Consider the following 71,151-nt stretch of genomic DNA (forward strand, 5'->3'; position numbering starts at 1 on the left):
AGAAGTCGTACTTAACAAAGCGGAGGTTTTCAAGATAACTACAAATGTTAACCCTTAAAGCCCTAACAGTGATTGACATCAAATTTCTCCTTGTAATATCCATGCTTATTCAACCAATGAGGTCATAAGAATTAAGCATATGATCACCCAAGGTGAATTTTCTTAAAATTTAAATACATTTTTCCCAGTACTTCTATAAGAAAAGTATGGGGACAAGATGGGAGAATTTGCTCTTTGATATTAGGGGTTAAAGGGTTACATGGCCTTTGTCATTGCCAGGTTAGTGAAGGGCTGTAGATGAAATCAAAACCAGAAAGCTTTGCAGCCAAGCCATATTTCCAATTTTAGAAATCAGGCCCAAATTCTGGAAGTCCTCTTGTGTCTAAGATGTATCCCAAGCATTAATTCTTAAGAATAGTCTAATAAACAATACTTTGAGACAGTACATCTTGACTTTAGGAGGACTTTGTGAATCTGGCCCCAGAAAACTAAGACTCGATCGCAGTTATTTCCTGAATTCCAATATTTGCGTTTTCAGAAACCAGAAACCAAACTCATAAATCAGAAATAAATCAGGTATCCAAGTTTCCCCTTCGGGGGAGAGGATCGCCGGTGGAAGGACCCTATAACATGTTGGCTCCTGGGGACGAAAAAAATAAAAAGGTGCCAGTGTTGCGTACAGCACTAGCACAGCAGCGGGTAGGCAATACGGTCGGTATTCAACCTCCCCCTCTGTAGTCGGGCGCCTAATCAGTCCCCTGCATGATTTCTGGTTTAGCAATTCCACGGGACGGAGAAACTCGATCCTTCCTTATTAAACAAGTACGATAACTACCATATGCGATAAAATAAATAGTTTTGAATATTTCTTTGTTAATGTCTCCTTGCATGTCATTTAAAGGGGAAGTGGCGTGTCACTGTGTGGGTGTGTGTGTGTGTGTGTGTGTGTGTGTGTATGGGGTGGGGGGGGGGGGGGGTTCTCCTTCAAATTTTTGGTCAGATTTTAAAGAAGGCTGAGTTATCTCTGATTTCTGGAATAAAAAAAACACCCCTACTTTCTTTCGTCCAAAGTTTAGCGATTTTTCCTTCTAATGTGGCTTATGGTTGAAATGCTACGAGCGCCAGATACGACCACACAATGATGAATGTTACGATTCAAATGTTCACCCTCAGCAGCATATTAATGATATGCCAAAATACCTTAGCAACAACTCAAGACCTCTTTTTAACATTAACTGCCTTCCTTCGCCTCACTCTCCTAAATCACACGAACCCTTGGTACTGGTCATATATCAAGAAGTAGAGTAACAGGCCAGAACAGAGCAGAGAGGGTTCTGGAGTCGTTAGAACAAAAACGTGATGGCAATGATAGCATGTTGAATGGCGAAGAGAGCGGAATCGTAAGAGCTCGTAAGGATTAAAGCCGGTGGATATAGCATAAGAGAACAAGTCTTGCGAGAGCGAAAAGGCACAAAGGAAAAAGGAAAGAGCAGCACAACGCAGCGAGGCAAATTTTTACCGCCACTGTTTCGCCTGCAGCCTTCTGCGACCCTTCCATTGCTTTCAGCTGCCGCTAAAGAGTTGGCGAGAGGGCTACAAAGACCAAGCTTCATGCGGAGGGTACAGGGAGGGTAGAAAAACTCACCTTCCTCAAATTTGTATTTAGCCCTGTATAGTTTAATTACTATAATTGCAGCCTGAGAGTATATCAGCGCAGAGGCACGAGCGTTGGTACGCGGTACGGTATGCATCGATGATTAGAGCAAGAGGAGGTAGCTTGAACATGGTGCATTCGGTTTCGTCCAAGAGAGGATGGTTTCGTCTGATTAGCAAATTAGCGAGGGTGACAGTTGTGCAAGAAATCATGAACCTTTGGAAGGTTTGTTGCACGAGCAGCACGCGCATAAATTTAACTCTGCATGATGTAGATGGTGGGCATGGAAAACGCGAATGCGAAAACGAAACAGAAAAGTATAGTGAGGTTTTGCAGCTTTCTCCGGGACTTTCGCAAGATGCTGCAGAATGCTCAGAAAATTCAAAGAATTCTAAAGATTCGAATGCAGACCTCACCGCAAACAACGCGAATGTTTCACAGCAGAAGAATGGTCATGTCGAATCGAACGATCGATCGCAAGTGCACGCTGAGGAAGGGGGGAAAAGAGAGACAGTTTCTGACTTAGTGAACGCTTGGAATAATAGGAATGCAGAGGTGCTCGATGTTTAGGTGCCATGGGAACCATTAACCCGTTTTAACTTTCAAAGGTCATCTTTAAGAAATGCTGAAATCCACATTTGAGAAAACTGCTGCGCTTTAACTTTTATTACGCGGGATGCCCTGAAGGGGCATACCGTGTTTACAAACGGGTCGATTTCTTCTTTTTTTTTTCTTAGTCGTAGCCACAAATCGGTACATTAATTTATTCATTAAACTCTCCCCTCTCCTACTCGGGATGTATTGTTCTGATTGTCTTCAACAAAAGCAGGCCAATCAAAATTCATTCTTGTCGCGTATATCGCGAGAGAGGGGACCCACTCACCCCTACTTGTGTGACGTCAAAGCATCATTTGATTTATTCATTAATCTTGGATTAAATTGGTGGCGCCATATTGTTAACATGTTGTGGACTCAAGTGTGCCGTTTTAAAACGGAAAATAAACAATTTTGAAACGGTAAATCGAAAGAATAACTTCTAAGAAGCACTCGACCTTTAAAACGGTGGAAATTGGAGAATTCCTGGCGAAGGAGTCGTGCTTTGTTTAACAGTCTTAGACCACGATGCGAGACTGAAAAGAGGTCATTGAGAAGCTTACGACATTTGTGACCTAGACCTTTTGGTCAATCGGCTTTTAGTGGGTTCACAATTAAGTAAAATCCTTCACAAAATTTTCTGATTTTTGTGGCACACGGTAGGCATACTCGATCAGAGAAACTATAATTTTGTCAGCAAGGATTCCCGTCTTTCGAAGTGTATCTGATAACATTGTACCTTTCAGACGGTTTGTTTACGTTTGCTGTCGTTTCCGGTTTGCGCTGATTGGCCAAATTCTGACAGCTACGACAGCAGGGAGCCGCGGGGAGTATTGGGGGCGGCATTCAAATTCCTGAGACATCGTTGCAAGCTCTCTCCTCTTTCCCCCTCCCGCCCAAGAGAGCTTGCTCGCAGGCTATATTTTATCACCTAGCAGCTGCTTGTTTTAAATTGCCGGTTTTTTATTACTTTATATAGCCAGCTTTTGAATCTTTACCGGTCATTCGTTGAAGTTGCCTAATGAGTGTGGTCAGCTCCTGACCATACGAAACAGAGCTGTAGCAATAAAACGATGGATCACTTCTGAAGCCTGAACTATTTTTTCCTGAGAGTATATCTCTATATCTATCGATTTGGGGGAGTTAGCGATGCTGGAAGTTAAGCACACCACATGACGTGTCACAGACAGGAAGGCAGACGCAAGACACAAATGACTAAAAATAAGACTTTGGCATTCATAGAGAGAAGTATCTCGGAGATTCTTAATGACTACTTTAAATCATTTCTGTCCAAACATGTAAATATCAGGACTTGAACAATGATGACGGAAAACGTTTGCAAAAGTTTGCGTTTTAATACGATGCCAGTGATCACCACAAGATTTGGTGAAAAGCGTAGAACACTTTTTAAAATTGAATGTGGCCTTCACAACGATCATACCGGAAATTGCTGTTAGCGTCATCATGACCTGGTGTCACATGAACAGACGCGAAGAAACTTAATCTGTTTTTGTGACTATTTTTATAGTGTCTTTTGTGCATCTTTTAACTTTCGAAGTTTTTCAACCAGTCATATTTCATCTTATCGTTACTAGCACTTTAAAAATTCGAAAGGCTTATATCATTTTTTATTTACTTAGCTTTTTTAGTTCCTCAAGGTTAGTTTTGTTTAACCAAAAATTTGGCGACTAAATCATTCTATGACCCCACGGGCCAAGACAGATACAGATCTGTCTCACGTTTACTATTGAAAAACAATCAATGTAGAAACGGTTTATGCTCCAAATGAAAGGTGAATAACAAATGCTTTCCCCTGTATTTCATTTATAAATATAAACAGCGGAACATTGAAAAACGTACAAGGATAGCGTACGCTTGAAGCGTAACGTTACTCTAGATCATACCTGAAATTACGATCCGTCATTGACCGGGCGTCACACAGATACATATCCGGACTGTACAAATGGTTTCTGTCTCCAAATGAAAGGTGAAAACGAAAGGATTAAAGCCCGGGGATTTTAAAAAGCATCCGTAGGACGAATGTCGTTTTCCCCTGTATTTCATTCTGACTGCAAGAAATGCAATTCTATCTGGTGGTCACTTATTGCCTCACTATATCTCTGTATCTGTCGATTTGGGGGAATTAGCGATGCTGGAGGTATCACTAACAAAAAATTGTAGGCTTACGCGCCACGCAATCAAATATGGCACGCGTAAAAGCTGAAAACGGCTTTTTGTTCTTAGACTGATCCCGTTTAAAACAAATTTGCATTTTTTTTCTTGGAGAATACATCATTTCACTTGGCTGTTTTTTTTTTTTTTTTTTTTTTCTCTCTAGGTTCTAGAAGAGTCTGACATGGACAACATCAACAAAGTTATCCAAGCCATCCATATTGGAATAACTGTTGCTATATTTCTTCTCAGAATCAGCCGTGTTTTGAAAGCCATCGAGTTAGGCAAAGAATGCTTGATTCTTATTGACACCTTCACCCCCTATATGACACAAACAATTAAATCAGTTTACATCTGCCCTTATACTCTAATGCTCAATGGTTACGACCTGATCAATGATTACACAAGTGCCATACAATGGGGTAGAAAGCTTCTAGTATTACTCCGCGAGTCTGGAGAGAGAGACATGGAAGGAAACGTAACTATGCAATTGGCAGAATTGTTTGAGCGTCAATGTAAATATACAGAAGCAACAGAGCTCTACAAGAAATCACTCTCTATCAAGAAAGAAATTGGGGACAAAATCGGGGAAACAGAGGCTTACTCAAGCCTGGGAAGTGTGCTTCAATCTCTCGGCCAATATGTGAAGGCTGAAGAACATTATCGTAAAGGACTTCGTATCACAATAGAACTTGGCAATAAAAACGGAGAAGCAACATGTTACGGCAACCTCGGGAATTTGTTTTGTTCTCGCGGTGAATATGACAGAGCTGAAGAAAATCTTGAGAGAGCACTTAAAATCAGAAAAGCTATTGGCGACAAAGACGGAGAGGCTACAGACCTCGCAAACCTGGGAGCTGTGTTTCTTTCTCGTGGTGAATATGTCAAGGCTGGAGAATTCCTTCAGAAATCACTTCAGATCACAAAAGAAATTGGCAACAAGGTGCGAGAGGCATTAGTTTACGATAAATTGGGATCTGTGTTTGATTCTCTATATAAATATTTCAAGGCTAAAGAATTTTATCAGAAAGCACTTGATATCAATACAGAAATTGCTGACAAAAAAGGACAGGCGTCATCATACGCAAATCTGGGGACTGTGTTGCAGTCTCTTGGTGAATATGCCAAGGGTGAAAAATACCTTCAGAAAGCACTTGGGATTACGAAAGCAATTGGTGACAAAGAGGGAGAGGCGTCATGTTATGGAAACCTAGGAACTTTCTTCCAATCAAAAGGCGAATTCATCAAGGCTGAAGAACACCATCTGGAAGCACTTCTGATCAGAAAAGAAATCGGTGACAAGAAAGGAGAAGCAGCTAATTATGAAGACCTGGGGACAGTGTTTGAGTCTGTCGCTAAATATGCTAAGGCAGAAGAATGTTACGAGAAAGCACTCACAATCGCAAAAGAAATTGGAAACAAACAACTACAAGCAGCAGCATATAAAAACCTAGGAAGTGTGTTTCTGTTTGTTCGTGAAGATGTCAAAGCTGAAGAATGTCTTCAGAAAGCACTCCAGATTAGTATAGATATTGGTGACAAAAAAGGAGAGACTTCATGTTACGGAAACCTCGGATCAGTATTTATCGCTCTCAAAGAATACGACAAGGCTAAAAACTTTATTCAGAAAGCACTTCAGCTTTCAATAGAGATTGGCGACCAACATGGGATGGCAAGAGATTATCAACACCAAGGAATACTGTTTCGTGCAGTCGGCGAATATGACAGGGCAGAAGAACATCTGCGAAAGTCACTTCAGATTGCCAAAAAAATCCGCCACCAAAGAGGGGAAGCATTATGCTACGGACACCTAGGAACTATGTTTCACTATGTCGGTGCATACTCCAAGGCGAAGAATTTTCACGAAAAGGCGCTTGAGCTTAGCTACAAGATTGGAGACATTGAACTGCAGTTTGGTAGTCACCTTCGCCTTACACTGGACTTGTTCCGGTTGAAAGGAAACGTACATGAAGCAGTTTCAAATCTCCTTGAAAGCATAAAAAAGTCGGAAGAAATCCGGGGTTTTTTGAGAGAAAACGACCAACTTCAAATCTCTTTTTTGGACAAGCACTTTTATCCCTATCAGATTCTCAGTACATTGTTTCGTACAACTGGGAACCATTATGAAGCACTTCAAGTTTTAGAGCTTGGACGAGCTAGAGCCCTAGCAGACCTGATGTCGGTTCGGTATTGTGTGGAAATACAAATTTCAATTGACCAAGAGTCATGGGTTGGCATAGACAAGATCGTGAAAGAAAGTGGCCGTGTCTGTTTATACATTTCATATTGCCAAAAACATTTAGTTTTGTGGGTTATTAAACGAAAGCAAGTGATTCTTTCCAGACACATAGACATCAATGGCAGTTTTGGTAACAAAGAAGGAGAAAGGAAGGTGGATGAAGTTTTTGCTGATGTGACCTTCAGAAAGTTTCCTCATCTATCTCAGGGGCAATACGAAGACCGATCATTGTCTCCTTCAAACATTAGTCACCTGACCTGTGAGTCATCTCATGAATGTAGCCAAGAAGATTCTCGTCCCATCGTGACAGAAGACGACGATGAAACCCAGTTCCACGAACCACCGAGTCTTTCTGAATGTTACAAAATGATCATCGCTCCTGTGGCTGACTTACTTGACGAACCCGAAATCATCATTGTTCCTGATCGCATTCTGTACAAAGTTCCATTTGCAGCTTTCAAGGATGAAAGTGGGAAGTATTTATCAGAGTCTTTCAGGCTCCGCATTGTCCCTTCGCTGATGACGTTGAAGCTCATCCAGGACAGTCCAACAGATTATCACAGTCAGACCGGTGCACTGATAGTGGGTGATCCTCAGGTTGGTCACGTGACTTACAAGGGCGAGCTTACGAGGATACGGCCATTGCCTTGTGCAAGAAAGGAAGCAAAGATGATTGGACGACTGCTGGGAGTTCAGCCTTTGTTAGGAGAACACGCAACAAAGCAAGCGGTCCTTCAAAGCATACACTCAGTGAGTCTGATACATTTTGCTGCCCATGGCGATGCCCAAAGAGGAGAAATTGCTCTTGCCCCTCCACGCCATTTTAACGGGACTCCACAAGAACAAAACTACCTGCTGACAATGGCTGAAATTTCACAAGTTCGTCTGACAGCCAAACTGGTAGTCCTTAGCTGCTGTCACAGTGCACGTGGACAGATTAGATCCGAGGGAGTTGTTGGAATCGCTCGAGCATTCTTAGGATCCGGTGCACGCTCAGTGTTGGTGGCCCTGTGGGCCATACAAGACGAAGCAACAGAGCAGTTTATGAGTCGCTTCTATGAACATCTTGTTCGTGGGGAAAGTGCCAGTGAGTCTCTTCACCAGGCCATGAAGTGGATGAGAGCTAATGGCTTTTCAGACGTGGAACAGTGGGCGCCATTTATGCTGATTGGAGATGACGTGACATTTGATTTTAGAAAGTAAAGGTTAGTGGAAATTCATTTGGATTAAGAGAATAGCCCTTTTCACGGTTAACTCTGCTCATATGAATTAAAATGAAATCTAGCATGTATGTGAGGCAATTTTGGGCTATTTTGTAGTTTAAGCCCGAAACTGCCACGCATCCACGTTGGATAACATAGTATTGCAAATGAGAAAAATCAACCGTGAAAAGGGTTATTGGTAAACATGCCCAAATGTTTTTTTGAGACGTATGTTATTGTTTTGAGAGGAGAAAATAAGGAGTTGTTCATGTGACTGAAGGTACTCTATGTTTGTCCTGTTTATTAACATTCTCTTCGCTGGTCAGCAAATTAGGGGGGAGGGGGGGGGGGCGTGGGTTGCTGCAGTTGTGAAAGCACGGTCACGTCTTCTTTTCCTCCAAGAGGATATTTTATTTTTAGTGTGAATAAACAATAGAAACAATGGCCCCTAGCCCTGACACAATAGAACTGCGTAACGAAAGGATAGGTTCTAAAGAGCTGCGTTGCGATCTGTTTTTAGTTGCAGATGTTTTACCGTCCGATTTGGCGCCGACAAGTAAACACTTCCCTTCGAAGAGGAACCTCAATGCTGAACAGTTTCCTAAGTGAGATGTGAGATACACCATCACCTGGACAGGAAGCGTCCGCCAAAGAGATTTACTGCTTGGTGTTTGGGCACCCTTTCATTGGCTGTTGTTGTTCTTGTTCAGTGCAGTTGGTTCCCGTGTAACGTTTCTTCAGTGTCCCAAGAAGAAAAAAATCTTGCTACCAACGTTTTACGCTGGTAAGAGGCAACACTGGATATTTTATACATTCGCAAATGAATTGAACAATGAACTGTTTTAGTGATACTTTTAACATTTAAAACAGACCATAGTCAAATTGGACAACTTCATGCGTCTTTCGATGTTTGCAGTTACGGCCTTCATCCATCATGAGAAAGACACTTTAGAAATGGTCCTGTATGAAAGGCAAATCAAGGAACCAGGATATTATTTAGTTTTCTTAAGCTGTACAGTGGTCGAATTTGTTTTTTTTTTCCAGTTACTTTTAGCATTACTGTTATTATTTTTATAGGGGTAACTGGTATTAATAATCATGAATCATCATACTGACTTGTGAGGCATTCATATGTAGTGTATATAGAGTGATTTTCGTAAAACTAAAGCCAAAGTAATCAATATGACCAATCACAACAGACTTAAATAGCGCAATGAGCCAATCAGAATTCGAAGCAAATACATGTAACGGGCGCCAAGAGCGGGAAAACGCGTGCAGCCAAATCACGATTTTTTTCTGATTGGTTCGACTTCCCATTGGTTGAAAAAATGGCGCGCACTTGGCCAGCCAATCATAGTAAAGCAAAACCAAAGCAAACGGGAAAGTTCTGAAAATCGCTCTTTTCTGTGAAATATTTTTTGTTACTTGATTGCAGTGACTAGTATTGCTTGTAGTGAATTCGAGAGAAACATTGATATCACGGTACGGGGTTAATTACAGTTGCATCATTCCTTGTATCAGTAGCTGGATTAGAACTAATCGAAATTTAATTGTACGAAGACACCCTGCGATTCCTTGTAATGTGAATTATTTTTTAGTTTGGTAAATAAAGTTATTCAGTAAAGCTTCTACATTTAGTCTTCCTCTCTGCAGCCCGATTTATGCAGCCTTGCTCCCACGCCGCATCGTGCTTTTAGAGCGATCGGAAGCCTGGGACCGAACGCGAAAGTGCGGGCGTGCTAGGTGCGTCTTTACGATCGGAGACGAGTCTTCGATTTATCCATTTCACAACACGGGACACATTATTTTAAGGTTTTTAAAGAGTTACCTTTCTTTTGGAATGTCTATTTTCATCGGTTTCGTTGTCTAGGTGTTTAGACTTCTCCCTTAGTTGTAGCTAACCTTTTGTCTTAGGAGTAACCCAGGTAACTGTAACTGATAACCGACGTATTCAGAATTGTTTTTCACCGTGAAACCTGATCGTTTCTGCTGAGATTAGAAACAGTCACTGTTTTCAGAAGAACATGATGGGGCAAAAAAGGCGATGTGTGGACAACGCGCAAGAATCGCCTCGAGTTTTTTTCAGGGACCATAGCGAGAAGAACAGGAACAATTCGAGTATTCAAGAGGCGTTGATTTTCGCCAATCGGAAGGTGGTCCTCGAGGTAAAAGGGAGAATTGCCACCGTCATGACAAACGGCATTACTCGTGTGTTCATCTCTGGGAGACTTTTAGGTAACGCTCGGTTCACAATTTGAGTACCTCTCACACGAGCAACCAAGTGTTAAGGCAGCGGTTCGCCGCACTGGAATGGCGTCACTCCAAATCGGTTCGGTTGATCAAATAAGGTAACGCGAAATCTCAACATACGATATTAAAGCGACCTTGATACCTACGCCGTACCTTTCAAACATAAAATACTATATAAGCATTTCTTTCTAATAACAAGGCTCGTGGTTGGTGTAGGCCTAATGATATGATCAGACCAGAAGGAAACTTGCGCGCGCAAAGAAGGTTCGAGGTAAAGGATTCCGTTGGAATCGGTTGTCGCTACCAAGATCGCACCAAAGTTGATTTTGATTGAAATTAAGGGCCTCTTCATATGATCCCAGTTACTGGGATGGCTCGGTAAGCGGGATGAATTTTGCAGTCCGTTCATATGGGAAATTTCATCCCGGTTACCGAGATGAAAAGTGGTGACGCGGTCAATCGAGCGTGACATTTACCGAACAAGCCCGGCAAGAATTTTTCATTTTTATCGGTTCTACGAACCTCAAAAGTATTATATCTTTATCTCTACTACGAAAAGGAATTATTTTGAACTAGAACATCTCAGAAATGAGCCGTAATAATCAAATACATCCGTTCTAAGACGCGAATGTTTGGTTATAGACTTCACCCCGGTAACCGGGATACCGTGTTCATATGAGAAAATTTTCGTCCCGGACTCCCGAGATCTCGGTCGCTGAAACCGAGATCTCGGTAACCGGGCTGGCCCGCCTTCTCATATGAACACATCGAATTTTTTACAAAAGAAATAGGAATAAGGCGAGATCTCGGTAAGCGGGCTAGCCCGGTCAACCGGGATCATATGAAGAGGCCCTAAGACGCCTTCCGATCAACTTGTCGCGCAGAAGTCGAACTTATTCGATGCAGCGCATGCAAGTAGAGCAACTGAGCAAGCCAAGTTAAACCCAGGTCACTTCGATTGCAGCGCAAATAGTAGGCGCAGATTAAACGGAAATCTCTCGGAACAACTCGAGGTACTTCACTTTTTCCGTTCCCACCGGTCAGAATGGAAATTACCGTCACTCCATCTGCACAAAATTTCCATTTCCACTTTGCTGTCTTCTTGTGTCATTATTAAGCCAATTCGTAAGTTTTTTTATATACCAATGAGATCACGAGTTTGAAACGAATTGAAAAAAAGCCTTTCCATTTGACACAGAAAGTTTCCGGAATTTCCAAACGAAAATTTTGACTAAATGGAAAGCGACCCCGTTGTACACAATACAATAACCTTTTGGCAATAAGCATTTTAAACTGATGTCAGATGAGTGTTCCAAAATTAAAACCAAGAAGTTACACACCTGACCAACCATAACAGGAGCAATCACCGCAACTGAACAAGCAGAAATTGAAGCGCAGCAAAGCGCGGGAAAAAGACCACCCAGTGCCAAGCGCCGGAAAGATGCAATTGGCGTCAAGCGCGGAAAAAAGACCACCCCGTGCCAAGGGCAGGAAACATCCAATTGGCACGAAGTACAGGAAAAAGACCACCCAGTGCCAAGCGCAGGTAACATGCAATTGGCGCCAGAAACTAAGAAATCAACTTATTTTTTAGGCACACCGTGGGGCATGGGGACAGCGCGTTCGTCCTTGCCGCAAGGCATCTGCTCCTTTGTGTTCAGTAAATCCAGTAACGCCCCCGCCGTGTCAGTCCGAGGGGTGGGAATTACTGGAAAACCGAGCAAACACGTCAATAGAACTTGCCAATAGAAGTTGTTGAAAATTGAGGGGAGAGCAGATGGATGAATTTGTGAAAGATGGCGGAACACAGCAGCGAACGGCCTGGGGATTACTGAACTTGACGTTAATAAATATCGGTCGCCACACAAGGAAAATCATGAAGTAAAATAGGCAAAAATAGCTCACAAGTAAACGCAAGTGTTCCTTATTCCTACATTTCCTTTTTTTTTACTAGGACTGCTGGTTGTTCGTTGCTAACTCATTGGAAGGTAAAATAAAACACGGCGTATCACACCGCCGGTCTGTCGTGCAGAAGGAGACAAGAATTGTTTTGCAAAATTTCACTCAACTGAAACGAAAAACAAAACAGAATTAAAGTGACGAGAGGAGATTGTTTTGGCTTAATTTATGTGACAACCAGCTCGAGAAGCCTATTGGCTATTGAAACAAATAGTTCTTTTATAAATTATTTTCGACGCATGACGTCATACTAAACTACTTTCGATTTTTAGCTGCATGTAAAAGGAAGTCCGTCTTGGCGAGTATAAATTGATCTTGTGTATCTTGAGCAGTCAAGAGGCAAAGCAATACGAGGTATCAACGTTTAGCTGCTTTAATTCGATCATTTGTTGTTTGTGAAGAGATTTGTTGTGGTTCTGTATGATCTCGTTTATATGTCTGCGAGTTTGAACGGATGATTGAGAAAGCCGAACCAATTCGTGTAAAATTTTCAATCTGAAACAGAACACAACTGAGTAACTGCATCATGTATGGTATCCTGAAAGTGATAACAACCAAAGGAGTAAGTAAGAACAGACAAAGAAAAGCATTTCTCGTTTGAGTGAGTGAAATTTTAGTGAAATCAACAGAAGTAAATTAAAGTTACATTCAGTTATATTCAAATGAACAATGGTACAAACCCGTCATACACAAAACTAACGTTCTATCGCAAGCAGCATTCTCTGTTCTCTATGACACGTTTTTTTTTGTATTGAGGACAAACTGATGTTTCATCATGTTGTATTTTCTCTGCTCCTTTTGCAATGACTTTATTAGTACCTTTTGCTTTAATGACGGAGAGCTGAACTTAATTTGCATCTTTTATTATTTTTCAGGGAAAGTCCCGGTTGATTGGTTGTGTGCCCGCGAATTTGAATTTATAAATACAGAAAGAAAACTTCTCGAAAGACGGTAAGCTCCTAGACCCGGCGTCTAGTTCTGTAATATAGTACTCATAGTGTTTGACCTGTTTGTAAATATCAACTGACAGTTTTTTAGCAGCATATAATTACCAGCCGATGCAAAATAGACACGCAAGAAATAAAAGTCATTCCTCGCGGGCCCGAGCGTAGCGAGGTTAATAAATTTGTCGGGCCGAAGACCGCGCTCGGGAGCTAAGCCGCGCGAATTCGAGCCAAAGATATATTTATATATATGTATGTATGTATGTATAGTATATTTCTTTGAAGGTGTCCGTGCTGTTGCCTGGCAACAGTGCGCAAACAAAGTATGAATGACGTCAGACAAAAGAAAGGTTGCTAGGCAGCAATAGAAGACAGGCTGACGTCAGACGCATTTCGTAGTTGCTATGCAACACAACCGGTTTCAACTGGCCTAAAGCTGTCAGGACTGGTAACTATAAAAGAAAACCGCTGCCTCTCAAAGGCGCACTCTCATGTTTATTCATTGAGGGCCGAACGTGTGATTCATCACGGAGTGAAAAATGTTTAGTATTGGTGAAACACAAACAAATTGTGATGCAAATGGACCACTCTTGTTATCTGTCTGTCGATGTCTGCTTGGCAGTGGATTGAAATAATAAGGAGCATTTAAAATAATGCAGATCACTTCTGTCAGTGAAAGGATTGGTGGGAGAGGGAGACTGTTGCGCAGGGTAACACTTAACAAAGACTATAGTATCTATTATTTTGCCCTCTGTTAAATGCTTACACTATTGAGTGACTACTTCTCAAATCCGTGAAGACTAACGAGATCAATGCAATTTATAGAACCTGAGGGTGAGGGGGGGAGGGGGCCTGTCTGGAAAGATATATCTGTTTTTCACAACCAGCAGGGTGCAATACTTTTCCATACTTCTTTTCCAATGCAGGATTCTCTTTGCCTACATGTTGGTTTTCCACCATTGTTTTACCTTATTTGGGACACCCCCCCCCCCCCCTCCCCTTCACATTTCTAATGCTGTATCCCTAACGTGCTGTTAACTACAGTGTATCACTCCCATAGTCTGTGAGAATGACATCACACAGAGTGGGTGTGTTAAAACCAATTTGAGCAGGGTGGGGCTGTTCAAAGGAGAAAACGAGACCATTGATATTTTCTAGCTGCCTTTGCCCCTTCACTAGAAATCAACTGTACACCTACCCCGAGCTTCGCGAGGTTTTGCGAGTCACGTATTTCTAGTAATAAATTAAACACTGCATAACTCATCTTCATCCATTGTTTTTGAATTCTTGTTGAGAAGTTGCGACCGTCGTTTGTATAGCGACAACCCTAAGAACGCAGTGGCAACTAAAACTCGATGTCTCTTTACAGACAAATGTGCATTGCGTTATTTATTTATTTTTTTGTGGAGGGGGGGGGGGGGGAGGGGAGAAGGCAGGGGACGGCCAAGAATTGGACACAATAAGACATACGGAAGAAAATCACGCCACACAACTTACGTTCCTGCGAAAACATGTGGCCAAGCAACTCTCTCTCCAGGCCTTGAGTAAGAGAAGTCGCTGTAATCTTATCTTGTATCATATTTCGATTTGTTTTTACAATAACATGAAGAAGATGCCTATTGGTGGTTTTCACCTCACATATCGTCACGCAAGTAAAAAAATAAAATCCTCAACCATTCAATAGATAAAGTCAAGAAATTGATATGTTGTAGAGGAGTGATACATAAACAACGTGTGAAAGCCACAGGGCTGTGCAATATCTCATAATCGAGTTATTCGAGAAAATGTACCACGGAAAATTACAGAGCTTAGTATGGGACGCCATGCACCAACATCGCGGTCGGAAACCAGAAAAAACATCTGGAGTTTACCTTGGCCATTTCAAAGCCTTTCTTCTCTCTGCTGAACTTTCACTCATTGACATAAACGCTTCTATTACATGTTAGCTGATCAGATCTAAAAAAAAAATAAAGGGGCAAATCAATGTTTTCAAGAAAGTAACATGTTTAGAGTAGCAACCCTTCTGTCACCCACTGCGCGTAAATCAAAAATTCGAACTGCTCTATTTTCAAAACAAAGAATGCTATCCTGCTGAAAACAAGCAAGCCGATAGAAATTTATATTTCTTTTATGTGATGAAGATTAAAACCCAAAAATATGACGTCATGTGAAAACCAAGAATAATAGTGGCATTTACGCGTGATGCTGTGCCCTCCCTCGCGATATACGTGCCGATAATGGATTTTCATTGGCCAGTTTTTGTTGAAGACAATCAGAACAATACATCCCTACTAGGAGAGGGCATAGTTTAATGCATAAATTAATTTGCAAATTTGTGACTGCGACGAAGGAAAAAAGCTAGGGAGCCCATTTTAATTTTTGTCTGTACTCAAAATAGCAACGAACTGTATTATGTTTCTTTCTAGGTTAAAAAAGAGCCTGACATGGACAACATTAACAAAGTTATGCAAGCCATCCATATTGGAATGTTTGCTGCTCAATTTCTTCTCAGAACCAGCCGTGTCCTAAAAGGTATCGAGTTATGCAAAGAATGCTTGATTGTCATCAACAGCATCGCCCCCCATATAACACAAACATCTGTCAAATTAGTTTACAGCTTCACATATTTTCTAATTTTCATTGGTTACACCCTTATCAATGATTACACAAGTGCGATACAATGGGGTAGAAAGAATCTAATATTACTCCGTAAGTTTGGAGAGAGAGGCAGCGAAGCTATGGTAATTATTATTTTGGCAGAATTGTATGAGCGTCAATGTAAATTTACAGAAGCAACGGAGCTGTACAAGGAAGCACTCTCCATCATAATAACAACTGGCGAAAGGAGATTAGAACAAGTGTGTTACGCAAGGTTAGGAAATCTGTTTTACTATGTCGGTGAATATGCTGTGGCGGAAACATTTCTTCAGCAAGCACTTCAGATAACCAAAGAAATTGGCGACAAGTTCTACGAAGCAGCAGTTTACTCAAACCTGGGAGAAGTTTTTCGATCTCTCGGCGAATATGTCAAGGCTGAAGAACATTATCGAAAAGGACTTCGTATGACAAAGGAACTTAACAATAAAAACGGGGAAGCATCATGTTACGGAAACCTGGGGACTTTGTTTCTGTCACGTGGTGAATATGACAGGGCTGAAGAAATTCTTGAGAGAGCTTTTAAAATCAGTAAAGCTATTGGCGACAAAGATGGAGAGGCTGCAGACCTCGCAAACCTGGGAGCTGTGTTTCTGTCTCGTGGTGAATATGTCGAGGCTCAAGAATTCCTTCAGAAATCCCTTCAGATCACAAAAGAAATTGGCAACAAGAAGCGAGAGGCATCCGTGTATGCAAACTTGGGAACAGTGTTTCATTCTCTCGGTGAATATGTCAAGGCTAAAGAATTTTATCAGAAAACATTTGATATCAGTACAGAAATTGGCGACAAACAAGGAAAAGCATCGTCTTACGGAAAACTAGGAACTGTATTTCAATCCCTTAGTGAATATATCAAGGCAAAAGAACATTATCAGAAAGCACTTGCTATCCACAAAGAAATTGGTGACAAAAAAGGAGAGGCGTTGTCATACTCAAATCTGGCAACTGTGTTTCAATATTTCGGTGAATATGCCAAGGCTGAAAAATATCTTCAGAAAGCACTTGGGATTAGGAAAGCAATTGGCGACAAAAAGGAAGTGGCGTCATTTTATGGGAACCTAGGAAGTGTGTTCCAATCAAAAGGCGAATTTATCAAGGCTGAAGAGCACCAACTGAAAGCACTTCAGATCACAAAAAAAATCGGTGACAAGAAAGGAGAAGCACATTTTTATGGAAACCTGGGGGCAGTGTTTCATTCTCTCGGTAAATATTCCAAGGCTGAAGAATGTTTAGAGAAAGCACTCGTAATCACAAAACAAATTGGAGACAAAAATGGACAAGCAGCAACATACGAAAACCTAGGAGTTCTGTTTCAGTCTGTTGGTGAATCTATCAAAGCTGAAGAATATCTTCAGAAAGCACTTCAGATCAGAACAGGAATTGGCGACAAAAGAGGACAGGCTTCATCTTACGGAAATCTAGGAACAGTATTAAGAGCTCTCGGTGAAAATGACAAGGCTAAAAACTTTATTCAGAAAGCACTTCAGATTTCAATAGAAATTGGCGACCAAAGTGGGATAGCAAGAGATTATGAAAAGCAAGGAGCACTGCTTTGTGACGTCGGCGAATATGACAAGGCTGAAGAACATCTGCGAAAGTCACTTCAGATTAGAAAAAAAATCGGCGACCAACATGGGGAAGCATCCTGTTACGAACACCTAGGAACGATGTTTGGTTGTATCGGAGAATACTCCAAGGCTGAGAAATTTCACAAAAAGGCGCTAGAGCTTAGTTACAAGATTGGAGACATTGAACTGCAGTTTAGGAGTCACCTTGAACTTACACTGGACACATTGCGGTTGAAAGGAAACATACATGAAGTAGTGGCAAATCTCGTTGAAAGCATAAAAACGTCCGAGAAACTCCGAGGCTTTTTGAGAGACCACGACCAATTTAAGATCTCCTTTTTAGACGTGCACGTTTCTCCCTATCGGCTTCTCAGTTCATTCTTTTGTACAACTGGGAAACATTATGAAGCTCTTTACGTTGTAGAGCTTGGACGAGCTAGAGCCCTGGCAGACCTGATGTCAGTTCGGTATCGTGTGAAAGTACAAATATCAGTTGACCAAAAGTCATGGGTTGGCATAGACAAGACCATGGAAGAAAGTGGCTGTGTTTGTTTATACATTTCATATCACTTTGATTATTTATTTTTGTGGGTTATTAAACGAAACAAAGTGATTTTTTTCAGACAAATGGACATCAATGACAGTTTTGGTAACAAAGAAGAAGAAAGAAACGTGGATGAAGTTTTTGGTGATGTGACCTTTAGAAAGTTTCTTCATCTATCTCAGGGGCAATACGAAGACCGATCATTGTCTCCTTCAAACATCAGTCATCTGACCTGTAAGTCATCTCATGAATGTAGCCAAGAAGATTCTCGTCCCATCGTAACAGAAGATGACGATGAAGATCAGTTCCACGAACCACCGAGTCTTTCTGAATGTTACAAAATGATCATCGCTCCTGTGGCTGACTTACTTAACGAACCCGAAATCATCATTGTTCCTGATCGCATTCTGTACAAAGTTCCGTTTGCAGCTTTCAAGGATGAAAGTGGGAAGTATTTATCAGAGTCTTTCAGGCTCCGCATTGTTCCTTCGCTGATGACGTTGAAGCTCATTCAGGACAGTCCAGCGGATTATCACAGTCAGACAGGTGCACTGATAGTGGGTGATCCTCAGGTTGATCATGTGACTTACAAGGGCGAGCTAAAGAGGATACGGCCATTGCCTTGTGCAAGAAAGGAAGCAAAAATGATTGGACGACTGCTGGGAGTTCAGCCTTTGTTAGGAGAACACGCAACAAAACAAGCGGTCCTTCAAAGCATACACTCAGTAAGTCTGATACATTTTGCTGCCCATGGTAATGCTGAAAGAGGAGAAATTGCTCTTGCCCCTCCACGCCTTTTTAACGGGACTCCACAAGAACAAGATTACTTGCTGACAATGGCTGAAATTTCACAGGTTTGTCTGACAGCCAAACTTGTTGTCCTTAGCTGCTGTCACAGTGCACGTGGACAGATTAGATCCGAGGGAGTTGTTGGAATCGCTCGAGCATTCCTAGGATCTGGTGCACGCTCAGTGTTGGTGGCCCTCTGGGCCATACAAGATGAAGCAACAGAGCAGTTTATGAGTCGCTTCTATGAACATCTTGTTCGTGGGGAAAGTGCCAGTGAATCTCTTCACCAGGCCATGAAATGGATGAGAGCTAATGGCTTTTCAGACGTGGAACAGTGGGCGCCATTTATGCTGATTGGAGATAACGTGACATTTGATTTCAGAAAGTAAAGGTCAGTGAAAATTCATTTGGATTAAGAGAATTGGTGAAAACGCCCAAATATTTTTTGAGATGTATGTTATTGTTTTGAAAAGAGAAAATAAGGATTTTTTCTTGCGACTGAAGATACTCCATTTTTTGTCTTGTTTATTAACATTCTCTAGGCTGGTCAGCAAATAGGCGGGGAAGTGGGTTGGTGCAGTTATGAAAGCACTGTCTCGTCTCCTATTCCTAGTTTAATTCAAAAATAGGTATTTATCACGGACCCTTCTAGAAGGTTTTTTTTATTGTAACTAAAAAACAGAAACAATGGACCGTAGTCCTGACACAAAAGAGCTGCGTAACGGAAGTAGAGGTTCTAAAGAGCTATGTTGCGATCTGTTTTTAGTTGCAGATGTTTTTACCGTCCGCTTTGGCACCGACAAATAAACATTTTCCTTCAGGCAGCAACCTCAGTGCTGAACAGTGTACCAAGTGAGATGTGAGACACGCCATCACCTGGACAGAAAGCGTCCGCCGGAGGTATTCACTGCTTGGTGTTCGCGCACTCTTTCATTGGCCGTTGTTGTTCTTGTTCAGTGCAGTTGGTTCCCGTGTAACGTTTCTTCAGTGTCCCAAGAAGAAAAAAAATCTTGCCACCAACGTTTGACAGTGGTAAGGGGCGACAATGTATTTTTATACATTCACAAATGAATTAAGCAACGAACTGTTTTCGTATACTTTTGACCATAGTCAAATTGGACAACTTCATGCGTCTTTTGATGTTTGCAGTCACGGCCTTCATCCATCACGAGAAAGACACTTCGGAAATGGTCCTATATGAAAGACAAATCAAAGGACCAGGATAATATCTAGCATTCTTCACCTGTACAGTGGTCAAGTCTGGGTTTCTTTTCAGTTACTTTTAGCATTCCTTTTATTATTTTTATCGGGGTACCTGGTATTAATAATCTTGAATCATCAGACTGACTTGTGAGGCATTCATATGTAGTATATATAAAGCGGTTTTCAATTGAGTGTCGTAAAACTGAAGCCAAAGTAATCAATCTGACCAATCACAACAGACGTAAATAGCGTAACGAGCCAATCAGAATTCGAAGCAAATACTTGTAACGGGCGCCAAGAGCGGGAAAACGCGTGCAGCTAAGTCACGATTATTTCTGATCAGTTCGACTTCCCATTGGTTGAAAAAAAAGCGCACACTTTGCCAGTCAATCATAGAAGCAAAAGCAAAAGCAAAGCACATGGGAAAGTTCTGAAAATCGCTCTTATCTGTGAAATATTGTTTGTTACTTAATAGCAGTGCATGTGACTAGTATTCAAGAGAAATATTGATCTCTCGGTACGAGGTTAATTACAGTTGCATCATTCCTTGTATTAGCAGCTGGATTAGGACTAATCGCGAAATTTAATTATACGAAGTTTCCTTGTATTATAAATGTGAAATATTTATTAAGTTTGGTAAATAAAGTTATTTTGTAAGGTTTCTATATTTAGTCTTTCTCTCTGTCGCACGATTTATTTAGCCTTGTTTCCAGGCCGCATCGTGCTTTTAGAGCGATCGAAGCTTTATGTCAATATCGGAAGCTTGGGACGGAACTCGAAAGTGCGGGCGTGCTAGGCGCGTCTTTACGATCGAAGACGAATCTTCGATTTATCCATTTCACAACACGGGACACATTATTTTCAGATTTTTATATAAGCGTTTCCTTTATTCTGGAACGCCAATTTTTATCAGTTTCTTTGTCTAGGTGTTTAGACTTCTCCCTTAGTGGTAGCTAACCTTTTGTCTTAGGAGTAACCAAGGTAACTGTAACTGATAACTGACGTATTCAGAATTATTTTTAACAGCGAAACCTGGTCGTTTCTGCTGAGATTAGAAACAGTCACTGTTTTCAAAAGAACAAAATGGGGCGAAAAAGGCGATGTGTGGACAACGCGCAAGAATCGCCTCGAGTTTTTTTTTTTCAGGGACCATAGCGAGAAGAACGAAACCAATTCGAGTATTCAAGAGGCGTTGATTTTCGCTTCTCGGAAGGTTGTCCTCGAGGTAAAAGGGAGAATTGCCACCGTCATGACAAACGGCATTACTCGTATGTTCATCTCTGGGAGACTTTTAGGTAACGCACGGTTCACAACTTGAGAACCTCTCACGCGAGCAACCAAGTGTTACGGCAGCGCTTCACCTCAGTGGAATGGCGTCAGTCCAAATCAGTTCGGTTGATTTAAATTAGGTAAAGCGAAATCTAAACGTACGACATAAGAGCGACCTTGATTCCTACGCTGTACCTTTCAAACATAAGACTATATATGCTTTTCTTTCTGATAACAAGGCTCATGATTAGTTTAGGTCTAATCACGTGATCAGACCAGGTGGAGACGTGCGCGCGCAAAGAAGGTTCGAGAGAAAGGACCCCGTTGGAATCGGTCGTCGCTACCAAGATCGCACCAAAGTTGATTTTGATTGAAATAAAGACGCCTTCCGATCAACTTGTCGCGCAGAAGTCGAACTTACGGTAATTGTACTCGATGCAGCGCATGCAAGTAGAACAACTGAGCAAGGCAAGTTAAACCCAGCTCACTTCCATTTAGGTAAAATTTTCGATTGCAGTGCAAATATTAGGCGCGGATCAAACAGAAATTTCTCAGAACAAATGGACGACCTTCGGGGGTACTTCTCTTTTTCCGTTCCCACTGGTCAGAACGGAAACTACCGACAGTCCATTTGTACAAAATTTCCATTTCCACTTTGCTGTCTTGTTGTGTCATTATTGCGCCAATTGTAAGTTTTTTTTATATACCAATGAGATAACAAGTTTGAAACGAATGGAAAAAAATCCTTACCATTTGACACAGACAGTTTCCGGAATTCCCAATAAAAAATTTTGGCTTCATGGAAAGTGCCCCCAGTATACAAAATACAATAAACTTTGGGCAATAAGCATTTTAAACAGATGCATGACAGACGAGTGCTACAAAATTAAGAAGAAGAAGTTATACACCCGACCAACCATAACAGGAGCAATCAGCGTGCCTAACCAAGCAGAAATTGAAGCGCAGCAAAGCGCGGGAAAAAGACCACCTGGTGCCAAGCGCCGGAAACATACAATTGGCGTCAAGCGCGGGAAAAAGACCACCCCGCGCCAAGGGCAGGAAACAATTGGCACCAAGCACAGGAAAAAGACCATCCAGTGCCAAGTGTAGGAAACATGCAATTGGCACTAAGCGTAGGAAAAAGATCACCCGGTGCCAAGCGCAGGAAACATGCGATTGACGCCAGAAACTAAGAAATCAACTTAATTTTTAGGCGCACCGTAGGGCATGGGGACAGCGCGTTTGTCCTCGCCGCAAGACATCTGCTGCTTTGTTTTCAGTAAATCCAGTAACGCCCCGGCCGGGTCAGCCCAAGGGGTGGGAATTGCTGGAAAACTGAGCAAACACATCAATAAAACTTGCCAATAGAACTTGTTGAAAATTGAGGGGAGAGCAGATGGATGAATTTGTGAAAGATGGCGGAACACAGCAGCGAACGGGCTGGGGATTACTGAACTTGACGTTAATAAATATCGGTCGCCACACGAGGAAAATCATGAAGTAAAATAGGCAAAAATAGCTCACAAGGAAACGCAAGTGTTTCTTGTCCCTACATTTCCTTTTTTTTTACTAAGACGGCTGGTTGTTCGTTGCTAACTCATTGAAAGGTAAAATAAAACACGCCGTATCACACCGTCTGTCGTACAGCAGGAGACAAGAATTGTTTTGCAAAATTTCACTCAACTGAAACGAAAAACAAACCAGAATTAAAGTGACAAGAGGAGATTGTTTTGACTTTATTTATGCGATAATCAGCTCGAGAAGCTTATTGGCTATTGAAATAAAGAGTTCTTTTATAAATTATTTTAGACGCATGACGTCATACTAAACTACTTTCGGTCTCTAGCTGCATGTAAAAGAAGTCCGTCTTGGTGAGTATAAATTGATCTTGTGTATCTTGAGCAGTCAAGAGGCAAAGCAATACGAGGTATCAACGTTTAGCTGCTTTAATTCGATCACTTGATTTTTTTGTGAAGAGATTTGTTGTGGTTCTGTGTGATCTCGTTTACATGTCTGCGAGTTTGAACGGATGATTGAGGAAATCGAACCAATTCGTGTAAAATATTCAATCTGAAACAAAACACAACTGAGTAACTGCATCATGTATGGTATCCTGAAAGTGATAACCACCAAAGGAGTAAAAACAGACAAAGAAACGCATTTCTCGTCTGAGTGAGTGAAATTTCAGTGAAAGCAACAAAAATGAATTTATATTCAAATGAACAATGGTACAAACCAGCCATGCACAGAACTAATGTTCTGTCAAAAGCAACATTTTCTGTTCTCTATAAAACAGTTTTTTTTTGTGTGTGTTGAGGACAAACCGATGTTTCATCATGTTGTATTTTCTCTGCTCCTTTTGCAATGACTCTATTAACATTTTTCGCTTTAATGCTTAAATCTGTTATATTAAAACCAGAGACGGAAAGCTGAGCTTAATTTGCATCTTTCATTATTTTTTAGGGAAAGTTCTGGTTGATTGGTTGTGTGCCCGCTAATTTAAATTTATAAATGCAGAAAGAAAACTTGTCGAAACACGGTAAGCTCTTAAATCCGGCATCTCGTTTTGTAAAATAGTACTCATAGTGTTTGAACTGTTTGTAAATATCAACTGAGAGTTTATTAGCAGCATATATAAAATTAGCTGAAGAAATCGATCACCCGAGACATGTCAATCATCATCCGAGGGGAAAAAGACACGCCAGAAATAGAAGTCGTAATAAATTTTAACTACACAAATCATCTTTATCCATTGTTTTTGGATTCTTGTTGAGAAGTTGCGACCGTCGTTTGCATAGCAACAACCCTAAAAACTCATTAGCGACTAAAACTCGATCTGTCTTTCCAGACAGATGTGCATTGCGTTGTTCATTAATTTGCTTTTTTGGGGGGTGGGGGGAACGGCCAAGAATCGGACATCGGTGACAATGAGATATAGTAAACGAAAGAAAATCATGCCACGCAACTCACAAACATGTTGCCAAGCAACTCACTAGCCTGCGCCGCGGACCAAATATAACGTAATAGGCCTTGAGTAAGAGAAGTGGCTGTAATTTCATCTTGAATCATATTTCGATTTGTTTTTACAATAACATGAAAAAGTACAAGGGGAATTTGTTTCATTTTCCGTTGAAAAAGCGCGCGGGTTGCATACCATATACGTTACTGACCTGCCTACTTCTATCACACTGGGGAAAGTGTTCATGTATGCAGATGATACCACAATGTACTATGTAGGAAAGAATGTAGACCAAGTATTCACACAACTTTACAACAGCTTTGAACAACTACCACTCTGGAGCTAGAATAGACTCTGTATCCATCCTATCGAGTCTGAAGTATTGCTTTGTAATAAATCATGCTTTATTACTGTATATAAGCATGTGTTTTGAATTTCTTTTTTACTGCAAAATTACCGTAATTCTTATCGCCAAAGGTAATAAATAAAGGTATTGTTATTATCAGTGGTCCCACTCCACCAATCTTTTTTGGAAGTAAATATATTAACGTAGTCAACCACACCTCTTGCCTGGGCCTTGTGGTTGCATTAATAATAGGCTAGCATGGTTTACACATAATGACCATATAAAGAAATCTTTCACAAAGAAAGTTGGGGTACTAAGAAGAATGAAGAATCTTTCTAGTAATGTCCTAGAAGAGATTTATTTTCAATCTATTATCCCGGCTGTGACCTATGGCTTGGTAGTTTGGGGTAACTGCTCTCCAGTACTTATGGATTCTTTAGACCCGTTTCGTGCAAGAGCTGCCCGTTCTATACATCGACAGGGACTAACTGCAGCCGATCGAACAAGTCTTCAAATACTGAATTGGTTTCCGATCTCTCACTTCCGTAAAAAGCGCCTCCTACTTCTGATATATGATATCCTTTAAGATCGACATCACAAGGTACCAATATCTATAAAAAAAAACTTTTTCAATTTGAAGACACAGACCAGATCATCGGGCAATGGAAATCAACTGGAGATCCCAAGACCTAAGTTTGAAATTGGAAAAGAAACATTCCAGTATAGGGGTCAAGTCATCGCATTGTTAAGTTAAATGACAGTATTGAGCATATCCTAAGAAGATTTTCTGAGAACATATTAAAATAATTTCTCATTCAAGGTACCAACAAAGTCAAATAAAGATGACAATTACAATTATTTTTAGGTTGATTAAAGTTCTGTAAATAGCTTTTTTTGTTAAGAAAAATTTAGTTTTCTTCTCATTTCTTAATCAGTCGTTTTTAGCCTAACTATTAACACCAGCATATCTTTTGTCGTAAATGGTATTTTTATTATCTTATTTTTGCATTTTATGTATATAGCAGGTCCACATCAGCCTCTGGCTGCGACCATTTTTAACCTGCTTTACCAAATAAAGATATATATGTATGTATCTGACGTCATTTTTACTCGTGGATATGCTTTAGCATCCACGAGTCATAGTGGCATTCCGTATGCAAATAAATCACTCACTCCGGTGTAACCGGAAGTGAAATAATAGCCAATCCCACGTCACTCGCCAGCCAGAAGCTCGATCTATTAGTTAATCACCAACGAATCACAACACTACACGGCTTAGAAAGTTGTGACACACTGACCTGATTTCAGGTGGGTCGCCATTGCATGGCTGTTTTTAGTGCTTTGGACGCATTCTCGCTGCATTCTCCAACATTAGAAGCAAGTGTCTGAAGAAGTGACAAAATGGTGTTCTTCGAAGGTGAAGCAAAGGATTCTTGACAAATGTGCATTGATACAATTAAGACCGACTGTGCACCGCCTTCCACTCACCGACGCGTAAATCTTGATGTCGAAGTCGAATTGACGCTGAGTGAGAAGACAGAAGTCCTTGTCGATCCCCTGAGCTCACGAGGGATTAATAAATTCCACTTGAAATTGATTTCCATTTAGAGAGTGACCTCGAAGCTGTCAAAGTATGCCAATGTTTATCAAAGTTATTTCGAAGTCTAGCAAGCTATGAGTCACGAAAGACAATTCAATCGAACTTGAACAACATTAGTGATGTGACAAACAGTGACACAACCGATCAACCCATGCTGCTAAACGGGAGTACTTGGGTGGCCAACCAGTATGACGAGCAGTCGAAGGACCCAGTTATTGACGATGGGAGGAAAACTGATCAGCAATCCGTGGCGATCCCCAGATCAAGGACGAAGTCCATTCGCAACTACAAACGCGCTCACCGTAACGACAGAAAACCTTCTAGAATTCCTTACAAGAAAACGTTGAGCTTGTTCCATAAAGGCAAGGTAATTAAAGGATTTATTGTGCATTATTCAAGGAAAAACGTACCGAGCTCCTCTGAGTTTAGAAAACATTTATCTCCTGCTTCTCGTAAGTATATGACAATAAGAATGAGTACAACTAGACTGCAAGTCAGACGCCTCGGTAGAGGCGGGTAGTAATTGTCGTCTCTATCCAGGTCTCTATCTTATCAATATAAGGACTGCTAAACATAAAAAAGCCTCATCAGTATTATTGTAAAAATAATAAAAAAAATAAAAATGATGAAAATTGAACAAACAAATTGAGAAACACATTTCATTTGTAAACAACGTCGATCACTGCTGGAGTAGCTAGCGCCGAGTGTCTGATCGAAATGAAATGCGAAAAGATTTCGTAACGAACTGACTTTTTCGGTCGATGTTTTTGGTCGAATGGCATCGATTTTGAGTTTGAAGATTTTGCGTTTCAGCTTTCGATCAGAAAAGGCTAAAGGACCTATTTGTGAAGGATATTCAAATTATTTTCCTTACATGTAAATGGATTTCCGACAGCAGCAGCATTTTTTTTCTTGCTCATTTTAAAGCAGCAACAGAACACTTCCTGAATGACGAAGCTTATTAAAAGCTTGCTCTGTTTTTCTACAACACAAAAATAAATAAATTAATAACGTGAAAAGACTCGTGAATTAAAAAATTAAATTGTGACTTCAGCAAAGGAAAATATGCGCACTGACATTCACATGCTTGTGTCCCTCAGTGGTAGTTCGCATAGTACAAGTATTCCTAAACAGTGTTGAAAGGCAACTGTGACCCTCAAATCTCTTTGTTATTTCTTTAAGTGTGGCTTTTTTACGGGAAAATGAAGCAGAAAGTGGTAATTACATCGCTAATAACAATGGTCAACAATTATATTTCCGTAGGCTGACGCTCGTTTCGCTTAGGGTGTAAATTCCGGATTTGGGTCTCGCTTACGATCTTCTCGGCTAAAAAGCCGGTATTTTTGCTTTTAAAGATCTCGTTTAGGATTGCCCGCGACCAAATCTAAAATATATTTTATAAAATGTTCAGAAATTGTATCAAAACTCAAGCCATTCACGGCTAGTTTAGGCGTTTCATACAAAAATTCCGACAAATCTCCATGCGCTCGTAACGCATTCGCTCCCCCTCCCCGCCTCACCGTGGTGGACAAACGCAAGAAGAGCCCTAAGAGCGTCTCCGCAATGACATCACCGTCACTATTACAATTCAAAGACTATTCCAAACTATTATAAATAAAAGCCACCTTGTAGTTGGACCCATGGCATCAACGGCCACTTCCATCGCCATTTCCACGACTTAACGATAGTGTCACTTTGATTATTGTCTGTACTCAAAATAGCAACGAACCAATCAGCGCGCGGAAATTTTGACAGTAATTGTAACATGTGGTGTGGTTGAAACTGCCACCAGCACCAGTGAGCACACAATGCTAAGTGTATTTACCGCGTTAAATAAAGTGCTCTTATTCGTAATAACGATTTTTATTATTCAAATGTTCACCCTTGATTGATACTGGTCACTGCACGTAAATGTAGCAAGGAGTAAAATAACGGGAAACAACAATTAATTTGAGAATGATGATTATTCTAGAAAGTGACACAGGCATACTCGGAAAAAAGAAATCCGAGTGCTCCTATCAGGAGTCGAACCTAAGACCTTCCGATTACTAGTTCGGATGCTCTACCACTGAGCTACAGGAGAGTCGTGGGAACTAAGGTCATTAAACTAGGTTCATGGGACAAACATCCTGCATACTGCTAGGATTTGAATGTCGAACGTGTGGTATTTGAAAGAAATGTGATGGTATATTTCCAGCCTGGTGAATGAATGAGAATGATGATTATTCTAGAAAGTGACGCAGGCATACTCGGAAAAAAGAAATCCGAGTGCTCGGATTTTTTTTTTCCGAGTATGCCTGCGTCACTTTCTAGAATAATCATCATTCTCATTCATTCACCAGGCTGGGAATATACCATCACATTTCTTTCAACAATTAATTTATATTCAACACATAATCTGCAAATAAATTGATTTTGTTCACCAAGTCTAAAAAGGAAACATGACTTTAAATGACGTCATTCTTAGACTTATTTTGTTTAAAATCATTTTGCAATTTTCTTGGAGAAAACATTACAACGTTTCACTTGGCTGTATTATTTTTCTCTAGGTTCTAAAAGACCCTGCCATGGCCAATGTCAAAAACGTTTTCCAAGCCATCCATATTGGAATGGTCGTTGCTCTATTTCTTCTCAATACCAGCCGCGTTTTAAAAGCCATCGAGTTATGCAAAGAATGCTTGATTCTCATCAACAGCATCGCCCCCTATATGACACAAAGATCTGTCAAATTAGCCCTGCAGAGCTTCCCGTATTTGCTAATGTTCAATGGTTACGCCCTTATCAATGATCACACAAGTGCCATAAAATGGGGTAGAAAGCTTCTAGTATTACGCCGCGATTTTGGAGAGAGAGACAAGGAAGCAAAGGTAACTATTCAATTGGCAGATTTGTATGAGCGTCAATGTAAATATACAGAAGCAACAGAACTATACCAGAAAGCACTCTCCATCATAAAAATAACTGGCAAAAGGGAATTAGAAAAAGTATGTTACGAAAGGTTAGGAATTCTGTTTCATTCTATCGGTGAATATGCTAGGGCTGAAGAATTTCTCCAGCAAGCACTTGATATCAGTACAGAAATTGGCGACAAACAAGGAAAAGCATCCTCTTACGGAATCCTAGGAGCTTTTTTTCAATCCGTTAGTGAATATAACAAGGCTGAAGAATATCATCAAAAAGCACTCGACATCCATAAAGAAATTGGTGACAAAAAAGGACAAGCATTAGCATACGAAAGCCTAGGAGCTGTGTTTCAGTCTGTTGGTGAATTTACCAAGGCTAAAGAGTATCATCAAAAATCACTTGACCTCAACGAAGAAATTGGTTACAAATATGGAGAGGCGTTATCATACGCAAATCTGGGAGCTTTGTTTATTCATTGTGGTGAATATATCAAAGCTGAAGAATACATTCAGAAAGCACTTGGGATAATGAAAGCAATTGGCGACAAAAATGGAGTGGCGTCATGTTATGGGAACCTAGCAACTGTGTTCTATTCAAAAGGCGAATTTATCAAGGCTGAAGAACACCATCTGAAAGCACTTCTGATCACCAAGGAAATCGGTGACAAAACAGGGGAAGGAGTTATTTATGGAAACCTGGGGGGTGTGTGTTGCCATCTCGGTAAATATGCAAAGGCCGAAGAATGTTTCGAAACAGAACTCGCAATCACAAAAGAAATTGGAGACAGAAAAGGACAAGCAGCAGCATACGAAAGCTTAGGAGTTATGTTTCTGTCTCTTGGTGAATATGTCATAGCTGAAGAATATGTTCGGAAAGCACTTCAGGTTAAAAAAGAAATTGGCGACAAAAATGGAGAGGTTTCATGTTCCGGAAATCTAGCAACAGCACTAAGAGGTCTCGATGAATATGTCAAGGCGCAAAATTTGTTTCAGAAAGCACTTCAGAGTTCACTGGCAATAGAAGTAGCCGACCCAAAGGACATAGCATTACTCTATGCAAACCAAGGAGCGATGTTTTGTGAAGTCGGCGAATATGACAAGGCTGAAGAACATATGCGAAAGTCACTTCAGATTAGCAAAAAAATCGGCGACCAACAAGGGGAAGCACACTCCTACCGACAACTAGGAACAATGTTTCGCCGTGTCGGTGAATATTCCAAGGCGGAGAAATTTCATGAAAAGGCGCTCGAGCTTAGCTACAAGATTGGAGACATTGAACTGCAGTTTAGTAGTCACCTTAACCTTACACAAGACGCGTTCTGTTTGAAAGGAAATGTAGATGAAGCAGTGTCAAACCTCGTTGAAAGCATAAAAAAGTCCGAGGAAATCCGGGGTTTTTTAAGAGACAACGACCAATTTAAGATCTCTTTTTTAGACAAGCACGTTTGTCCCTATCAGCTTCTAAGTTCATTGTTTTGTACAACTGGGAAACATGAAGAAGCTCTTCACGTTGTAGAGCTTGGACGAGCTAGAGCCCTGGCAGACCTGATGTCGGTTCGGTATCGTGTGGAAATACAAATATCAGTTGACCAAGAGTCATGGGTTGGCATAGACAAGATCATGAAAGAAAGTGGCCGTGTCTGTTTATACATTGCGTATGACAATGACTATTTATTTTTCTGGGTTATTAAACAAAACAAGGCAATTTTTTTCAGACAAATGGACATCAACGACAGTTTTTGGTTATTTTTTTTTGGTGATGTGACCTTTAGAAAGTTTCTTCGTTTATCTCAGTTGCAATACGAAGATCGATCATTGTCTCCTTCAAACATCAGTCATCTCACCTGTGAGTCATCTCATGAATGTAGCCAAGAAGTCTCTCGTCCCATCGTAACAGAAGACGACGATGAAAATCAGTTCCACGAACCACCGAGTCTTTCTGAATGTTACAAAATGATCATCGCTCCTGTGGCTGACTTACTTGACGAACCCGAAATCATCATTGTTCCTGAACGCATCCTGTACAAAGTTCCATTTGCAGCTTTTAAGGATGAAAGTGGGAAGTATTTATCAGAGTCTTTCAGGCTCCGCATTGTCCCTTCGCTGATGACGTTGAAGCTCATCCAGGACAGTCCAGCAGATTATCACAGTCAGACCGGTGCACTGATAGTGGGTGATCCTCAGGTTGGTCACGTGACTTACAAGGGACATCCTAAGTGGATATCGCCATTGTCTTGTGCAAGAAAGGAAACAGAGATGATTGGACGACTGCTGGGAGTTCAGCCTTTGTTAGGAGAACACGCAACAAAGCAAGCGGTCCTTCAAAGCATACACTCAGTAAGTCTGATACATTTTGCTGCCCATGGCGATGCCCAAAGAGGAGAAATTGCTCTAGCCCCTCCACGCCCTTTTAAGGGGACTCCACAAGAACAAGATTACCTGCTGACAATGGCTGAAATTTCACGAGTTCGTCTGAAAGCCAAACTGGTAGTCCTTAGCTGCTGTCACAGTGCACGTGGACAGATTAGATCCGAGGGAGTTGTTGGAATCGCTCGAGCATTCTTAGGATCCGGTGCACGCTCAGTGTTGGTGACCCTGTGGGCCATACAAGATGAAGCAACAGAGCAGTTCATGAGTCGCTTCTATGAACATCTTGTTGGTGGTGAAAGTGCCAGTGAGTCTCTTCACCAGGCCATGAAGTGGATGAGAGCTAATGGCTTTTCAGACGAGGCACAGTGGGCGCCATTTATGCTGATTGGAGATGACGTGACATTTGATTTTGGAAAATAAAGGTTAGTGGAAATTCATTTGGATCCAGAGAATTGGCAAAATTTCCGAAATATTTTTTGAGGCGTATGTCATTTTTTAGAGAAGAGAAAATAACGAGTTGTTCTTGTGACTGATGGTAATCTATTTTTTTGTCTTGTTTATTAACATTCTCTACACTGGTCAGTAAATAGGCGGGGAAGTGGGTTGATGCAGTTATGAAAGCACTGTCTCGTCTCCTATCAGGTCCGTAGCAGGGGGGGCTTGAGCACCCCCAGAATTTTTGGAGGTTACAAAACAGTTTGCCAAAAAATAAATAATTAAACCAAATTAATGTGCAGCAATTAGTTTTCAACTTTGACGCTCCAAATGCCTTTTCACAGCCCTTTAAAAATGTGTTTACTACCTTTCAGTTTTCTTCGCTAACAGTTTGTTTTTATATATAACAATAACAACAAAGGTACTTCCTACCCTGTGAATCAGAACCAAAATGGATCGAATCCACCAATCTTAAGCCCTAAAAGCTGCTGAAATAAACTAGTTTTTCAAGGCATCCGCTCATTTATAGCAATACAAATGTCCTTCGTGTATAACAATTAAGCGTCCATGCGTTGTCGAAAGACACAAATATATCCTCTCAAGACCCAGAGAAAAAATTCTCCCACAGTCGGATTCTTACTGCCCGGTTAAAGCCAAATTTTAAAAGAGAAAGAAAAATTTGTCGTCGTTTGTTTATGTCCTCCTTCAAACGTGAAATTAGGAAACTTCACATGGTAGTCCACGTACAAAAAACGGCGAAAGAAATATGTACTAAAAAGTGTGATGCAGTTGTTGTGATTCATTGTTTTTTTGTTCTTTTTGCATCTTAAACTTCCTAATCAGTCTGTTTTTTTTTTTTGTTTTTTTTTTTTGGGGGGGGGGGGTAGTTTTGCTTAACCATTTTGCTGAGCCCCCTTAGTTGTTTTAGCCTTGCTACGGGCCTGCCTATTCCTAGTTATATTCAAAAATAGGTAATTATCACCGACCCTTCTAGAAGAGATTTTTTTTTTATTGTGACTGAAAAACAGAAACAAAGGACCGTATCCCTCACACACAAGAACTGCGTAACGAAAGTAGAGGTTCTAATGAGCTACGCTGCGATCTATTTTTGGTTTCAGATATTTTCCCGTCCGCTTTTGCCCCGACAAATAAGCTCTTCCTTTCAGGCAGGAACCTCAGTGCTAAACAGTGTACCAATTGAGATGTGAGACACACGAACACCGGGACAGAAAGCGTCCGCCAAAGAGATGTACTGCTTGGTGTTCGCGCACTCTTTTACTGGCTGTTGTTGTTCTTATTCAAAGCAGTTGGTTCCCGTGTAACGTTTCTTCAGTGTCCCAAGAAGAAAAGAAATCTGGCCACCAACGTTTTACGCTGGTGAGCGGCAACACTGGATATTTTATACATTCGCAAATGAATTGAACAATGAACTGTTTTAGTGATACTTTTAACATTTAAAACCGACCATAGTCAAATTGGACAACTTCATGCGTCTTTCGATGTTTGCAGTTACGGCCTTCATCCATCATGAGAAAGACACTTTGGAAATGGTCCTGTATGAAAGGCAAATCAAGGAACCAGGATATTATTTAGTTTCCTTAAGCTGTACAGTGGTCGAATTTGTTTTTTTTTCCAGTTACTTTTAGCATTACTGTTATTATTTTTATAGGGGTAACTGGTATTAATAATCATGAATCATCATACTGACTTGTGAGGCATTCATATGTAGTGTATATGGAGTGATTTTCGTAAAAATAAACCCAAAGTAATAAATATGACCAATCACAACAGACGTAAATAGCGCAATGAGCCAATCAGAATTCGAGGCAAATACATGTAACGGGCGCCAAGAGCGGGAAAACGCGTGCAGCCAAGTCACGATTTTTTCTGATTGGTTCGACTTCCCATTGGTTGAAAAAATGGCGCGCACTTTGCCAGCCAATCATAGTAAGGCAAAACCAAAGCAAACGGGAAAGTTCTGAAAATCGCTCTTTTCTGTGAAATATTTTTTGTTACTTGATTGCAGTGACTAGTGCTTTTAGGGAATTCGAGAGAAACATTGATCTCTCGGTACGAGGTTAATTACAGTTGCATCATTCCTTGTATTAGTAGCTGGATTAGAACTAATCGAAATTTAATTGTACGAAGACACCCTGCGATTCCTTGTAATGTGAATTATTTTTTAGTTTGGTAAATAAAGTTATTCAGTAAAGCTTCTATATTCAGTCTTCCTCTCTGCAGCTCGATTTGTGCAGCCTTGCTCCCACGCCGCATCCTGCTTTTAGAGCAATCGGAAGCCTGGCACCGAACGCGAAAGTGCGGGCGTGCTAGGTGCGTCTTTACGATCGGGGAGGAGTCTTCTATTTATCCATTTCACAACACGGGACACATTATTTTAAGGTTTTTAAAGAGTTACCTTTCTTTTGGAATGTCTATTTTTATCGGTTTCGTTGTCTAGGTGTTTAGACTTCTCCCTTAGTGGTAGCTAACCTTTTGTCTCAGGAGTAACCCAGGTAACTGTAACTGATAACCGACGTATTCAGAATTGTTTTTCACCTCGAAACCTGATCGTTTCTGCTGAGATTAGAGACAGTCACTGTTTTCAGAAGAACATGATGAGGCGAAAAAGGCGATGTGTGGACAACGCGCAAGAATCGCCTCGAGTTTTTTTCAGGGACCATAGCAAGAAGAACAGGAACAATTCGAGTATTCAAGAGGCGTTGATTTTCGCTTCTCGGAAGGTTGTCCTCGAGATAAAAGGGAGAATTGCAACCAAGTGTTACGGCAGCGGTTCGCCGCAGTGGAATGGCGTCAGTCCAAATCGGTTCGGTTGATCAAATAAGGTAACACGAAATCTCAACGTACGATATTAAGGCGACCTTGATACCTACGCCGTACCTTTCAAACATAAAATACTATACAAGCATTTCTTTCTAATAACAAGGCTCGTGGTTGGTGTAGGCCTAATCATATGATCAGACCAGAAGGAAACTTGCGCGCACAAAGAGGGTTCGAGGTAAAGGATTCCGTTGGAATCGGTTGTCGCTACCAAGATCGCACCAAAGTTGATTTTGATTGAAATTAAGACGCCTTCCGATCAACTTTTGTCGCGCAGAAGTCGAACTTACGGTAATTGTACTCGATGCAGCGCATACAAGTAGAGCAATTGAGTAAGGCAAGTTAAACCCAGGTCACTTCGATTGCAGCGCAAATAGTAGGCGCAGATTAAACGGAAATCTCTCAGAACAAACGAACGATTTTTGGAGGTACTTCACTTTTTCCGTTCCCACCGGTCAGAGCGGAAATTACCGTCACTCCATTTGCACAAAATTTCCATTTCCATTTTGCTGTCTTCTTGTGTCATTATCGCGCCAATTCGTAAGTTTTTTTATATACCAATGAGATCACAAGTTTGAAACGAATTGAAAAAAAACCTTTCCATTTGACACAGAAAGTTTCCGGAATTTCCAACCGAAAATTTTGACTAAATGGAAAGCGACCCCAGTGTACACAATACAATAACCTTTTGGCAATAAGCATTTTAAACTGATGTCGGATGAGTGTTCCAAAATTAAAACCAAGAAGTTACACACCTGACCAACCATAACAGGAGCAATCACCGCAACTGAACAAGCAGAAATTGAAGCGCAGCAAAGCGCGGGAAAAAGACCACCCAGTGCCAAGCGCCGGAAACATGCAATTGGCGTCAAGCGCGAGAAAAAGACCACCCGGTGCCAAGCGCCGGAAACATGCAATTGGCGTCAAGCGCGGGAAAAAGACCACCCCGTGCCAAGGGCAGGAAACATGCAATTGGCACGAAGTACAAGAAAAAGACCACCCGGTGCCAAGCGCAGGCAACATGCAATTGGCGCTAGAAACTAAGAAATCAACTTATTTTTTAGGCGCACCGTGGGGCATGGGGACAGCGCGTTTGTCCTTGCCGCAAGGCATCTGCTGCTTTGTGTTCAGTAAATCCAGTAACGCCCCCGCTGTGTCAGTCTGAGGGGTGGGAATTGCTGGGAAACCGAGCAAACACGTCAATATAGAACTTGCCGATAGAACTTGTTGAAAATTGAGGGGAGAGCAGATGGATGAATTTGTGAAAGATGGCGGAACATAGCGGCGAACACCGAACTTGACGTTAATAAATATCGGTCGCCACACAAGGAAAATCATGAAGAAAAATAGGCAAAAATAGCTCACAAGTAAACGCAAGTGTTCCTTATTCCTACATTTCCTTTTTTTACTAAGACTGCTGGTTGTTCGTTGCTAACTCATTGGAAGGTAAAATAAAACACACCGTATCACACCGTCTGTCGTACAGCAGGGGACAAGAATTGTTTTGCAAAATTTCACTCAACTGAAACGAAAAACAAAACAGAATTAAAGTGACGAGAGGAGATTGTTTTGCCTTTATTTATATGACAACCAGCTCGAGAAGCCTATTGGCAATTGAAACAAGGGGTTCTTTTATAAATTATTTTCGACGCATGACGTCATACTAAACTACTTTCGGTTTCTAGCTGCATGTAAAAGGAAGTCCGTCTTGGTGGGTATAAATTGATCTTGTGTATCTTGAGAAGACAAGAGGCAAAGCAATACAAGGTATCAACCTTTTAGCTGCTTTAATTCGATCACTTGATTTTTTTGTGAAGAGATTTGTTGAGTTGTGATCTCGTTTATTTGTCTGCGAGTTTGAACGGATGATTGAGGAAACCGAACCAATTCGTGTAAAATTTTCAATCTGAAACAGAACACAACTGAATAACTGCATCATGTATGGTATCCTGAAAGTAATAACAACCAAAAGAGTAAGTAAGAACAAAGAAAAGCATTTCTCGTTTGAGTGAGTGAAATTTCGGTGAAATCAACAGAAATGAACTTATATTCAAATGAATAATGGTACAAACCCGTCATAACAAAACTAACGTTCTGTCACAAGCAACATTCTCTGTTCTCTATAAAACAGGTTTTTTTGTATTGAGGACAAACCGATGTTTCATCATGTTATATTTTCTCTGCTCCTGTTGACTCCACTGACTCTTTTTGTGTTTTTCGTTTTAATACTTACAAACCAGAGACGGAAAGCTGAACTTAATTTGCATCTTTCATTATTTTTTAGGGAAAGTTCAGCGGTTGGTTGTGTGCCCGCAAATTTAAATTTATAAATACAGAAATAAAACTTATCGAAACACGGTAAGCTCGAAACCAAGAAATTATTTCTGTAGCATAGTATCTGACCTGTTTGTAAATATCAATTGAGTTGTGATTAGCAGCATATAAATACCTGAAGAAATCTATCACACGAGACATCGCAATCAGCCGATGTACAATAGACACGCGAGAAATAGAAGTCATGATAGATTAAAAACTACATAACTCGTCTTTATCCATTGTTTTTGAATTCTTGCTGAGAAGTTGCGACCGTCGTTTGTATAGCAACAACCCTAAAAGCTAATTTGCAACTAAAATTCGATGTGTCTTTCCAGACAGAAAGAGGTGGGGGCAGGGGACGGCCAAGAATTGGACATCGGTAACAATGAGAAATACGAAAGAAAATGACGCCACACAACTCACAAACATGTTGCCAAGCGACTCACTAGCCTGCGCCGCAGACTGAATATAACCTCCGGCGCAGGCCTTGAGTAACAGAGGTGGCTGTAATCTTATCTTGTAACATATTTCGATTTGTTTTTACAATAATATGAAAAAGTACAGGCGGAATTTGCTTTATTTTCCGTTGAAAAGGCGCGCGGGTTACATCTGACGTCATTTTTATTGTCTTTACTCAAAATAGCAACGAACCAATCAGCGCGCGGAAATGTTGACACTTATTGTAAAATGTGGTATGATTGAAACTGCCACCAGCGACCACGCAATGCTACGTGTATTTACCACGTGTATTTACCAAGCTAGGGAAAAGACTAGGTTGGTTCCAAGGCCTCATCGCCCTTTTCGAGTCAGCCGAGCTTAACGTCAACTTTGTGGCTGTTTACCATATTTGATCCCAAAAATCGCGGACCTCCTTCACGCCGAGGCCAACTAGGTACTAGTCTTCGATTTATCATTTCACAACACGGTACACATCATTTTAAGGCTTTTAAATAAGTGGCTTTCAAGTGTTCCCCATATCATAGAATGTCAAATTTTATCGGTTTCTTTGACTACGTGTTTAGACTTCTCCCGTAGAAGTGGATGAACGTTTGCCCTAGGAGTAACCTAGGTACCGCGGCAATAAATTAAATTTAGACGTTTTTATTTTTACCGGATGAGCCACAAAAGAAAGCGTTCTTCCGCTGCAAAGATCAGAAACAGTCGCTGTTTTCAGAAAAACACAATATAGCAAAAAAGGGGAGGTGCGAACATGCGCAAGAATCGTATCGAGATTTCTACAAGAACTACAACGACGAGGCGCGCCTCGAGTGTTCAAGAGGTGTTGATTGTCGCTTCCTTCAAGTCGTCCTCTTTGAAGGAAAAGGAAGACTTCCCACCGTCATGATTCGTGCGTTCAACCCACAACTTTTTCCCAGTCCTTATTTTACAATACGTTATTAAAGGAAATTAACGCTTGTGCTACTTAAAGTATTCGAAATTAACGCGACTTAAATTAACGCGAATTGAAGGAAAAATTACTTCCCAATAAAGGAAATTAACGCGAAAGAGATGCTAAAAATTCAAAATGAAGGTAATTAACGTGAATTACACGCGCACAAAAATTTGTTCAGACAACAAGAACAAATCCAACATGGAAACAATGTTCGTGGAATTGTCCCTAAACGAGGAATCTGGCTATTTCAACGTTCTTCACAGTTTCCAACCTGATAATACAATACTTTTTCGTTTCTGGGGTAATGGAAATTAAGGTCGCGGCAATAAACGCGCCACTTAATTAATAGCGCGGAAATTAACGTTAACAAAAATTAACGCTTATTTCTGGCTCATTTCTAAAATTCGCGTTAATTTCCTTCAAGTCTTACTGCAGCGTCTCGCTCCAGTGGAATGGCGTCCCAGCCAATCCGGTTTGAAAGCCGAGTTTTAATAAGGTGAGCCGAAATCTCAACATTTGACAGAAATTTGAGTGAAATAAGGACGCCTTTCTATCAACTTGTTGCGCTAATGTTAAATCTACCGTAATTTTATTAGCTATGTCGCATGAAGATCTTCAAATTATTACAGTCTAAGATTAGTGTGAGACTCGTGGACATTGAGTTTACGGAAATGTCAAGTTCTTGACTTTCATGTAGGCTCGATTTCCAACCCGTAACGCCCCCGCCAGGTCAGCGGGAGAGGTGAACACTGCTGAAAAACTGACTTTAATAAACACCGGCCGTCTCGCAAGGAATACCACGCAAAAATAGCTCGCGCGCAAAAGCCAGTGTTTCTTCCTATATTTCGCTTTTTCTCGACTAAGGAAACTGGTTGTTTACCATTTCAGGACAGTATGGCAGGCCTTTGATTAGTGGAGGTGACATAAAACACGCCACATCACACTGTTTTTCGTAGAGCAGGAGACAAGAATTTTTCACAAGATTTCACTTAACTGAAACGAAAAACAAAACAGGTGAGAGCAGGTGTTTGAATTGCTCGAAAAGCCCATTGGCCATTGAAACAATTATTTTCGACGCATGATGTCATACTAAACTACTGGCTATATGGCTTTCTTAACAAAAGAAGAGAGTCGTGGTGAGTATAAATATATCTTGTATATCTTGAGAAGTCAAACGGCAAAGCAACACGAGAAGTAAACGTTTTAGCTTGAGTCTGTGAGTTTGAATGGGTGACCAAATCGTGCAAAATCTTCAATCTAAAACCGAATACAACTGAGTAACTACATCATGTACAGGGTATCCTGAAGTGATAAAATAAGAAAATAACCTCCGTCGCAGGCCTTAAGCAGGAGAAGTCGCTGTAAAATGATCTTGTATCATATTTGGGTTTTTTTCATGATGAAAAAGTACAAGAGGAATTTATTTAATTTTCCGTTGAAAAAGCGCGCGGGTTACATCTGACGTCATTTTTATCGTCTGTACTCAGAAAGGCAACGAACCCATCACCGCGCGGAAATTTTGACAGATATTGTAAAATGCGGTATGATTGAAACTGCCACTAGCGCTAGAAACAACCACGCAATGCTAAGTGTATTTACCATGCTAAATAAAGTTTTCGGATTCGTATTCGTAATGACGACTTTTATTAGTCAAATGTTCAACCTCAACAGAAAATGCCAAAATACCTTAGAAACAACTCGAGATCTCTTTTTAAAATTGACTGCCTTCCTTTGCCTCAATCACACGAACCCTTGGTACTGCTCACTGCACGTACTTGTACCAAGAAGTAAAGTAATGGGACACAACAATTAATTTATATTCAACACATAATCTGCAAATGAGTTGATTTGTTGACCAAGTTTAAAAGGAAAACATAACTTTAAATGACGTCTTGTTTAGACTTATCTTGTTTAAAACCATTTTTCCAAATTTCTTCTTCACATATGTACACTACATCGTTTCACTTGGCTGTATTATTTTCTCTCTAGGTTCTTAAAGAGGTTGCCATGGACAACATCAAAAAATTTTGCAAGCCATCTATATTGGAATGGTCGTTGCTCAATTTCTTCTCAATACTAGCCGTGTTCTAAAAGCCATCGAGTTATGCAAAGAATGCTTGATTCTCATCAACAGCATCGCCCCCTATATAACAGAAACATATGTCAAATTAATTCACAAGTTCGCGTATTCTCTAATGTTCAGTGGTTACGACCTTATCAATGATTACACAAGTGCTATAAAATGGGGTAGAAAGGATCTTGTATTACTCCGCGAGTCTGGAGACAGAGACAACGAAGGAAAGATAACTATCGTTTTTGCAGAATTTTATAAGCGTCGATGTAAATATGCAGAAGCAACAGAGCTGTACAAGGAAGCACTAACCATCATGATAACAACTGGCGAAAGGGAATTAGAAAAAGTATGTTACACAAGGTTAGGAATTTTGTTTAGTTCTATCGGTGAATATGCTAGGGCTGAAGAATTTCTCCAGCAAGCACTTCAGAAGAGCAAAGAAATTGGCGACAAAAACGGAGAAGCAGTAGCTTATGCAAGTCTGGGAAGTGTCTTTCAGTCTCTCGGCGATAATGTAAAGGCTGAAGAACATTATCGGAAAGGACTTCGGATCATGAAGGAAATTAACGATAAGAACGGAGAAGCCTCATGCTATGGAAACCTGGGGACTTTTTTTCTGTCTCGTGGTGAATATGACAAGGCTGAAGAAATTCTTGAGAGAGCACTTAAAATCAGTAAAGCTATTGGCGATAGAGACAGCGAGGCCACACATCTAGCAAACCTGGGAACTGTGTTTCTGTCTCATGCTGAGTATGTCAAGGCTGAAGAATTCCTTCAGAAATCACTTTAGATCACAAAAGAAATAGCCAACAAGAAGCGAGAGGCATCAGTTTATCAAAACTTGGCATCAGTGTTTCATTCTCTCGATGAATATTTCAAAGCTAAAGAATTTCATCACAAAGCACTTGATATCAGTACGGAAATTGGCGACAAGCAAGGAAAAGCATCCTCTTACGGAAACATAGGAACTGTATTTCAATCCCTAAATGAATATATCAAGGCTAAAGAATATCATCAAAAAGCACTTGCCATCCACAAAGAAATTGGTTACAAAAATGGAGAAGCGTCATCATACGCAAATCTGGGAACTGTGTTTCAACATTTCGGTGAATATGCCAAGGCTGACGAATACTTAAAGAAAGCACTTGGGATTAACAAAGGAATTGGCAACAAACAGGGAGAGGCGTCATGTTGTGGGATGCTAGGAAGTCTGTTCCAATCAAAAGGCGAATTTATCAAGGCCGAAGAACATGATCTGAAAGCACTTCAGATCACAAAAGAAATCGGTGACAAGGAAGGAGAAGCAGCTTATAATAGAAACCTGGGGAAAGTGGTTCATTCTCTCGGTAAATATGCAAAGGCTCAAGAATGTTTAGAGAAAGCACTCGCAATCACAAAAGAAATTGGAGACAAAAATGGACAAGCAGCAGCATACGAAAACCTAGGAGTTCTGTTTCAGTCTTTTGGTGAGTATGTCAAAGCTGAGGAATATGTTCAGAAATCACTTCAGATCAGAATAGAAATTGGCGACAAAAAAGGAGTGGCTTCATGTTACGGAAACCTAGCCTTTTTTAGAGCTCTCGATGAATATGACCAGGCTAAAACTTTGCTTCAGGAAGCAATTCACATTTCAATAGAAATTGGCGACCAACAAGGGATAGCAAGACATTATGAAAGCCAAGGAGGACTGTTTCGTGACGTCGGCGAATATGAAAAAGCAGAACAACATCTCCGAAAGTCACTTCAGATTAGAAAACAAATCGGCGACCAACCAGGGGAAACATCCTGTTACGTACAACTAGGAACAATGTTTCGCTGTGTCGGGGAATACTCCAAGGCTAAGAAATTTCATGAAAAGGCGCTAGAGCTGAGCTACAAGACTGGATTCATTAAACTACAGCTTATAAGTCACCTTAACCTTACACAAGATGCGTTCTGTTTGAAAGAAAACGTAAATGTAGTAGTGTCAAACCTCCTTGAAAGCATAAAGAAGTCCGACGAAATCAGGAATTTTTTGACAGAAAACGACCAATTTAAGATCTCTTTTTTAGACACGCACGCTATAGCCTATCAGATTCTCAGTTCATTGTTTTGGACAACTGGGAAACATCATGAAGCTCTTCACGTTTTAGAACTTGGACGAGCTAGAGCCCTGGCAGACCTGATGTCGGTTCGGTATTGTGTGAAGGTACAAATATCAGTTGACCAGGAGTCATGGGTTGGCATAGACAAGACCGTGAAAGAAAGTGGCCGTGTCTGTTTATACATTTCATATTACTTTCAATATTTGTTTTTGTGGGTTATTAAACGAAACAAAGTGATTCTTTTCAGACATATGGACATCAATGAGAGTTTTGGCAACAAGGAAGGAGAAAGGAAGGTGGATGAAGGTTTTTGTGATGTGACCTTTAGAAAGTTTCCTCATCTATCTCAGGAGCAATACGAAGACCGATCATTGTCTCCTTCAAGAATTAGTCATCTGACCTGTGAGTCATCTCATGAATGTAGCCAAGAAGATTCTCGTCCCATCGTAACAGACGATGACGATGAAGACCAGTTCCACGAACCACCGAGTCTTTCTGAATGTTACAAAATGATCATCGCTCCTGTGGCTGACTTACTTGACGAACCCGAAATCATAATTGTTCCTGATCGCATTCTGTACAAAGTTCCATTTGCAGCTTTTAAGGATGAAAGTGGAAAGTATTTATCCGAGTCTTTCAGGCTCCGCATTGTCCCTTCGCTGATGACGTTGAAGCTTATCCAGGACAGTTCAGCAGATTATCACAGTCAGACCGGTGCACTGATAGTGGGTGATCCTCAGGTTGGTCACGTGGCTTACAAGGGCGAGCTTACGAGGATACCGCCATTGCCTTGTGCAAGAAAGGAAGCAAAGATGATTGGACAACTGCTGGAAGTTCAGCCTTTGTTAGGAGAGCACGCAACGAAGCAAGCGGTCCTTCAAAGCATACACTCAGTGAGTCTGATACATTTTGCTGCCCATGGTGATGCCAAAAGAGGAGAAATTGCTCTTGCCCCTCCACGCCTTTTTAACGGGACTCCACAAGAACAAGATTACCTGCTGACAATGGCTGAAATTTCACAAGTTCGTCTGACAGCCAAACTGGTAGTCCTTAGCTGCTGTCACAGTGCACGTGGACAGATTAGATCCGAGGGAGTTGTTGGAATCGCTCGGGCATTCTTAGGATCCGGTGCACGCTCAGTGTTGGTTGCCCTATGGGCCATACAAGACGAAGCAACAGAGCAGTTTATGAGTCGCTTCTATGAACATCTTGTTGGTGGTGAAAGTTCCAGTGAATCTCTTCACCAGGCCATGAAGTGGATGAGAGCAAATGGCTTTTCAGACGTGGAACAGTGGGCGCCATTTAGGCTGATTGGAGATGACGTGACAATCGATTTCAGAAAGTAAAGGTTAGTGGAAATTCATTTGGATTAAGAGAATTACTGAAAACGCCCAAATTCTAAAAAGGAGTTGTTCTTGCGTTCTTGTCTTGTTGATATAAAATTCTATACGCTGGTCAGTAAATCGGGGAACTGGGTTGGTGCAGTTATAAAAACACTGTCTCCTCTCCTATTTCTGGATGAATTAAAAAAATAGCTAATTATCGCCACCCATCCAAGAGGAGAGTTTGTTTCTAGTGTTAATAAACAACAGAAACAATGGCCCCTAGCCTTGAGACAAAAGAGCTGCGTAACGAAAGTAGAGGTTCTAAAGGGCTGTGTTGCAATCTGTTTTCAGTTTCAGTTGTTTAACCAAGACCAAGGAGGCTCTGGAAAGAAGTGTAGTTGTTTTCCTTGACAGAAAAACCTGCTGAATTGAACAGTTTACCAAATGAAACACACAAACACCTGGACTGAAAGCGTCCACCAGAAGGATTCACTGCTTTGTGTCCACGTGCTCTTTCGTTGGCCGCTGTCGTTGTTCAGTGCAGTTGGTTCCCTTTAAGTGTTTCTCCATCGCCCTAAAAAGAAAACTGAAAAATCCTATCGCCACCGTTTGGTGCTCGTAAGAAGCATTGGATATTTTATAAATTCGCAACTAAATTGAATAATGAGCCTTTGTAGAATAGTTTTAACATTTTTATAGTCGAATTAGACAATGTGCCTTTTGATGTTTGCAATACCCGGCTACAGTCCTCATGATAAATGGTCCTGTATATAAGACAAATTAAATAACTAGCTTATTGTTTAGTTTCCTTAAGCTGTTGGTATAATCTATTTCTTTTTTCACTTATTTCTACCATTCCTGTTATTAGTATTTTTTATCGGTGTAACTGGTATTAATTAGCTTGAATCACCACAGTGACGTGTGAGGCATTCATTAGTAGTAAAGTGTCGTAAAACTAAAACCAAAGTAATTACTCTGACCAATCACTACAGACGTAAGAAGTGTAATGAGCCAATCAGAATCCGAAACGTAACAAATACATGTAACCGGCGCCAAGCGCGGGAAAACGCGTGCGAACAGGTCACGATTGGTTTGAACTCTCATTGGTTGAGAAAATGGCGTGCATCTTCTTAACTAATCACTCAGTGCAGTAGAGTAAAACCAAAGAACTGAAAACGCGAATTTCTTTTGTCACTCGATTCAAAATCACTCTATTCTGTAAAGATTGTTTTTTACTTCTGATTTGATATGTATCTTAAACGCAACATGGTCACTTCGATTCAGTGTTCACTGTGTCTAGTGTTCCTTTTTCTCTTTGTATTATTTGCTGGGGTAAAACACAGAAAAAGGGGAATTAGATGAATACACTTTCCAGTTGTTTGTATCATAAAATAGTAAAGAAGGATTTATTTAGTTTGGTAAATAAAGTTATTCTGGAAAGCTTTTACTTTCAGTCTTCCTCTCTGTTGCTCGATTTATCCAGCTTTGTTCCAAGGACTCATCGCGCTTTTCGAGTATCAAGTTTTATCGGTTCCTTTGTCTATGTGTTAAGACTTCTCCCTGAGTGGTAAGTGATCTTTGTGTCCTAGGTTTAATCAGGTACCGCAGCAATAAATTTAGTCGTTTCATTAGCGGATGCGCCATTAAACAAACCGTTCTTCCACTGAGAAGAACAAACACAGTCGCTGTTTTCAGAAGAACACAATAGAGCGAAAAAGGCGAGGTGTGATCATGCGCAAGTATCGCGGTGAGTTTTCTACAGGAACTATAACGACGAGGCGCGCCTCGAGTAAGAAGTGTTAGGTTTCGCTTCCTTCAAGGACAACAGGAAGACTTGCCACCGTCATGACTCGTGCGTTCAACCTATGACTTGTTCTCAGTCTCTTATTATACAATGATAAGACGCGGGGGAGAATTTTAGGGCGGTCCTGGTTCACGTACACCCAGTATTCCGGTAGCGTCTCATCCCAGTGGAATTGCGTCCCAACCAATCAGATTCGGCAGATTTGAATTAGGTAAGCCGACAGAAGTTGTCATAGATGACATTGGAGCGACTTTAATTTCTACGCCGTACCTTTCATACATATAAAAAAAAATATGACAAACGCATTTTTCTGATACCAAGGCTCATGATTGGTTTAGACCTGGTCGTGTGACCAGACGCACAAGAAATTTGTGCGCGAAAAGAAGATTCGAGATAAAGGCCAACTTGTCGCACCAATGATAAATTGACCGTAATTGTCGTAGGAAAATACTCAAGTTATTACAGTCTACAGATTAGTTAGTGACTCGTGGAGATTGGACTCAAAAAAAATTTAAAGTTCGTGACTTTCATCTATTAGCTAGTCTCAACGTCCAACCGTTTTGTGACCCAACTTTCCGGGGAAGAACGCGGGCGCACAATTAAAAAGGGCTGGAAATCTAGCCTTACTAAAAACGAAACAGAATTATAGAATAGATTGTTTTGGCTTTATTGATATGACAACCAGCGCGAGAAGCCTATTGGCTATTGAAACAAATAGTTTTTTTATGAAACATTTTCGACGCATGACGTATTACTAAACTACTTTCGGTTTTTAGCTGCATGTAAAAGGAAGTCCGCCTTGGTGAGTATAAATTGATCTTGTGTATCTTGAGCAATCAAGAGGCAAAGCAATACGAGGCATCAACGTTTTAGCTTCTTTAATTCGATCATTTGTTTTTTGTGAAGAGATTTGTTGTGGTTCTGTGTGATCTCGTTAAAATGTTTGCGAGTTTGAACGGATGATTGAGGAAGCCGAAACAATTTGTGTAAAATTTTCAATTTGAAACAGAATACAACTGAGTAACTGCATCATGTATGGTTTCCTGAAAGTGATAACGACCAAAGGAGTAAGTAAGAACAGACGAAGAAAAGCATTTCTCGTTTGAGTGAGTGAAATTTCAGTGAAATCAACAGAACTGAAGTTATATTCAAATGAACAATGGTACAAACCCGCGACACACAAAACTAACGTTCTGTCACAAGCACCATTCTCTGTTCTCTATAAAACAGTTTTTTTTTTATTGAGGACAAACCGATGTTTCATCATGTTGTATTTTCTCTACTCCTGTTGCACTGACTATATTGGTATTTGACGCTTTAATGCTTATATTAAAACCAGTGACGGAAAGCTGAGCTTAATTTGCATGTTTCATTATTTTTTAGGGAAAGTCCCGGTTGATTGGTTGTGTGCCCGTTCATTTAAATTTATAAATACAGAAAGGAAACTTCTCGAAACACGGTAAGCTCTTAAACCCGGCGTCTAGTTCTGTAATATAGTATTCATCAGTGGTGTTTGAACTGTCCGTAAATATAAACTGAGAGTTTATTAGCAGCATATAATTACCTGAAGAAATCGATCACGCGAGACATCTCAAATATCACCAGAGGCAAAATAGACACTCGAAAAATAGAAGTCGGGATTAATTGAAAACAACATAACTCATCTTCAGCCATTGTTTTTAAAATCTTGCTGGGAAGGTGCGACCATCGTTTGTATAGCGACATCTTTTAAAACTCATTTGCGACTAAACCTCGATGTGTCTTTCCAGACAGATGTGCATTGCGTTTTTCAATATTATTATTGTTCTTTTTTTTTAAGGGGGGGGGGGGGGGGAAGGGAACGGCCAAGAATTGACATCGGTGGCAATGAGACATACGAAAAAAAAATCACGCCACAAAACTTATAAACATGTTGCCAAGCAACTCACTAGCCTGCGCCGCAGACCGAATGTAACTTCCGCCGCAGACATTGAGTAAAGGAAAGTCGCTGTAATCTCATCTTGTATCATATTTCGATTTGTTTTTACAATAACATGAAAAAGTACAGGCGGAATTTGTTTTATGTTCCTTTCAAAAAGGGCGCGGGTTACAATGACCTCCCTACTTCTATCACACTGAGGGAAGAATGTAGACCAAGTGTTCACATAACCTCACAGGATCTTTGAACAACTACGACTCTGAAGCTTTTAAAAAGAATACACTATGTATCCATCCTATCGAGTCTGAAGTAATGCTTTGTTGGTCCCACTCCACCAATCTTTTTTGGAAGTAAATACATTAACGTAGTCAACCACACCACCTGCCTGGGCCTTGTGATTGCATTAATAATAGGCTAACATGGTTTACACATAATGACCATATAAAGAAAATCTTTCACAAAGAAAGTTGGTGTACAAAGAAGAATGAAGAATGTTCGTAGTAATGTCCTAGAAGAGATTTATTTTCAACCTATTATCCCGGCTGTGACCTGTTTGGTAGTTTGGGGTAACTGCTCTCCAGTACTCATGGATTCTTTAAACCCGATTCATGCAAGAGCTGCCCGTTTTATACATAGGCAAGGGCTAACTCCAGACGATTGAACAAGTCTTCAAATACTGAACTGGCTTCCGATGTCTTATTTCTATTAAAAGCGCCTCCTACTTCTGATATATGATATTAAAAGCCTTTTCAGTTTGAAGACACAGACTAGATCATCGCACAATGGAAATCAACTGGAGATCCCAAGTATGAAATCGGAAAAGAAAAGAAACATTCTAGTGTAGGGGTCAAGTCATCTGGAACTTCTTTAATCGCATTGATTTGTTAAGTTAAATGACAGTGTTGAGCTGGCATATCCTAAGAAGATTTTCTAAGAACATAAATAATTTCTCGTTCAACGTACCAACAAAGGCAAATAAAGATAACAATTACATTTATTTTTAAGTTTACATTTATTTTTAAGCGTGGGCCTCTTTTCAAAGCGTGGGCCTCTTTTCGAGACATTCTGCAACGATGTATTGACAAGCATGCTCCACTTATTTCAAAGAAGGTCAAAGGCAGACTCTGTCTTTTCCTTCCCACGTTACCTCAGCGATCTGATTATGGAACTGCGCTGTCAATGCTCTTTGCTGCTGCTCTAATTTCTTCACTTCTTCGCGCAGTTTGTGCACGTCACCAGAAGAGCCGTGGGGAAGGAAACGCGTGATGAACCCCTAAGGACGTCTGCGTGGGAGGCTAACTCCCTCCTTGGTTGACTCCGGATGTCAAAAACGAGATCAATCTCAGGGATGGTTTGCTTAGGAAAGCCCGACGGACAAATCACGAAAACGATTGGTCTTCTTATAAGCGGCAACGCAACAGAGTCTCTGGCCTTGTTAACAAATGTAAAAGCAGATATAACCGAGATCTCCTTAAAGACTCTGCCGACTCTCCCGATAAATTTTGGGCAGCTTTCAAGAAACTCTATCCTACCAAGTTACCTTCTGAACAAGGTTCCGCGTTTGTGATAAATGGATTAAAATTAACTGACAAAAGCCTCATTGCAAACAGCTTTTGTGAATATTTCAGTACCATTGCTAGAAATCTAAAAAGCAAATCAATCTTGCTTCGTGACTTTGTCTGGAGCAATCCTGCTGAAGAAAATCTTCCCATTCAAGTTACGGAAAGTCAGTTTAGTTTTAAAGCTGTGAAAGAATCAGAAGTTTTTAAAGAGCTAAAAAATGTTAAGCGGAAAAAAGCGTCTGGGTTGCATAATTTTTCCCCAGGATTGCTCAAAGACGCAGCTCTTGTTTTGACGAAGCTTTTGACATTTATTATCAATTTTTCTCTTGAAACTGGAGTTGTGCCTAGTGAGTGGAAAGTGGCAAAGGTGATTCCCCTTTACAAATCTGGGTGTCTGGCTGAGATAGACAATTACAGACCTATCTCAATTCTCCCTATCTTATCAAAGATTTTGGAAAAAATAGTCTACAAGCAGCTAATGGCTCACCTGGAGCGTCATAGTCTACTTCTTGAGTGCCAGTTTGGTTTCCGTCCGAATCGCTCAACGGAACTGGCTGTTACGTACTTCAGTGATCTTATCAGAAAGGAGGCCGACACTGGTAAGGCAACAGGAGCAGTTTTCATTGACTTATCAAAGGCGTCTGATACAATCAGCCATTCTGTTCTGTTAAGAAAACTGTCCCGTTACGGCGTTTATGATATGAAACTACAATGGTTCTCTGATTATCTATTTCTTCGCAAGCAGATCGTTCAATTTAATGGTGTGCATTTCGAACCAAACCCTGTTTATACCGGAGTTCCTCAAGGAAGCATTCTGGGGCCTCTCGTTTTTCTCATCTTCCTTAATGATGTGCATAGTCCCCTCCATCACCGTAAGGTTATCACCTATGCTGATGATACAGTAATGTTTGCATCTGCAAGTGATATCGATGCGATTCTAGGCAATCTTTCCCAGGACCTGGATAATCTCTCTACATGGTTTCGTGAAAATAAACTTATCTTTAATCTGAAGAAGGGAAAAACTGAGGTGATGCTGTTTGGTACTAGTAAACGGTTGAGTCTGTTTCATGACCTCTCGGTCAATGGTTCTTCCATCAACACCACTATACATGCTATAAGTACCTCGGCGTGCATCTGGACCCGACACTTAATTTCGAAACGCATTTTCACAAAATTTACAAGAAGGCAGCAGGAAGAGTGAACCTTTTACGGCGCACCCGTCTAACATTGATACTTTTAGTGCCCAACGAATTTATCAGTCGATGATTATGCCAATATTTACGTATTGTGGCTATAATAGTCTTGGTTGGTCGGAATCCCGTAAACGCATGATCCGCTCCATTGAGAAACGAAGCCTCGAAATCATTTCCCCGAATTGCAGTCCGCAGAACTGTGATCTTCGGTTTTTAACAATTGACAACTTTTACAAAAGAAAGCATGCTGTCTTGTATTTGACTGCCTTAATGGAACTGTGTGCTCTCCGTTTAAGAATTATTTTCAACGATTGAATCATAACGCTTTAAATACTAGAAACAATGGGAAAGCAGCAAAACTGCTCAAGGTCAAACTGGATTTACACGCCGTAGTTTTTATTTTTTAGGTGCCTCGATATTTAATTCTTTGCCTTTAAGTTTGAGAAACATTAATTTTTATTCAGGAAAGCCTTGGACGATTTTTACCTGTAAATTTTTACTGTAGTTCTAAATTAGTGCATGTTTTGCTTTTACACATTTTAGTTATTCTTATCTGTAAGTTTTTAATTCTTAGTCAACAGGACCCCGTTGACAACAGTATTCTATACTGAAGGGTTATCCTGTATAAATATTCGATTATTATTATTATTATTTTTATTATTATTATTATTATTATTATTATTATTATTATTACTATTATTGTTGTTGTTCTGTAAATAGCTTTTTTGTGTTTTTTTAATTAGTTTTTTCTCATTTCTTAATCAGTCGTTTTTACCCTAACTGTTAACACCAGCATATCTTTTGTCGTAAATGGTATTTTTTATTTTCGCATTTTATGCATTTAGCAGGTCCACATCAGCCTCTGACTGCGACCTTTTTTTAACCTGCTTTACCAAATAAAGATATGTATGTATGTATGTATGTATGTATGTATGTATGTATGTATGTAGGTAGGTAGGTAGGTAGGTAGGTAGGTAGGTAGGTAGGTAGGTAGGTAGGTAGGTAGGTAGGTAGGTAGGTAGGTATGTATGTATGTATGTATGTATGTATGTATGTATGTATGTATGTATGTATGTATGTATGTAGGTACGTATGTATCTGACGTTATTTTTATTGTCTGTACTACAAATTGCAACGAACCAATCAGCGCGCCGAAATTTAAAAAGGAAAACATGATTTTGACTGACGTCATTCTTAGACTTATCTTGTTAAAAACCATTTTGCAATTTTCTTGTTCAATACATTACATCTTTTCACTTGGCTGTACTATTTTTTTCTCTCTAGGTTCTAAAAGAGTCTGCTATGGACAACATTAACAAAGTTATGCAAGCCATCCATATCGGAATGGTCGTTGCTCTATTTCTTCTCAATACCAGCCGCGTTTTAAAAGCCATCGAGTTATGCAAAGAATGCTTGATTCTCATCAACGACATCGCCCCCTATATGACACAAACATTTGTCAAATCACTTTACAGTGTCGCGTACTCTCTAATGTTCAATGGTTACACGCTTATCAATGATTACACAAGTGCCATAAAATGGGGTAGAAAGCTTCTAGTATTACTCCGCGAGTTTGGAGTGAGAGACATGGAGGGTAAGGTAAGTATTCATTTGGCAGCATTGTATGAGTGTCAATGTAAATATACAGAAGCTACAGAGCTCTGCAAGAAAGCACTCTCTATCATGATAAAATCTGGCGATAGGGAATTAGAACAAGCATGTTACGGAAAGTTAGGAATTCTGTTTTATTCCATCGGTGAATATGCTAGGGCTGAAGAATTTCTCCAGCAAGCACTTCAGATCAGCAAAGAAATTGGCGACAAAATCGGGGAAGCAGCGGCTTACTCAAACCTGGGGGGTGTGCTTCAATCTCTCGGCGAATATGTCAAGGCTGAAGAACATACTCGTAGAGGACTTCGTATTACAAAAGAACTTGGCAATAAAAACGTAGAAGCAACATGTTACGGAAACCTGGGGACTTTGTTTTTGTCTCGTGGTGAATATGACAGGGCAGAAGGAACTTTTGAGAGAGCACTTAAAATCAGAAGAGCTATTGGCGACAAAGATGGTGAGGCTACAGACCTGGCAAACCTGGGAGCTGTGTTTCTGTCTCGTGGTGAATATGTCAAGGCTGAAGAATTCCTCCAGAAATCACTTCAGATCACAAAAGAAATTGGGAACAGGAGAGGAAGGGCATCAGTTTACGGTAATATGGGATCAGTGTTTCATTCTCTCGATGAATATGTTAAGGCTAAAGAATTTCATCAGAAAGCACTCGATATCAGTACAAAAATTGGCGACAAACGAGGAAAAGCAACCTCTTACGGGAATTTAGGAACTGTATTTCAATCCCTCAGTGAATTTATCAAGGCTAAAGAATACCATCAGAAAGCACTTGACATCCACAAAGAAATTGGTAACAAAAAAGGAGAGGCGTTGTCAAACGCAAATCTGGGAACTGTGTTTGAACATTTTGGTGAATATATCAACGCTGAAGAGTACTTCCAGAGAGCACTTGGGATTAGGAAAGCAATTGGCGACAAAGAGGGAGAGGCGTCATGTTATGGGAACCTAGGAATTGTGTTCCAATCAAAAGGCGAATTTATCAAGGCTGAAGAACTACATCTGAAAGCACTTCGGATCAGAAAAGAAATCGGTGACAAGAAAGGAGAAGCAACTGATTATGGAAACCTGGGAACAGTGTTTAAGTCGGTTAGTAAATATGCTAAGGCTGAAGAATGTTTAGAGAAAGCACTCGCAATCACAACAGAAATTGGAGACAAAAATGGACAAGCAGCAGCATACGAAAACCTAGGAGTCGTGTTTCTGTCTGTTGGTGAATATGTCAAAGCTGAAGAATATCTTCAGAAAGCACTTCAGATTGAAAAAGAAATTGGCGACAAAAGAGGAGAAGCTTCATGTTACGGAAACCTCGGAAGTCTATTTCTAGAGCTCTATGAATATGACAAAGCTAACAATTTTCTTCAGAAAGCATTTCAGATTAGAATAGAAATTGGCGACCAATATGGGATAGCAAGAGATTTTGGAAACCAAGGAGGAGTGCTTTGTGACGTCGGCGAATATGACAAAGCTGAAGAACATCTGCGAAAGTCACTTCAGATTAGGAAAAAAATCGGCGACCAAGATGGGGAAGCATTCTGTTATGGAAAACTAGGAACAGTGTTTCGTTATGTCGGTGACTACTCCAAGGCTAAGAAATTTCACGAAAAAGCGCTAGAGCTTAGCTACAAGATTGGAAACATTGAACTGCAGTTTAGTAGTCACCTTAGCCTTACACTAGACGCGTTCTGTTTGAAAGAAAACGTAGATGAAGCAGTGTCAAATCTCGTTGAAAGCATAAAGAAGTCCGAGGAAATCCGGCGTTCTTTGAGAGAAAACGACCAATTTAAGATATCTTATTTAGACACGCACGCTTTTCCCTATCAGACTCTAAGTTCATTATTTTGTAAAACTGGGAAACATCGTGAAGCTCTTCACGTCGTAGAACTTGGACGAGCTAGAGCCCTGGCAGACCTGATGTCTGTTCGGTATTGTGTGGAAATACAAATATCAGTTGACCAAGAGTCATGGGTTGGCATAGACGAGATCGTGAAAGAAAGTGGCCGTGTCTGTTTATACATTTCATATCACTTTCAACGTTTATTTTTGTGGGTTATTAAACGAAAAAAAGTGATTGTTTTCAGACAAATGGACATCAATGACAGTTTTGGTAACAAAGAACGAGAAAGGAACGTGGATGAAGTTTTTGGTGATGTGACCTTTAGAAAGTTTCATCATCTATCTCAGGCGCAATACGAAGACCGATCATTGTCTCCTTCAAACATCAGTTATGTAACCTGTGAACCATCTCATGAATGCAGCCAAGAAGATTCTCGTCCCATCGTAACAGAAGACGACGTCGAAACCCAGTTGCACGAACCACCGAGTCTTTCTGAATGTTACAAAATGATCATCGCTCCTGTGGCTGACTTACTTGACGAACCCGAAATCATCATTGTTCCTGATCGCATCCTGTTCAAAGTTCCATTTTCAGCTTTCAAGGATGAAAGTGGGAAGTATTTATCAGAGTCTTTCAGGCTCCGCATTGTCCCTTCGCTGATGACGTTGAAGCTCATCCAGGAGAGTCCAGTAGATTATCACAGTCAGACCGGTGCACTGATAGTGGGTGATCCTCAGGTTGGTCACGTGACTTACAAGGGCGAGCTTAAAAGGATGCCGCCATTGCCTTGTGCAAGAAAGGAAGCAAAGATGATTGGACGACTGCTGGGAGTTCAGCCTTTGTTAGGAGAGCACGCAACAAAGCAAGCGGTTCTTCAAAGCATACACTCAGTGAGTCTGATACATTTTGCTGCCCATGGTAATGCCGAAAGAGGAGAAATTGCTCTAGCCCCTCCACGCCTTTTTAACGGGACTCCACAAGAACAAGATTACCTGCTGACAATGGGTGAAATTTCACAAGTTTGTCTGACAGCAAAACTGGTAGTCCTTAGCTGCTGTCACAGTGCAGATGGACAGATTAGATCCGAGGGAGTTGTTGGAATCGCTCGGGCATTCTTAGGATCCGGTGCACGCTCAGTGTTGGTGGCCCTTTGGGCTATACAAGATGAAGCAACAGAGCAGTTTATGAGTCGCTTCTATGAACATCTTGTTCGTAGTGAAAGTGCCAGTGAGTCTCTTCACCAGGCCATGAAGTGGATGAGAGCTAATGGTTTTTCAAACGTGGAGCAGTGGGCACCATTTATGCTGATTGGAGATGACGTGACATTTGATTTCAGAAAGTAAAGGTTAGTGGAAATCCATTTGGATCTAGAATATTGGTGAAAACGTCCAAATATTTTTTTGAGGCGTGTTATTGTTTTGAGAAGAGAAAATAAGAAGTTGTTCTTGTGACTGAAGGTACTCTATTTTTTGTGTTGTTTATTTACATTCTCTAAGCTGGTTAGTAAATAGGGGGGACGTGGGTTGGTGCAGTTAGGAAAGCACTGTCTCGTCTTCTTTTTCCTGGTTTAACTAAGGTCATTATCGTCGACCCTTCATAAAAAGACTTTGTTTTTATTGTGACTGAAAAAGAGAAACAGTGGACCGTATCCCTGACACAAAAGAGCTGTGTAATGAAAGTAGAGGTTCTAATGAGCTGCCTTGCAATCTGTTTTTATTTGCAGATGTTTTACCGTCCGATTTGGCGCCGACAAATAAGCTCTTCCTTTCAGGCAGGAACCTCAGTGCTGAACAGTCTCCTAAGTGAGATGTGAGATACACCATCACCTGGACAGGAAGCGTCCGCCAGAGGTATTCGCTGCTTGGTGTTCGCGCACCCTTTCATTGGCCGTTGTTGTTCTTGTTCAGTGCAGTTTGTTCCCGTGTAAATCTTTCCACCAACGTTTGACGCTGGTAAGCGGCAACATTGGATATTTTATACATTCGAAAATGAATTGAACAATGAACTGCTTTAGTGATACTTTTAACATTTAAAATAGACTATAGTCAAATTGGACAACTTCATACGTCTTTCGATTGCAGTATACTTCAGTCAACATGAGAATGGCCATTGGAAATGGTTCTATATGAAAGACAAATCTAGGAACCAAGATATCGGTTAGTTTTCTTGAGCTGTACAGTGGTCAAATCTGTGTTTTTTTCCAGTAACTTTTAGCATTACTGTTTTTATTTTTATAGGGGTAACTGGTATTAATAATCTTGAATCATCATACCGACTTGTGCGGCATTCATATGCAGTATATATATAGAGCGGTTTTCAATCGAGTGTCGTAAAACTGAAACCAAAGTAACCAATCTGACTAATCGCGACAGACGTAAATAGCGTCATGAGCCAATCAGAAATTAAAGCAAATACATGTAACGGGCGCCAAGAGTCACGATTATTTCTAATTAGTTCGACTTTCCGTTGGTTGAAAAAATGGCGCGCACTTCGCCATCCAATAATAGTAAAGCAAAACCAAAGCAAACGGGAAAGTTCCGAAAATTGCTCTTTTTTGTGAAATATTGTTTGTTACTTGATTGCAGTGGGTAGTATTGCTTGTAGTGAATTCAAGAGAAACATTAATCTCTAGGTACGAGGTTAATTACAGTTGCATCATTCCTTGTATGAGCAGCTGGATTAGGACTAATTAAAATTTAATTATACGAAGACACCCTGCGATTTCTTGTAATGTAAAATATTTATTTAGTTTGGTAAATAAAGTTATTCAGTAAGACTTTTTGTTCAGTCTTCCTCTCTGTAGCCTTGTTCCCAGGTTGCATCGTGCATTTTGAGCGATCGAAGCCGGCTTTATGTCAAAGCAAACTATAAGCCGTTGAACCGCACAACGAAAATGCTGCAGGTATACGCAGGATCTGTAAAAGATCTAATCAGCCAAAAATATAAATGACTCAAATTTCTGCAAGGCTGGACTGCGTAGAAAACTTGTAAGAATCGAGAACTGCATTTCAGCGACCATTTGGTCGAATTTCTGATATTTCGTCTGAAGATATCCTTGGATTAACTATTTTCGAAAATCTTATTTTAAAGTTCCAAGGTATTTTATTTTTTGAGAAAATTGCAAGAGTTTGAAATGCGGCCTAGGTGCGGTCACGGGCCGATGAAAACCGCGAAAATTTAGGTCAAAGGACGAAGCTTCGTTCACGGTGTAAAATTACCCAATGAACTTGAAACTTTACACAAACCTAGACCAACCATCTCACAAGAAAATTACTACAATAAACATTTCAAACTCGCTGGCTACCTTCTAAAGCATGCAGATTTGTGTACGCTACTCAAAATGGCCTTGAAACTAATGCCTATTTTCATTAAAATAAAAGTGTTTCTGGTATGTAATTTTCTCTAAATTAAATCTCATGTCTCGAAAGACGAAGAAAAAAACTTTATTTGTTCCAATTTTCAAGCTCTGATTCAAACTCTTTCCCACTCAAGGAAGATCGAATATGCGTGCGATACTTGCGGACCCTTGCGGCTCGCAATTCACGTCACGAATTATGAGATCACAACCGATTCACAAACACTTGACATCTGGAGGCCGTGAATGTTTCCAAACATCACATATTGGGCCCTAAAACTAATCAGACTGACTGAAGACAGTCATTTAATGTTTTTCGATCCCAGATTTCTTTTCTATTCTGCTCTAAAATAATATATTTATTCCGGTCAATTAGCCTACGAAACATGTGCAACAAATTTGCATACCATTTTGATGTCGCAGGAAAAAAAAGTGCAAATCAAACTTTGCAGCTCTTTTATCTTGTTAAGTGAAGCAGTCGATCAGTAAAATGGAGAAAAACGTGTAACTTTGTTCCTGCCGAGTTGTTTTGAGTTTTCGTTTTTTAGCAGCGACGGCCGGCAAATCAATAAGCCAGTGTAACACTGAACAACTGTAACTCGATATTCACTTCGCTGATGTGGGTAACGCGCACGTGATCCTGGTTAGGCAGTTACGCGTTCAGGGCGCTTCATATGATCCCGGTTGACCGGGCTAGCCCGCTTACCGAGATCTCGCCTCATTCCTATTTCTTTTGTAAAAAATTCGATGGGTTCATATGAGAAGGCGGGCCAGCCCGGTTACCGAGATCTCGGTTTTAGCGACCGAGATCTCGGGAGTCCGGGACGAAAATTTTCTCATATGAACACGGTATCCCGGTCACCGGGATGAAGTCCATAACCAAACATTCGCGTCTTAGAACGGATATATTTGATTATTACGGCTCATTTCTGAGATGTTCTAGTTCAAAATAATTCCTTTTCGTAGTAGAGATAAAGATATAATACTTTTGAGGTTTGTAGAACCGATAAAAATGAAAAATTCTTGCCGGGCTTGTTCGGTAAATGTCACGCTCGATTGACCGCGTCACCACTTTTCATCTCGGTAACCGGGATGAAATTTCCCATATGAACGGACTGCAAAATTCATCCCGCTTACCGAGCCATCCCGGTAACCGGGATCATATGAAGAGGCCGTTAGAAAAGTACTGCTTGTGGGCCAAGCTACAACTACCCTGGTGATGTTGACCTTGTCAAGCTTAAGGACTGTACAAGGGATCTGAGAGCCCACCTTTCCAGCTTTGGTCTTTCCCGCAAAAAAAAAAAAAATAAATAAATAAATAAAAAAAAAACGTTCAAGTATTAGTGTCAGTTTTTGGTTTTTTGACTTACAGTAATGCAGATCCTGGAGCGTTGATTTTTTCCGAAAAAAAAAAAATCTATCCATAACCACCATCCCCACAATTACAAATATAAAATTTGTAACTTTGAGGGTATCAGAGTAGTGAATTCTCCACCGACCAACCCGACCTCCACCACCCACATCCCCCCTGGCGATTAGCGTCAATTGTGGTTATTGTTTACTTTCCTAAACCGGTTTTCTCGTTGTTCCTGTCAGTTTCTTTTAATTTCCGCGAAGATAGGAATCTTGCCAGCTTTGGTCTGTCTGGTGATGGCCACGAAAACTAACTTATTACAAGCGTAAGCGGGTGAGGACCGTAACTACCTTATTACTAGCACGAGCGGGTGAGGGCCATAACAACCTTATTACTAGCAAGACGGGCTCTCGCATCTCTTGTACAGTCTTTTAGCTTGACAAAGTTTTTATCACCTGGGGAGTCGTACCTTGGCCCACAAGCAGTACTTATCACTATTTACAGTTTCTAAAAGCGCCCTCTACGCGCAGGATTCCATACCGAAATGCCTGGCCAGTATCACGTGCGCATTTATAATACCCACATCAGCGAAGTGAATAGCGAGTTACAGTTTTTCAGTGTTACATTCATCTGGCCTATTGACGCTGCTAAAAACGAACACTCAAAACAACTCGGCAGGAACAAAGTTACACGTTTTTCTCCATTTTACTGATCGACTGCTTCACTTAACAAGATAAAAGAGCTGCAAAGTTTGATTTGCACTTTTTTTTCCTGCGACATCAAAATGGTATGCAAATTTGTTGCACATGTTTCGTAGGCTAATTGACCGGAATAAATATATTATTTTAGAGCAGAATAGAAAAGAAATCTGGGATCGAAAAACATTAAATGACTGTCTTCAGTCAGTCTGATTAGTTTTAGGGCCCAATATGTGATGTTTGGAAACATTCACGGCCTCCAGATGTCAAGTGTTTGTGAATCGGTTGTGATCTCATAATTCGTGACGTGAATTGCGAGCCGCAAGGGTCCGCAAGTATCGCACGCATATTCGATCTTCCTTGAGTGGGAAAGAGTTTGAATCAGAGCTTGAAAATTGGAACAAATAAAGTTTTTTTCTTCGTCTTTCGAGACATGAGATTTAATTTAGAGAAAATTACATACCAGAAACACTTTTATTTTAATGAAAATAGGCATTAGTTTCAAGGCCATTTTGAGTAGCGTACACAAATCTGCATGCTTTAGAAGGTAGCCAGCGAGTTTGAAATGTTTATTGTAGTAATTTTCTTGTGAGATGGTTGGTCTAGGTTTGTGTAAAGTTTCAAGTTCATTGGGTAATTTTACACCGTGAACGAAGCTTCGTCCTTTGACCTAAATTTTCGCGGTTTTCATCGGCCCGTGACCGCACCTAGGCCGCATTTCAAACTCTTGCAATTTTCTCAAAAAATAAAATACCTTGGAACTTTAAAATAAGATTTTCGAAAATAGTTAATCCAAGGGTATTTTCAGACGAAAGATCAGAAATTCGACCAAGTGGTCGCTGAAATGCAGTTCTCGATTCTTACAGGCAGCCGCTCTTAACACGACAGCGACATGATAGAGGACCAAACCGAGAATCAACAGAATGCGGCAACCGTGGACAGCTGTTTCGAGCTGGTTGGCTCTCGTCAGCACGGTGTAGCACAGCAAAATGTAGAACACCAACGCGAGTCGAGTGTTCTACCAAATGCACGTGGTAGCCGATTTCGGGATGGGCCCAAATTGAGACATCCGTGCGCGTCGTAGCGCGTGACTACGAACAATGAACAAAAGAACTGAAATATCATGTCGCTGTCGTAACAAGTTAAATGAGAAAAGCAAAACTTTCCTTCACAGGTACATGGCCAAACCATGTTAAAAAGTACAACATATCGGATCTAAAAAGATCTACGGTCCAAAACATAAAAGCAAACTATAAGCAAGGAAGCTTGGGAGCAACATCGGAACAACATCGGAACGTTGCAACAACTTGGGAACAACATCGGAACAACATCGGAACGTTGCAACAACTTGGGAACAACATCGGAAGCTTGGGACCGAACTCGAAAGTGCGGGCGTGCTAGGCGCGTCTTTACGATCGGGGACGAGTCTTCGATTTATCCATTTCATAACACGGGACACATTATTTTAGGGTTTTTAAAAAGTTACCCTTATTTTGGAATGTCAATTTTTATCGGTTTCTTTGTCTAGGTGTTTAGACTTCTCCCTTAGTAGTAGGTGAACTTTTGTCTTAGGAGTAACCTAGGTAACTGTAACTGATAACTGACGTATTTGTTTCACCGCGAAACCTGATCGTTTCCCCTGAGAAGATTAGAAACAATCGCTGTTTTCAGAATAGCCTGCGTGGCAGGCGCTAGAAAGGGGAAAGGAGAGGAGAAAATTGGGCGCGCGAGAAACGCTCTAGCGCCTGCCACGCAAGCTGTTTTCAGAAGAACGTAATGGGGCGAAAAAAAAAGGCATGCGCAAGAATCGCCTCCAGTTTTCTACAGGAACTATAACGAGAAAAACAGGGACACTTCGAGTGTCGATCCAAGAGGCATTTATTTTCGCTTCTCTGAAGGTTGCCCTTGAGGGAAAAGGGAGACTTGCCACCGTCATGACAAGCGGCATGACTCGTGTGTTTATCCCCTGGAGACTTTTAGGTAACGCCAGGTTCACAACCAGCACGTCTTACGCGAGCAACCAGGTGTTACGGCAGCGATTCGCCGCAGTGGAATAGCGTCAGTAAGGTTCGGTTGATTTAAATTATGTAACGCAAAATCTCAACGTACGACATAAGAGCGACCTTGATTCCTACGCCGTACCTTTCAAACATAAAATACTATATATGCATTTCTTTCTGATAACAGAGCCCATGATTGGGTTAGGCCTAATCACGAGATCACACTAGAAGGAAACTTGCGCGCGCAAAGAAGGTTCGACAGAAAGGGCCCCGTTGGAATCAGCCGTCGCTACCAAGATCGCACCAAAGTTGATTTTGATTGAAATAAAGACGCCTTCCGATCAATTTGTCGCACAGAAGTCGACCTTACGGTAATTGTAAGCACATGTAAGTAGAGCAACTGAGCAAGGCAAGTTAAACCCAGGTCACTTCCATTCAGGTAAAATTTTCGATTGCGGTGTACATAGTAGGCGCGGATCAAACAAATTTCTCGGGACAAATGGACGACCTCAGGAGGTACTTCTCTTTTTCCGTTCCCACCGGTTAGAACGGAAATTACTGTCAGCTCATTTGCACAAAATTTCCATTTCCACTTTGCTGTCTTCTTGTGTCATTATTGCGGGCAAACAAGGAAAATCATGGAGTAAAATAGGCAAAAATAGCTCACAAGTAAACGCAAGTGTTCCTTATTCCTACATTTCCTTTTTTTTTTTTACTAAGACTGCTGGTTGATCGTTGCTAACTCATTGAAAGGTAAAATAAAACACGGCGTATCACACCGTCTGTCATACAGAAGGAGACAAGAATTGTTTTGCAAAATCTCACTTAACTGAAACGAAAAAACAAAACAGAACTAAAATGACAAGAAAAAATTGTTTTGGCTTTATTTATGTGACAACCAGCTCGAGAAGCCTATTGGCTATTGAAACAAAATAGTTCTTTTATAAATTATTTTCGACGCATGACGTCAGGCTAAACTACTTTCGGTTTCTAGCTGCATGTAAAAGGAAGTCCGTCTTGGTGAGTATAAATTGATCTTGTGTATCTTGAGCAGACAAGAGGGAAAACAATACGAGGTATCAATGTTTTAGCTTCTTTAATTCGATCATTTGTTGTTTGTGAAGAGATTTGTTGTGGTTCTTTATGATCTCGTTTATATGTCTGCGAGTTTGAACGGATGATTGAGGAAATCGAACCAATTTGTGTAAAATTCTCAATCTGAATCAGAACACAACTGAGTGACTGCATCATGTATGGTATCCTGAAAGTAATAACGACCAAAAGAGAAAGTAAGAACAAAGAAGAGCATTTCTCGTTTGAGTGAGTGAAATTTTAGTGAAATCGACAGAAATGAACTTATATTCAAAAGAATAATGGTACCAGCCCGTCATAACAAAACTAACGTTTTGTCACAAGTGACATTCTCTGTTCTCTATAAAACAGACTTTTTGTACCGAGGAAATAAAATATTTCAAGTTCATCAAGTCGTATTTGCTCTGCTCATCTTACACTGATTCTTTTGGTATTTTTCGCCTTAACACTTACAATCCAGAGACGGAAATCCGAGCTTAATTTGCATTTTTCATTATTTTTTAAGGGAAAGTCCCGTTTGATCGGTTGCGTGCCCGCTAATTTAAATTTATAAAACAGAAAAAAACTTCTCGAAACACGGTAAGCTCTAAAACAAGAAATTTATTTCATAGTGTCTGAACTTTTTGTAAATATCAACTGAGTTTTTACTAGCAGCAAAGATATTACCTGACAAAATCATCACACGAGACATGTCAATCATCGCCCGATCGCGAGGCAAAATAGACACGCGAGAAATAGAAGAAATAACTGTTTTGGCTTTATTTACATGACAACCAGCTCGAGAAGCCTGTTGGCTATTGAAACAAATAGTTCTTTAATAAATTGTCTTCAACCCATCACGTCATACTAAACCACTTTCGGTTTCTAGCTGCATGTAAAAGGAAGTCCGTCTTGGTGAGTATAAATTGATCTTGTGTATCTTGAGCAAACAAGAGGCAAAGCAATACGAGGTATCAATGTTTTAGCTGCTTTAATTCGATCATTTGCTTTTTGGTGAAGAGATTTGTTGTTCTGTATGATCTCGTTTATATGTCTGCGAGTTTGAACGGATGATTGAGGAAGCCGAACCAATTCGTGTAAAATTCTCAATCTGAATCAGAACACAACTGAGTAACTGCATCATGTATGGTGTGCTGAAAGTGATAACGACCAAAGGAGTAAGTAAGAACAGACAAGGCAAAGCATTTCTCGTTTGAGTGAGTGAAATTTCAGTGAAATCAACAAAAATGAACTTATATTCAAATGAATAATGGTACCAGCCCGTCATAACAAAACCAACGTTTTGTCACAAGTGACATTCTCTGTTCTCTATAAAACAGATTTTTTTGGATCGAATACAATATTTCATCAAGTCGTATTTGCTCTTCTCCTCTTACACAGATTCTTTTAGTATTTTTCGTTTTTATTCTTATAAACGTGAAAGGGAAACTAGGGCTTAATTTGCATCTTTTATTATTTTTTAGGGAAAGTCCCGTTTGATTGGTGGCGTGCCCGCTAATTTAAATTTATAAATACAGAAAGAAACTTCTCGAAACACGGTAAGCTCTTAGACAAGGAATTGATTTTTGTAGCATAGTGTCTGAATTGTTTGAAAATATCAACTGTGTTTTTATTCAGTTAGCAGCATAGAAATTACCTGAAGAAATCGATCACGCGAGACATGTCAATTATCACCCGAGGCAAAATAGACACGCGAGAAATAACAAAAGAGAATTTAAGTAACGAGAGGAGATTGTTTTTGCTTTATTTATAAGACAACCAGCTCGAGAGGCCTATTGGCTATTGAAACAAATAGTTATTTTTTAAATTATTTTCGACTCATGACGTCATACTAAACTACTTTTGGTTTCTAGCTGCATATAAAAGGAAGTCCGTCTTGGTGAGTATAAATTGATCTTGTGTATCTTGAGCAAACAAGAGGCAAAGTAATACGAGGTATTAACGTTTTAGCTGCTTTAATTCGATCATTTGTCTTTTTGTGAAGTGATTTGTTGTGGTTCTGTGTGATCTCGTTTATATGTCTGCGAGTTTGAACGGATGATTGAGAAAGTAGAACCAATTCGTGTAAAATTCTTAATCTGAATCAGAACACAACTGAGTAACTGCATCATGTATGGTATCCTGAAACTGATAACGACCAAAGAAGTAAGTAAGAACAGACAAAAAAAAACATTTCTCGTTTGAGTTAGCGAAATTTCAGTGAAATCAACAAAAATGAACTTATATTCAAATGAATAATGGTACCAGCCAGTCATAACAAAACGTTTTGTCACAAGTGACATTCTCTGTTCTCTATAAAACATTTTTTTGGATCGAGGACAATATTTCATAAAGTCGTATTTTCTCTGCTTCTCTTACACTGACTCTTTTATTTTTTTTTCTTTTTAATTCTTATAAACGTGAAAGGGAAACTAGAGCTTAATTTGCATCTTTCACTCTTTTTTAAGGGAAAGTCCCGCGGTTGGTTGCGTGCCCGCTAATTTAAATTTATAAAACAGAAAGAAAACTTCTCGAAACACGGTAAGCTCAAAAACAGGGAATTTAGTTCTGTAGCATAGTGTCTGACTTGTTAATAAATATCAACTGAGTTTTTATTAGCAGGATAGATATTACCTGAAGAAATCGATCACATGGGACATGTCAATCATCACCCGAGGAAAAATAGACACGCGCGAGAAATAGAAGAAATAACTGAAACGAAAAAGCAAAACAGAATCATAGAGCAGATGGTTTTGGTTATATTTATGTGACAACCAGTTCGAGAAGCCTATTAGCTATTGAAACAAATAGTTCCTTTATAAATTTTTTTCGACATCAGCCTAAACTACTTTCGGTTTCTAGCTGCATGTAAAAGGAAGTGCGTCCTGGTGGGTATAAATTGATCTTGTGTATCTTGAGCAGTCAAGAGGCAAAGCAATACGGGGTATTAACGTTTTAGCTGCTTTAGGGACCGATCGTTTATTACGTCCTAAGGGGGGGGGGGGGGGGGGGGGGGGGGGGGGGGGGGGGGGGGCGGGGGGGGCGGTGGTTTTCTAAAAAATAGAGTCTATGAAAATTTTACCCCCCCAAAAATTTTTCAAACAAATGTTTTACCCCCCACTGCAATGACAGTTTGAAAATCTTACCCCCCCCCCCCCCCCCCCCCATGGTTGGCCTGGGAAGTTCCAGGGCACAACGCTTGCTTACATGCAGGAAATCGCTAGCTCTTTGAATCTGAACTGGCGAGAGAAACAATCAGAAGTTAGGCGAAATTTCAAGTAAGGGAACGTACCTTAGAATTTCTCTTCAATGTCTTGATAATAACGATGTTTTGTTATTGCTGGAGTCTATTCTTCAGTCGTCAAAAGAAGGTACACAGAAGGTCAAAGCAGCTCGGGGTTTGAGAGCAGTACAGGAGCATTCGATGTATGGTTCTGGATATATAGATTTTGAAGAAGCCTACCATCTCTATTCGTCTTTTGGTCAATTTTTTTTGACCAGATAAACAAAACTTCAGAGACAAACTGCTTGATGAAATACACCGTTTGCTTGTCTATGTCATTACTCAACCTATTACATGCAAGATCTTTGTCGCTCTGGGCTGAGTTGCTCGAAGCATGGTTAGCGCTAACCATTGGTTAAGAGGTATTAAAACCTATAGGTTGTCATGGTATTTAACCCGGGTTAGCGCTAACCATGCTTCGAGCAACTGGGCCCTGAAGAATAGTAGCGATATGGAGAAGTATCTAGTCGATTTTACCAACTCTATAATGGATGAAAAAAATGATTGCTAAATACATTTAGTTGGTACCATTTGCATATCTTAAAATTTTACCCCCCTCACTTTTCGTACAAGGTAAAAAATTACCCCCCCCCCCAAAAAAAAAAAAAATAACTCGTTTAAAAAAATTACCCCCCCCTCAAAAACCACCGCCCCCCCCCCCCCCCCCCCCCCCTAGGACGTAATGAACGATCGGTCCCTTAATTCGATCAATTGTTATTTGTGAAGAGAATGGACCCATTCGGCTAACGCAATGTTGTACCCAATTCAGATACCCCGGGGTTAAGATTCTTTGTTTATTGCATTTGCATTCTAATTTAGCATTCATATTTAAATGATATGGAAATACTTAGAACAAAACATTTTATGCCCAAAGGATTTGAATTGGGTACAACATATCGTTAGCCGAATGGGTCTATTGTTGCGGTTCTGTATGATCTCGTTTATATGTCTGCCAATTTGAACGAATGATTGAAGAAATCGAACCAATTTGTGTTAAATTTTTAATCTGAAACAGAGCACAGCTGAGTAACTGTATCATGTATGGTACCCTGAAAGTGATAACGACCAAAGGAGTAAGTAAGAACAAACAAAGAAAAGCATTTCTCGTTTGAGTGAGTGAAATTTCAGTAAAAGCAACAAAAATGAACTTATATTCAAATAAATAATGGTACCAGCCCGTCATAATAAAACTAACGTTTTGTCACAAGTGACATTCTCTGTTCTCTATAAAACAGATTTTTTTGGATCGAGGACAATATTTCATCAAGTCGTATTTTCTCTGCTCCTCTTACACTGACTCTTTTAGTATTTTTCGTTTAAATTCTTATAAACGTGAAAGGAAAACCAGAGCTTAATTTGCATCTTTCACTATTTTTTAGGGAAAGTCCCGGTTGATTGGTTGTATGCCCGCTAATTTGAATTTATAAATACAGAAAGAAAACTTCTCGAAACACGGTAAGCTCTAAAACAAGGAATTTATTTCTGTAGCATAGTGTCTGAAATGTTTGTAAATATTAACTGAGTTTTTATTAGCAGCATATAATCCCTGAAGAAATCGATCACACGAGACATGTCAATCATCACCCGAGGCTAAATAGACACGTGAGAAATAGAAGTCTTTAAATGACGTCATTCTTAGACTTAGCTTGTTTAAAACCGTTTTGCAATTTTCTTGAGGAATACATTACATCATTTCACTTGGCTGTACTATTTTTTTCTCTCTAGGTTCTAAAAGAGCCTGCTATGGACAACATCAACAAAGTAATGCAAACCATCAATATTGGAATGTATGTTGCTCAATTTCTTCTCAATACCAGCCGCGTTTTAAAAGCCATCGAGTTAGGCAAAGAATGCTTGATTCTCATCAACAGCATCGCCCCCTATATGACACAAACATCTGTCAAATTACTTTACAGCTCCGCTTATTCTCTAATCTTCAATGGTTACGCCCTTATCAATGATTACACAAGCGCCATACAATGGGGTAGGAAGCATATAGTATTACTCCGCGAGTCTGGAGACAGAGACAAGGAAGGAAAGGTAACTATTCATTTGGCAGCATTGTATGAGCGTCAATGTAAATATACAGAAGCAACAGAACTGTACAAGAAAGCACTCTCCATCATGATATCAACTGGCGAAAGGAGATTAGAACAAGTATGTTACGGAAAGTTAGGAATTATGTGCCATTCTATCGGTGAATATGCTAGGGCTGAAGAATTTCTCCAGCAAGCACTTCAGATCAGCAAAGAAATTGGGGACAAAAACGGAGAAGCAGCAGTTTATTCAAACCTGGGAGGTGTGTTTCAATCTCTCGGCGAATATGTCAAGGCTGAACAACATTTTCGTAAAGGCCTTAATATCATGAAGGAACTTGACAATAAAATCGGAGAAGCATTATGTTACGGAAACCTGGGGATTTTGTGTATGTCTCGTGGTAAATATGACAAAGCTGAAGAAATTCTTGAGAGGACACTTAAAATCAGACAAGCCATTGGCGACAAAGAGGGAGAGGCTACAGACCTGTCAAACCTGGGAACTGTGTTTAAGTCTCGTGGTGAATATGTCAAGGCTGAAGAATTCCTTCAGAAATCACTTCAGATCACAAACGAAATTGGCAACAAGAAGGTAGAGGCAAAAGTTTACGGAAACTTGGGAACTTTGTTTTATTCTTTACATGACTATGTCAAGGCTAAAGAATTTTATCAGCAAGCTCTTGATATCAGCACAGAATTTGGCGACAAACAAGTAAAAGCATCCTGTTACGGAAACCTAGGAACTGTGTTTCAATCCCTCAGTGAATATATCAAGGCTAAAGAACATCATCAGAAAGCACTTGCTATCCACAAAGAAATTGGCGACAAAGAAGGAGAGGCTTCATGTTACGGAAACCTAGGAACAGTATTTTGCGCTCTCCATGAATACGATAAGGCTAAAAACTTTATTCAGAAAGCACTTCAGATGTCAATACAAATTGGCAACCAACAAGTGGAGGCACACTGTTACGGAAAACTAGGAACAGTGTTTGGCTATGTCTGTGAATACTCCAAGGCTAAGAAATTTCACGAAAAGGCGCTAGAGCTTAGTTACAAGATTGGAGACATTGAACTGCGGTTTGATAGTCACTTAAACCTTACGCTAGACGCACTCTGTTTGAAAGAAAACGTAGATGAAGCAGTGTCAAATCTCGTTGAAAGCATGAAAACGTCCGAGGAAATCCGGTTTTTTTTAAGAGACAACGACCAATTTAAGATCTCTTTTTTAGACACGCAAACTTGTTCATATCAGATTCTCAGTTTATTGTTTTGTGTGACTGGGAAACATTATGAAGCTCTTCACGTTGTAGAGCTTGGACGAGCTAGAGCCCTGGCAGACCTGATGTCGGTTCGGTATCGTGTGGAAACACAAATATCAGTTGACCAAGAGTCATGGGTTGGCATAGAAAAGATCATTAAAGAAAGTGGCCATGTTTGTTTATACATCTCATATTTCCATCGATTTTTATTTTTGTGGGTTATCAAACGAAACAAAGTGATTCTTTTCAAACTAATGGGCATCAATGACAGGTTTGGCAACAAAGAAGGAGAAGACAAGGTGAATGAAGTTTTTGGTGATGTGACCTTTAGAAAGTTTCCTCGTCTATCTCAGGGGCAATACGAAGACCGATCATTGTCTCCTTCAAACATCACTCATCTGACCTGTGAGTCATCTCATGAATGTAGCCAAGAAGATGCTCGTTCCATCGTAACAGAAGACGACGATGAAAATCAATTCCACGAACCACCGAGTCTTTCTGAATGTTACAAAATAATCATTACTCCTGTGGCTGACTTACTTGACGAACCCGAAATCATCATTGTTCCTGATCGCATCCTGTACAAAGTTCCATTTGCAGCTTTCAAGGATGAAAGTGGGAAGTATTTGTCAGAGTCTTTCAGGCTCCGCACTGTCCCTTCGCTGATTACTTTAAAGCTCATCCAGGACAGTCCAGCAGACTATCACAGTCAGACCGGTGCACTGATAGTGGGTGATCCTCAGGTTGGTCACGTGACCTACAAGGGACATCGTAAGTGGATATCGCCATTGTCTTGTGCCAAAAAGGAAGCAGAGATGATTGGACGACTGCTGGGAGTTCAGCCTTTGTTGGGAGAGCACGCAACAAAGCAAGCGGTTCTTCAAAGCATACACTCAGTGGGTCTGATACATTTTGCTGCCCATGGTGATGCCGAAAGAGGAGAAATTGCTCTTGCCCCTCCCCGCCCTTTTAACGGGACTCCACAAGAACAAGATTACTTGCTGACAATGGCTGAAATTTCACAAGTTCGTCTGACAGCCAAACTGGTAGTCCTAAGCTGCTGTCACAGTGCAGATGGACAGATTAGATCCGAGGGAGTTGTTGGAATCGCTCGGGCATTCTTAGGATCCGGTGCACGCTCAGTGTTGGTGGCCCTGTGGGCCATACAAGATAAAGCAACAGAACAGTTTATGAGCCGCTTCTATGAACATCTTGTTGGTGGTGAAAGTGCCAGTGAATCTCTTCACCAGGCCATGAAGTGGATGAGAGCTAATGGCTTTTCAGACGTGGAACAGTGGGCGCCATTTATGCTAATTGGAGATGACGTGACATTTGATTTTGGAAAGTAAAGGTTAGTGGAAATTCATTTGGATCTAGAGAATTAGCGGAAACGCCAAAATATTTTTTGAGGTGTATGTTATTGTTTTGAGAAGAGAAAATAACGAGTTGTTCTTGTGACTGAAGGTACTCTATTTTTTGTCTTATTTATTAACATTCTCTACACTGATCAGTAAATAGGCGGGGAAGTGGGTTGATGCAGTTATGAAAGCACTGTCTCGTCTCCTATTCCTAGTTTAAAAAATAGGTAATTATCACCGACCCTTCTAGAAGGGATTTTTTTTGTGGCTGAAAAACAGAAACAATGGACCGTATCCCTGACACAAAAGAGCTGTGTAATGAAGGTAGAGGTTCTAAAGAGCTGTGTTGCGATCTGTTTTTTGTTGCAGATGTTTTACCGTCCGCTTTGGCGCCGACAAATAAGCCCTTCCCTTCAGGCGGGAATCTCAGTACTGAACAATGTACTAATTGAGATGCAAGACACACCAACACCTGAACAGAAAGCGTCCGCCAAAGAGATTTACTGCCTGGTGTTCGCGCACTCTTTTATTGGCTGTTATTGTTATTATTCAGTGCAGTTGGTTCCCGTAAAACGTTTCTTCAGTTTCCCAAGAGGAAAAAAATCTTGCCACCAACGTTTGACGCTGGTAAGCGGCAACACTGGATATTTTATACATTTGCAAATGAATTGAACAATGAACTGTTTTAGTGATACTTTTAACATTTTAAAAAATAGACCATAGTCAAATTGGACAACTTTATGCGTATTTCGATGTTTGCAGTATCCTTCATTCATCATGAGAAAGATAGTTTAGAAATGGTCCTGTATGACGGGCAAATCTAGGAACCAATCTGTACAGTGGTCAAGTCAGGGTTTCTTTTCAGTTACTTTTAGCATTATCGTTTCTATCGGGGTAGCTGGTATTAATTAGCTTGAGCCCCGGTCATCATACTGACTTGTGAAGCATTCATATGTAGTATATAATGAGAGCGGTTTTCAATCTAGTGTCGTAAAACTAAAGCCAAAGTAACCAATCTGACCAATCACAACAGACGTAAATAGCGTCATGAGCTAATCAGAATTCGAAGCAGATACATGTAACAGGCGCCAAGCGCGGGAAAACGCGTGCAGCCG

General features: G+C 40.4%; 6 protein-coding genes across 8 annotated transcripts in view; all 6 read left to right on the forward strand.

The window, feature by feature from the left end:
• Positions 1–4,774: 4,774 nt before the first annotated feature.
• On the forward strand, positions 4,775–8,473 carry LOC146458444 (tetratricopeptide repeat protein 28-like). The gene is made up of 3 exons (XM_085090947.1): positions 4,775–5,619; positions 6,214–7,864; positions 8,382–8,473. Exons 1-2 carry the CDS (start codon positions 4,791–4,793, stop codon positions 7,860–7,862), a joined length of 2,478 nt encoding a protein of 825 aa, XP_084947073.1. The 5' UTR covers positions 4,775–4,790; the 3' UTR covers positions 7,863–7,864; positions 8,382–8,473.
• Positions 8,474–12,188: 3,715 nt separating this feature from the next.
• Positions 12,189–33,397, forward strand: LOC146458445 (uncharacterized). Of its 3 annotated transcripts, XM_085090919.1 has the most exons (4): positions 12,189–12,424; positions 12,946–13,021; positions 28,497–31,642; positions 32,774–33,397. In XM_085090919.1, the coding sequence occupies exon 3, from the start codon at positions 28,515–28,517 to the stop codon at positions 31,638–31,640; it is 3,126 nt and encodes a 1,041-aa protein (XP_084947045.1). In that variant the 5' UTR covers positions 12,189–12,424; positions 12,946–13,021; positions 28,497–28,514; the 3' UTR covers positions 31,641–31,642; positions 32,774–33,397. The 3 variants fall into 3 exon arrangements, with proteins under 3 accessions (XP_084947045.1, XP_084947046.1, XP_084947044.1); XM_085090920.1 differs by lacking the exons at positions 12,189–12,424; positions 12,946–13,021 and adding an exon at positions 23,505–23,581; XM_085090918.1 differs by lacking the exons at positions 12,189–12,424; positions 12,946–13,021 and adding an exon at positions 24,898–26,314.
• LOC146458446 (uncharacterized) lies at positions 15,459–19,713 on the forward strand. The gene is made up of 2 exons (XM_085090865.1): positions 15,459–18,961; positions 19,337–19,713. The coding sequence occupies exon 1, from the start codon at positions 15,459–15,461 to the stop codon at positions 18,957–18,959; it is 3,501 nt and encodes a 1,166-aa protein (XP_084946991.1). The 3' UTR covers positions 18,960–18,961; positions 19,337–19,713.
• Positions 33,398–41,474: 8,077 nt separating the features above from the next.
• On the forward strand, positions 41,475–43,706 carry LOC146458447 (tetratricopeptide repeat protein 28-like). The gene has a single exon (XM_085090613.1). It carries the CDS (start codon positions 41,475–41,477, stop codon positions 43,704–43,706), a length of 2,232 nt encoding a protein of 743 aa, XP_084946739.1.
• Positions 43,707–46,838: 3,132 nt separating this feature from the next.
• Positions 46,839–55,057, forward strand: LOC146458448 (uncharacterized). Its single transcript, XM_085090917.1, has 2 exons — positions 46,839–46,948; positions 51,447–55,057. Exon 2 carries the CDS (start codon positions 51,465–51,467, stop codon positions 54,963–54,965), a length of 3,501 nt encoding a protein of 1,166 aa, XP_084947043.1. The 5' UTR covers positions 46,839–46,948; positions 51,447–51,464; the 3' UTR covers positions 54,966–55,057.
• A 7,739-nt stretch (positions 55,058–62,796) lies between these two features.
• Positions 62,797–71,151, forward strand: part of LOC146458449 (uncharacterized) — an 8,699-nt gene continuing 344 nt past the window's right edge. Inside the window, exons 1-5 of the mRNA XM_085090925.1 lie at positions 62,797–63,659; positions 63,975–64,056; positions 66,763–66,838; positions 67,109–70,029; positions 70,406–71,151. The exon at positions 70,406–71,151 is cut by the window's right edge and continues 344 nt beyond it. Coding sequence (XP_084947051.1) covers positions 67,127–70,027 — 2,901 coding nt within the window. The 5' untranslated portion in view covers positions 62,797–63,659; positions 63,975–64,056; positions 66,763–66,838; positions 67,109–67,126 and the 3' untranslated portion in view covers positions 70,028–70,029; positions 70,406–71,151. The remainder of the gene's footprint in view (positions 63,660–63,974; positions 64,057–66,762; positions 66,839–67,108; positions 70,030–70,405) is intronic.

The sequence above is a fragment of the Pavona decussata genome, unplaced genomic scaffold (assembly GCF_977016875.1).
Source record: "Pavona decussata unplaced genomic scaffold, jaPavDecu1.1 SCAFFOLD_233, whole genome shotgun sequence".
NCBI classification, from domain to species: Eukaryota; Metazoa; Cnidaria; class Anthozoa; order Scleractinia; family Agariciidae; genus Pavona; species Pavona decussata.

Bases quoted from the DNA above. Each gene is read 5' to 3' on its own strand.
- LOC146458446 (XM_085090865.1), top strand. From the start codon at position 15,459: ATGGACAACATTAACAAAGTTATGCAAGCCATCCATATTGGAATGTTT.
- LOC146458445 (XM_085090918.1), top strand. From the start codon at position 26,099: ATGCTGCTAAACGGGAGTACTTGGGTGGCCAACCAGTATGACGAGCAG. The intron at 26,315-28,496 runs GTAATTAAAGGA...ATTTTTCTCTAG, and splicing joins GCTTGTTCCATAAAGGCAAG to GTTCTAAAAGACCCTGCCAT.
- LOC146458448 (XM_085090917.1), top strand. From the start codon at position 51,465: ATGGACAACATTAACAAAGTTATGCAAGCCATCCATATCGGAATGGTC.
- LOC146458444 (XM_085090947.1), top strand. From the start codon at position 4,791: ATGCTCAATGGTTACGACCTGATCAATGATTACACAAGTGCCATACAA. The intron at 5,620-6,213 runs GTTATGGAAACC...AAAGAGGGGAAG, and splicing joins CAAAGAGGGAGAGGCGTCAT to CATTATGCTACGGACACCTA.
- LOC146458447 (XM_085090613.1), top strand. From the start codon at position 41,475: ATGCTAGGAAGTCTGTTCCAATCAAAAGGCGAATTTATCAAGGCCGAA.